The sequence below is a fragment of the Cricetulus griseus genome, chromosome 4 (assembly GCF_003668045.3).
Source record: "Cricetulus griseus strain 17A/GY chromosome 4, alternate assembly CriGri-PICRH-1.0, whole genome shotgun sequence".
Taxonomy (NCBI): domain Eukaryota; kingdom Metazoa; phylum Chordata; class Mammalia; order Rodentia; family Cricetidae; genus Cricetulus; species Cricetulus griseus.
The window spans coordinates 132486233-132558321 of NC_048597.1; the positions used below are offsets into that span (position 1 = coordinate 132486233).

The window sequence follows — 72089 nt, forward strand, 5'->3', positions numbered from 1 at the left end:
TCTTTCTTTGTGTGTCTCTCCCTTCTTTCCTTCTGTCCTTCTGTCATCCTTCCTTCATTATTTTTAACTAAAAGTAGATTCATCTTTCATACAATACATCTGGGCCACACTTTCCCCTCCTTCCACGCTTCCCAATTGCCTTCCTCCTCCCCTTTTCCTAAAATCCCCTCTCTCACCAACCTGGTGTCCTCCATCCTTCTGATTCCTACAATATTTCCTCCCCCTTTTCTGTGGGACCCCCCAATATCAAAGAAGTATCTAATGGAGACCTCCAATTAAGACCCTGTCTCACTGAATAATTCCTGAACTTGGGTCTCTGAACCTGCTCCCATCAGAGCCAGAGGATGACTGGACTAGGACTTGATCTATGAATATATCATCATATTATTAGAAATACTTTCATTTTTGTCAATACTGCTCTGTTCTACCCTAGATCTCTTGGCTGCCCAGTCTCTGGATCCTAACCATCCAGGGACAAGCCATGGGATAACACTTGTGATGTGAGCCTCAATTCAAATCAAACATTAGTTGGCCTCACCCATAAATTTTGTAGCCACAATTGTCCCCACACTCCTTTTGGGCAGGAAAAATTGTATGTCGAGGGCTTGTGTCCTGGTTTCTCTGTCTGTACCCTGCAGACTACCCTCTCAAGCTAAAGAGATTACAGTGTATGGGTAAACATTCAAGGTAGGCAACAGTTCAACCTCTGTATTCAAGGACCTGTGTGGATGTTGCCCTTGACAATAAGACTGTGGTTTCAGTTTTCATGGATTGACCCTCTGTGCTAACTTCTGTCTGCATTGTTTGGAGATATCCATAGGACACTCTTGGCCAACAGTTTCACTGATGCAATCCTGCCCATCCACTAGAAGCACTCCCTGGTGATGAGGAATGTCCTTCTGTGTATGTTTATCCTATTGGTTGTTGAATAAAGTACTGTTGGCCAACGAAGAAGCATGTTAGGCAGGACTAGGAGTCAAGGAGGATTCTGGGAAATGTAGTAAAGAAGGTGATCCAGGCAGAATGTGACATAGCAGGAAGACTCATATATAAACAGGGACAAGAAGGAAGTCATTCTCTTTCTATTGCTCTTCCTCCTCCTCTCTATGGAGTCACCATGTAACTGCCAGGAAAACAGGATGCAAGGCCTGCATCCTCCATAAGGTAAGTCTTATGATTATGATTGATAATTAAGACTGAGCTAGCAGATGAGAAATCCTAGACAATTGGCCAAGCAGCATTTGTACACAAGTCTCTGTGTGTTACTTGGGACCTTAATGTGGTGGCAGGCAAACTTGGGCGGCCTGGCAGAAAGCACCCACATGGCGACAGGGCTTGTGTGGCTGCAGCAGAAAGACTTATTATTACAGCCTGTCTAGAAAAAGATGGCCAATTAAGACTCTATATTACTAGTAGTCCTCGTTAGGGTCACTCCCATATTCCAGGAAGTTTCCACTGAACTAGGTTTCCACATTTCCATCTAAGAGTCCCAATTCCAGCCATCTGCCTACATACTCTCTCCCCATCCCACCCTCCCTATCTGAGTCAGATGTAGTGGTATGGGTATTCTATTCATTCCAGTACTCAGGAGCCAGAGGTAGGCAGGGCTCTGAGTTTAAGGCCAGCCTGGTCTAAAAAACAAGTTCCAGGAAAGCCAGAGTTATAAGGAGAAATCCTGTCTTGAACAACCCTCCAAAACTCCTGAAATAATTATGTAAAGTTGAATCTTGAAAGGATCGTTTTCATCCAGTAAGTTACCGGAAGCATAAGAGAAGTTGAAAGAGTGGGCAGTGAGAATCTGAGTACTATCTTTATTATAAAATACTAATGAAATCCCTCCTTCTGTGATAATATGTATTTGTTTCTAGTATTTAGAGTCAAGAAGTTTATCTCATGTGCTTTTTAAAATGGAGACCTTTGATTTTCATCAATGGACCTTATCATAAAAGCCATATAAATGCACCTTCTTTCATTTATAAAAAGTTACCCTGTGTTACTTTAGAATTTATAAAGGAAACAATTCATTTCAATCTGTTTTCAATTTTCTCTTTTCTGTATAATTTATCAAAACCATAAAGCACATAGGTATTTTAGAATGTCTTCTCCTGGGACTAAAAGATAAACTGCCACTATAGCCTTTCATTTTCAGTCTGTTGCTCAAATACCTAGTCACCATTGTAGAGAATCTACAGATTATACAGGCTGCCAGCTCTGACTTCCTTTTTCATACAACAATACACTTCTTACTCTTCAATCTTTCCTTTACTGATAGCATTATAAGCACACCAATTTTCCCTAAGATCCTGGGGAATAGCTAAGCAAGAGCTCAAAGCATCATTTTCTATGCTGCATCACTCATTGCTTCATTATCTTCAATTTTGTGGCCTAGAAAACTGCCTCCTTATAGCCATTGTCTGTTATTGCTATGTTGACATTTGTTATCTGCTGAGGTACACAGTCATTATGAGCCCCTGACACTGTGACCTGCTGGTTGTATTCCTCCTTGTCATGGTGAATACCCTACTCTTCAGTCTGTTAGTGTTGCAATTGTCCTCCTTTACAAACCAGAAAACCCAATACTTATTTTTGGTCTTGCACAGATCATCAAACTTGTCAGTTCTGGTAATTGCAACAATAACATCTTGTATATATGTGGTGAGTGTCATATTTTAGTTATGTACCACTATCTAGGACATTTTCTCCTATATTTAAATTACATCATCTATTTTGAGGAACCCACCAACAGAGAGAAGTTACAAAGCCTATCCTATCTTTGCCTTTCAACTCACACTGAAAAATTGTTCAATGAGACAAGTTTTGTAGTGTACCTCAGCTCTTCAATTGCTTGCTCATCATTTCAATATATGGTATTATGAATGACCAATTTTATTTACTCAAATACTGAACAGGCTATCTGTGGCTTCTGGAATTGGTAAATGAATGATGCTTTGAGTCATCTCATCCTTGTTATTCATGTTTGGTAATTGTATAATTGATGTGGACTTTGATTTGTGTCATATGTTAATATAATGAAGTAACTATGAATCTCAACTAATGATTCATCTATCACCAAATTCACCCAGAATGAATAGTAAGCAACATGATGTTTAGGTAGAGATCAGTTTGGACTATAATGTTAATTATTTTGTGTGTTGTGTTCTGTGTATTTTTTCAAGTGATCCTATTCCATAAATTATGGGTTCTCACTTTATTAAAGCCAATTTTCACTTGGTATTTTAATTTCAGAAAATATTGATCAATCTGTCTCAAAGAAGGAATACTACCTTAGCTATATATGGAGGGAAAGAGGCTCAGGGAGTTTGCATTTTTATGCATATCAAGAGCTCACCTTCTGCATGAGCACATGATGCCTAGAGTCTGTTGGTTTTATTTTTGACATGAGTTGAAATGGAAAAAATTCATATTATTTTTTAAAAACGCTACATATCATGTTACATATATCTCTAATGTTATCAGTCAGAGGCTCTGGCAGAAGAATTAGAGTATCAGGCTGGTATGAATTGATAGCCTGATTTCTTTTCAAAAGGTTCTGAGATTTTCTTCTAGAAATGGTTATCCTTCCAGTTCCTTTTTTCTCATCCACCATATTGAATTGTTTTTACTAAGTACCAGATTATACCAGTAGTTTGGAATTACTATCTAATATATCGAGTTTTGACCTGCATAAGTAAAATGATACATTGAGTATCAGAAATCCTCATCCAAGAATGGTGATGTTGTTCTTTGGAATAGTTTTAGATACTTTCAAATGTTCTTGGTGATTAGTAATGGACCTAGGCTATAATCAGTTATTAATTCATATGTATTAAATACAGGAGGCCTATGTAAATGCATTTGCAAGATATTAATATATATGCTACAGTTATTAAATAAACACATACTAAACATTTAAACAATCACATATAAAAGTGGAATGCTATCAAATCAGTAAAAGAAAACAGTAAAAATCATCCATGAAATTTCCTTGAGTAATATTTTATGGGAGTATTTTTTCTTTTGTTACTTGTTCTTCCTTCATACATCATCCCCATTGTAGTTTCACCTCCTTTTACTCATTCCAGTCTTTACCCCAGACACACCTTGCCTTTCTATTAGATCCACTTTCCATCCAGTTCCCCTTTCAGAAAACAAATAGGCTTCCTAAGGACATCAGTCAAATAAAACATAATAAGACTATAGACACAAACCCTCCTCTCTGGGCTGGGAAAGGCAATCCAGTTGGAAGAATAGGGTCTCAAGGGCAAATAAAAGAGTCAAAGACATGCATATTCCCATTTCTAGGAACCTCCAAACTCACAACCATGAGACATTTGCAGAGGACAAAAAGCAGATTATACTCTGTGATTGACTCTTCAGTCTCTTTGAGCCCCTAAGAACACTGCTTGTTTGGTTTTGTGGGCCATATTCTGGTGCCCTTGCCCCCTGGCTCCCAAAATTCTTCTTTCCCTTCTTCCATGGAGTTCCACAACTCCAAGAGGGGAGAATCAATGGAAATATTCATTTTTGAGTTCTCCTTCCTCTTAATATTTGGATGTGAGTTTCTGCCTCTGCTCCCATCAGCTTCTTGAGGAATCCTATATGATGATGAATAGTATTATTTTAAAATGTTGCTTTGCCATATGCACAGACAGTTTGCCATCCAAATTCACAAATTAGATTTGATAAAATTAAATACTTTTGTACATAAATTAAATGAAGTATCAGTTCAAAGAAAACACATAGTTATAAACTCTATTCAGAAATTTATGTTTTAGAAGGGTTTTTGCCATCTTGATTACATATACTAGTCAAACTAATCTTAATAATCTATTGATCTATCATAAACATCTACCTATTCATTATCTACTTATCTGTCTGGTTATAAAGACAATAATAAATTGATGATGTATATGTGCAAAGGTGTTCAGTGTATGTTTAAATAATTTCTTAGAATTGGAGATATCTGTAAAATACACAGAAAGAATATTGATATCAGTTTTGGATCATAATTTCAGAGAGTTCATTCCTTGACTGCTTAATCCCATATGTTTAGAGTAGATATTATGGTTGCAGGACTATGTGCAGATTAGAAAATTTTCACATCTCCTTTATATTCCACATTCGTTAATTAAGAGTGATGCAATAAATAGAATGATATGTCACACATCTTGTCTCCAGAGTTAGAGAACAAACCACCTGCATATTATATGCTTACCACAGTAGGCATCTTTGGGGTTAAAATAATAATTAAGTACATAACTCAACTAATGAGGAACTTTTCTATTTATCCCTATGAGATATGAGGTTGTATAACTCAGAGTGAGGTATAAGTTTAAAGCATAGTAACTCCACACTCAAAACCAGAAACACTTGGCCATTTAAATGTATTGGTTCCTGGGACAGTTATTCAATTCCCAATATCCAGGTAAGCTTCTAAAACTAAGACAAATGTCTCATGAAAATTTCATCCTGAAGTAACATGAGTAAAAAAGTAAAAAGGAAAGAGTGAAATATGAAAAGTATCTTCATGATTTATCTCTTCTCAGTCCAATGATCACATGAACTCAATCTAATATTAACCAGTGTTTTATTTACCAGGTTCTATATTCTGTATATCTGCAGCTCTGATTTCTCTCCATTCAGCTATATGTGCTTTCTCAATAAATATTTCTATTACAAATATTACAAAATATTCTCTTAATTTTTAACTGTTGAGAAACGTCTTAAAAGCATTAATACCAACCATAATATGTGAGGTGTATCAAAAAAAGAATATAGGTTTCTCTTATTAGAATATTATTATAGCCCCAGTGCTATTCTAAGGGTATTCTAACAGATAAGATTAAGTATTCTGACACAGATGTGCATAAATTCAATTTTCATTTTACTTTATCCTTTTCAAAGTTCCCCCAAAAATATGGAACTGCAAAACCAAACATCACATTCCGAATTCCATCTGCTTGGATTGACAGACAATCGCAAACTTCTGCCACTCATCTTCACCATGTTCCTCTCCATTTATCTGATCACAGTTCTGGGAAACATGCTTATCATCTTGGCCATCAGCTCTGGCACCCAACTGCATACTCCCATGTACCTCTTCCTCTCAGTTCTGTCCATTAATGACATTTGCTATAGTACAGTCACAATCCCCAAAATGCTGGTGAACATCCAAGCACAGGATGATAGTATAAGTTACACAGAGTGTCTTTCTCAAATCTGCTTTGTTTCAATATTTGGTGGCATGGAAAATTTTCTTCTGGCAGTGATGGCCTATGACCGTTATGTGGCCATATGCAAACCCCTGAGGTACACAATCATCATGAACCCTTTTTGCTGTGTTCTGATGGTTCTATTCTCCCTTTTTCTTAGCATTATGGATGCCTTACTCCATAGTCTGATGGTCCTGAGGCTTTCCTTCTGCACAGAACTAGAAATCCCTCACTTTTTCTGTGAGCTTGCTCAGATTATCAAGCTTGCTTGTTCTGATACATTTCTTAATAATTTCTTGATATTTGTTGCAGCTTTTGTCTTTGGTGGTGGTCCTGTCTGTGGAATTATTTTTTCATATATTTACATTGTGTCCTCAGTCTTGAAAATGACATCATCTGGAGGGAACCACAGAGCATTTTCTACTTGTGCATCACATCTGTCTGTTGTTTCCTTGTTCTATGGGACAGGTTTTGGTGTGTACATCAGCTCTGCAGTGACAGACTCTCTCAAAAACACAGCAATGGCTTCCATGATGTATAGTGTAGTTCCTCCATTGTTGAACCCCTTTATCTATAGCCTACGAAATAGAGAAATGAAGGAAGCCTTGAGGAAACTTGTTGGTAGATTCATTTTTCTTGTGTGATATACCCTCTGATATCCATGTGGCATTTTACAGAAATTCAAATTAAGTAGACATCCAGTGAGCAAAAATTTTCCACTTTCCTGTGGTCACTAAAATGACTTCAATTTGTGATAATTTGGTCATCTCATGTTAAGGTATGATTATGATATACTATCTGGATGAAGTTCCATTTATTTATTACTTTAGTTTTTAGAGCAGTTGTTTTATCTACAATGCACAGAAAGGCAACATAAAATTACAAATGACTTTGTATTATATTTTCTCAGTTGATGTCTCAAAAGGAGGTACTGTTGGTAAACTGTACACAGTATGGATACTACTGAAAAAAGAACTGCATGTATGTAATAGTATTATTAGTGTCCAGAGAACTGTTACTTATTTCTTAGATTATGAGCAACTTGGTAGATGTGTACTGTGAATCTGTCATAGTAAGAATGTCTATTAAAAATGTATCATTATCAATAAAATTTACTATATTAAAAACATCAGTTTTTATATACATCTGCTTTGAAATGAACAGTGAAATTTCTTCAGTCCAAATTATCAACAGAACACTGCATTATTGTCAAGTATATAGGAAGTAAGAGATATAGCAAGTTATAGATTGATCATTTGATTCTGAAAAATGTCTCTCCTCCTGAGAACTGGTTTTCTTCATAACTACCATGAATGAGTTCAGAGAAAATACAGATGTCAAATTAACTGTGGTGCCAAAGACATACAATTTCATCACTTTCCTCTGCTACATGAGTCTTTAACTCTGGAATATTCACCATACTACATCTTTGCACTGGACTGAGTTATAACATTGTGTGCATGTCCAGTTTTTGTCATTCAGATGTGATTTCAGAGGGTATCAGTGCTTTAGTACATGCCACTACATTCATTCACATACAAGGGAGCACTAAGTAGACAATAGTCTTTTAAGAAACAAAGAGAATAGGCTCTAGGGATGGGAAAGTGGTGGAGTGATATGGGGAATATCAGAAGGGAAGTAATTAGGGGGGATTTGACCAAATTATATATATGAGTATATAAATCCTCAATTTAAGATGAAACCGTTTATTATAATATGATCATTAAAATATATTAGAAACAGTTTTTATAATAAAAATGTACCAATAAATTTCATTAAGCATCTACAGCTAGCTTTTTAATGATTATGTCTTTGTAGATTCTTATTATACTTTTACTGATATATCTTACATATTGAGAATAATGATGTTTTTCATTCCTAATGAAATTGTATGTAAAGATAGGTATGAGAAGGAGGCTAACAAATTGTTAGAATACAGTAGTGTGAAAAAAAGCCCTTATGTTAAAAGCTATTGAGCAGAAAGAGGGTCCTAGAAATAATGACAAACTTGTGGAATCTTAGCAAGTCAAATTAAGTACACATAATGAGATAGAAATGCCTCAAATTATTGTTAATACAAAGGCTCTATCACACTCCCCAATGAAAATAGACCTCTAATGTGATAGAACTCACAAAATTAAACACCAAGAAAACAAAAACAAAATAAAGAAAAGCTCAGGTTCAGAAGTGAATAAAAAGTCTTTTAAAAATATTTGGCAACAGAAATAAAATGGAGTTTATTTAAGGATGAGAGTGAAGGAGGAAATTATGTAATTATATTTTTCAACATAGTATTTTTATTGACTATTTGTGAATTTAATACCATGAACCCCGATCACACCCACTTCTTATTCCATATGACTGAAAGGTTTTGTGCAGGCTGCTGAGCAGTGGACTACATTAATGTTCTTATCCAGTGCCACATCCTGTAAGAATAATACCGGCATTCTAGACAAGATATACCTGTTGACACAGTAGTGACAGGGGTTCAAAGGGATAATGGAACTTCTTAGATAAATTTGAGGCTTCTCTACATCAGAGAACTTCATGCCTGATAATTTAATCCTGATCCAAATCTCAAGGATCCAAGCATCATACACCCTAGGCTAAAACCTGATGCTATTATTTTTATTGTTTTGCCTTTTTAATTAAAAAATCACATTTCATTTTCCATAGCAACCCCAAGTCCCCCTCCCTATCTTTCACTTGCTTCCCCTCATATTCCCCTTCACATTCCCCATCAATTCCTCAAGGGGTATAAAGCCTTCCTTGGGTAGTCAACAAAGCCTGACATACCTTGCTCAGACAGTACGAAGCCCCTCCCCCATGTATCAATGCTGAGCAAGGTATCTAACCATAGAGAATGGCTCCAAAAAGCCAGTTCATGTACCTGGGTTAGGTCTTGGTCCCACTACCAGGGGCCTGCCAAAGAGATCAAGCCACTTAACTGTCATTCACATTCAGATGGCCTAATTTGGTCGCATGCAGATTTCCCCACTGTCAGCCAATAGTCCTTGAGGACCCACTAGTTTGGATCATCTGTCTCTGTTGTTTTTCTGCATCATGCTCTTGATAACACCTAACAAAGCTACAATCCACAACCTGAGAAGGTAGGCAAAAAGGGGGAGCCTACGAAGGATAGACATAGAGTGAATAGGGAAAATAGTTAGGATCTCCGGGGTAAACTGGAAGGGGGATAGAAGTGAGGGTACTGGGGGAAGAGAACATGAGAGATCAAGAAGGCTGAGTTGGGGAGGGATGGAAGGGTAGAGCAATGAAAGATATCTTGATAGAATGAGTCATCTGGGGTTTAGGGAGAAACACGGTGCTAAAAAATTTCACAAGGATGACCCCAGCTAAGACTCCTAGAAATAAGGGAGAGGGTGTCTTAATAGGCCTTCCACTTTAGAAAGATTAGTGACTACACAAATTGTCATCATAGAAACTAAATCCAGTAACTGATGGAAGCAAGTTCAGTGTGACTCACATCTGAATGCTGGGCTGAACTCCAGGAATTCAGTTGAAGAAAGGGAGCAAGGATCATGTTTTATTTGTAAATTTCCATAATGATTGGCTTATACATATTTGTGCTTCTATACTTTGACCTGGGGGTGCTCTCACCAATGGTCAGAAAAATTTCTTTTTGATTCAGGCAGTAGTCAATGGAGACATTCATAACTGTCCAAACTGCTAAGAATAAAAGATTGAATTATCATTCCTAAAAGTGACACCTATATTAACCATACCACAATCAAGACTTAGTAAGCACAGTAAAAGATGAGGAAAAAAACACCTAAGGGATGAATGGCTATGAGAAGTGCTGTGCAATGTTTTCTTCTGCACATGATATGGCTATTGAACTCAGGAACTCAAAGTGACTGTCACTGCATAAAAAATAACTGTACAAGATCAAGGCTGCCAAAACTATTGCATAGATAAAGTACACAATATTAAGGTCCAACTACTTAATTAAGAATTATTGGGAGTGGGCTAGTTGTTAGAATATGGGGAATCTGTGGTCATATTTTGAATGCAGGTCAACAGAAGACATTCAAGGTAACCCTTTGCAACCAGGAAGCTCCTTCAGGAGCCATATACCAAATTTGGTTCAGTCATTTCCTGTCATCATGGAAACTCACAGAGGAACTGAAAATCATAATGACTATTGTAAGAAAAGATACTGCTCTGGATGGTAGAAGAGCTTTAGAAGATAAAACAAAAATTCAAGAGAAACTGCAAATCAAAATTGATAAAGATTAGATTAGGAACTTCCCCAAAATTAGGATTTGGGCAGAGTTTTGTTTTTGTTCTTTTCAGGAAAATAAAGCAACTATCTTGAAGAATTTAAAGACTTTTGGACATGAGACAGGTGGTGGTAGCAAATATCTTTAATCCCAGCACCCAGGAAGCAGAGGCAGGCAGATCTCTATGAGTTCAAAGCCAGCCTGGTCTACAGAGCGAGGTCCAGGACAGACTGCAAAGCAATACAAAGAAACTATTTCTCAAAAAACTAAAATGAAAACAAAACAAAAAAACAAGGAAACAAAAAACACAGATTTTTTTGACAGATAAGCATTCAAAAAAGAAGGGAGAACTACCCTGGAAATTTTTCCAAGAACAGGAATAATCTGACGTAATGCTATCTCTGATGTCTCTAAAAAGAAGATGGTGCTCCACTACAATGATTTCACATGGACTTTGGTGACACCTATAAGTTGGAAAACACCACCTAAACATCAGATTTGGACTAAAAACAATTTTGAAGTGTCTAGCAGGCATGATTTAGCCTCACAGTCTACTCTAACCAGGCCTGAGAACAAGCCCTGCACTTTCCCATTATGCAGAGTATTATGCAGCTATTTCTCCCACGACTTGACAATAACCAAAATTTTTCTTTTCAGGATCCCCTATGCTGTTGCATCCAGACAAGAGGAAGTAAATTTAAGAAAACAATGTCCACATTCCCAAGCAGTGGGTTGGGTGGTTTTTGGTCTTTCATTGGGTTATAGGTACTTGTCATTGTTTTGAAGGTTGGTTAGAAATTGTTATTAGGTATGGTAGGGAAAAATGTTGTAAAGGGGGGATTATATTCAGAGTTCTTGCTTTGAGAAACAGAGTACAGATGCGGTAGAATAAAAGGGTAGAATTTTGAATATACTCTGCAAAGAAAAAAAGGAGAATATAGATATGATAAAAAAGGTAGACCATCTTACCTAATTTTTAAAATAATTAAATTTAAAAATATTTCACTTTGGATTGAACTTTTGTAAATTGCATACAAATTTTGTATATTAATACAAAATAAATATTAATTTGTTAAAATATATGGTACATGCATTTCTAATCTTGTTCAAGGTATTGAACCTTTATATTTCCTTTAACAATATAATGCAACATTCTAGTTTTTTTTTTTTTTTTTTTATTTTATTTTATTAGTTCTAGATAGGGAACAAGCTTATTTCAAGTCCCTTCTCCCTCTCCCTCCCCTCACCCCCAAACTTTCTCCCCCACCCCCAGCCCATCCCCCCAACCCCATCCACCCACTACTCCCCAGGCAGGGTAGGGCCCTCAACGGGAGCTCAGCAAAGTCCACCAAGTCTTCCTATGCTGATCCTGGGCCCTTCCCCATGTGTCCAGGGCCAGAGTGTAACCCTTCATATGGGATGGGCTCTCAAAGTCCCTTTTTGCACCAGGGAAAAATACTAATCCACTACCAGAGGCTCCCTGGAGTGCAGAGGCCTCCTTATTGACATCTATGTTCTGGGGTCTGGATCAGTCTTGTACAGGCCTCCTGGACAGCATCTGGGGTCGATGTGCTCTCCCTTGTTCAGGCCAACAGTTCCTGTGGGTTTCTCCATCCTAGTACAGACCCCTTCGTTCTTCATTCCTCCCTCTCTTCAACTAAATTCCCGATTTCGGCTCATTGTATATCTGTGGATGTCTGTCTCTGTTTCCATCAGCCACTGGGTGAGGGCTCTAGGATGGCATAAAGAGAAGTCATCAATCTCATTTTAGGGGGAGGGTTTTTAGGTTATCCTCTCCACCATTGCCTGGATTGTCAGATCGTGTCATCCTTGTAGGTCTCTGGAGATCTCCCTGGTTCCTGATCCCTTCTCGGGCCTACAGTGGCTCCCTCTGATATCGTTTCTCTCATCTTGCTCTCTTTCCTCTATTCTTCCCCCAACTCAATGTTTCTGCCCCTCCATTTCCTCTCCTCTTCTCCTCTTCTCTTGCTCTTATTGTAGCAGCTCCTTCCCCCCCCACCCTCATGCCCCCAATTAGTTCGGGAGTTCATGCCATTTCCATTCCTGGGGACCATTTAACCCTTAGAGTCCTTCATGTTTCCTAGTTTCTTTGGTGAAGAGCATTATATACTGGTAGTCTTTTGTTCTATGTCTAAAATTCATATATCAGTGAGTACATACCTTGCTTGTCTTTTTGTGACTGGGTTACCTCACTCAGGATGGTTTCCTCTAGTTCCATCCATTTGCCTGCGAATTTCAAGATTCCATTGCTTTTTTCTGCTGAGTAGTACTCCATTGTATAAATGTACCACATTTTCTCAATCCATTCTTCAGTAGAGGGGCATCTAGGTTGTTTCCAGGTTCTGGCTATTACAAACAATGCTGCTATGAACATGGTTGAACATATGTCCTTGTTGTAAGTACATGCCCTATTTGGGTATATACCCAAGAGAGGAATGGCTGGATCTTGAGGTACACTGATTCCCATTTTTCTGAGCAACCGCCATACTGATTTCCAGAGTGGTCTTACAAGATCGCACTCCCACCAGCAATGGAGGAGTGTTCCTTTTTCTCCACATCCTCTCCAGCATAGATTGTCATTGGTGTTTTTTATTTTAGCCATTCTGACAGGCGTGAGATGGTATCTCAGAGTTGTTTTGAGTTGCATTTCTCTGATGGCCAATGATTTTGAGCACTTTTTTAAGTGTCTTTCAGCCATTTCAGATTCCTCTGTTGAGAATTCCCTATTTAGTTCTGCACCCCACTTTTTAATTTCGTTGTTTGGTGTTTTGGTGGCTAGCTTCTTGAGCTCCTTATATATTTTGGAAATCAGTCCTCTGTCAGATGTGGGATCGGTGAAGATCTTTTCCCATTCTGTGGGTGGTCGTTTTATCCTACTGACTGTTTCCTTTGCCTTGCAGAAGCTTCTCAGTTTCAGTAGGTCCCATTTATTAATTGCAGACCTCAATGTCTGTGCTTCTGGCGTAATGTTCAGGAAGTGGTCTCCTGTGCCAATTTGTTCAAGGGTTGTTCCCACTTTCTCTTCTAGAAGATTCAGTGTGGTTGGATTTATGCTGAGATCTTTGATCCATTTGCACTTAAGTTTTGTGCATGGTGACAGGTATGGATCTATCTGTAATTTTCTGCATGTCCGCATCCAATTGTGCCAGCACCATTTGTTGAAGATGCTGTCTTTTTTCCATTGTATAGATTTAGCACCTTTGTCAAAAATAAGGTATCCATAGGTGCGTGGGTCGATATCAGGGTTTTCAATTCGATTCCATTGGTCTATCAGTCTATTTTTGTGCCAATACCAAGCTGTTTTCAGAACTATGGCTCTATAGTAGAGCTTGAAGTCGGGGATGGTGATGCCTCCAGAAGATCCTTTATTGTAAAGAGTTGTTTTGGCTATCCTGGGCTTTTTATTTTTCCATATAAAGTTGAGTATTGTTCTTTCAATGTCTGTGAAAAACTGTGTTGGGATTTTGATGGGGATTGCATTGAATCTGTAGATTGCTTTTGGCAGGATTGCCATTTTTACTATGTTAATTCTACCTATCCATGAGCATGGGAGATCTTTCCATTTTCTGGTATCTTCTTTAATTTCTTTCTTTAAAGTCTCAAAGTTCTTATTGTACAGGTCTTTCACTTTTTTGGTTAGTGTTACCCCCAGATATTTTATGTTGCTTGTGGATATTGTGAAAGGTGATGTTTCCCTGATTTCTTTCTCATTGGATTTATCATCTGTATATAGTAGGGCTACTGATTTTTTTGAGTTAATTTTGTATCCTGCTACCTTGCTGAAGGTGTTTATCAGCCGTAGGAGTTCCCTGGTAGAGTTTTTCGGGTCACTAATGTAGACTATCATGTCGTCTGCAAATAGTGAAAGTTTTACTTCATCCTTTCCAATTTGTATCCCTTTGATCCCCTTTTCTTGTCTTATTGCTATAGCCAGAACTTCAAGTACAATATTGAAGAGATATGGAGAGAGTGGACAGCCTTGTCTTGTTCCTGATTTTAGAGGAAACGCTTTGAGTTTCTCTCCATTTACTTTGATGTTGGCTATTGGTTTGGTATATATTGCCTTGATCATGTTTAGATATGTTCCTGTTATTCCTGTTCTCTCCAAGATCTTTATCATGAAGGGATGTTGGATTTTGTCAAAGGCTTTTTCAGCATCTAGTGAGATGATCATGTGGTTTTTCTTTTTAAGTTTGTTTATATAGTGGATTACATTGATGGATTTTCGTATGTTGAACCATCCTTGCATCCCTGGGATAAAGCCTACTTGATCATGGTGGATGATTTTTCTGATATGTTCTTGTATTCGGTTGGCCAATATTTTGTTGAGTATTTTAGCATCGATGTTCATGAGGGATATCGGTCTGTAGTTCTCTTTCTTAGTCATATCTTTGTGAGGCTTGGGTATCAAAGTGATTGTAGCCTCATAGAAAGAGTTTGGCAATATCCCATCTGCTTCTATTGTGTGGAACAGTTTGAGGAGTACTGGAATTAGCTCTTGTTTGAATTTCTGGTAGAATTCTGCAGTGAAGCCATCTGGCCCTGGGCTTTTTTTGGTTGGGAGGCTTTTGATTACTGCTTCTATCTCATTAGGGGTTATAGTTCGATTTAAACTGTCTATCTGATCTTGATTTAATTTTGGTAAGTGATATTTATCCAGAAAGTTGTCCATTTCCTTTAGGTTTTCCAATTTTGTGGAATACAGGTTTTCAAAGTATGACCTAAAGATTCTCTGGATTTCCTCAGTGTCCGTTGTTATGTCTCCCTTTTCATTTCTGATTTTGTTAATTAGCATGCTCTCTCTCTGCCTTTTGGTTAGTTTGGCTAGAGGCTTGTCTATCTTGTTGATCTTCTCAAAGAACCAACTCTTTGTTTCATTGATTCTTTGTACTGTTTTCCTAGTTTCTACTTTGTTGATTTCGGCTCTCAGGTTGATTATTTCCTGGCGTCTACTCCTCCTTGGTGAGTTTGCTTCCTCTTGCTCTAAAGCTTTCAGTTGTTCTGTCAATTCTCTAATGTGACTTTCCTCCAGTTTCTTCATGTGAGCACTTAGTGCTATGAACTTCCCTCTTAGCACTGCTTTCAGGGTGTCCCATAAGTTCGGGTATGTTGTGTCTACATTCTCATTAAATTCTAGAAAGTCTTTGATTTCTTTTTTTATTTCTTCCTCAACCAAGGAATGGTGCAATTGGGAGTTATTCATTTTCCACGTAAATGTAGGTTTTCTGCAATTCGTATTGCTGTTGAATTCTAGCTTTAATGCATGGTGGTCTGATAAGATACAGGGGGTTATTTCAATACTTTTGTACCTGTGGAGGTTTGCTTTGCTGCCAACTATGTGGTCAATTTTTGAGAAGGTTCCATGTGGCGCTGAGAAGAAGGTATATTCTTTTGTGTTTGGATGGAATGTTCTATAGATATCTGTTAAACCCAGTTGTGTCATAACTTCTTTCAGATCCTTTGTTTCTTTGTTAAGTTTCTGTCTAGTAGTTCTGTCCAGTGGTATAAGGGGGGTGTTGAAGTCTCCTACTATAAGTGTGTGTGGTTTTATGTGTGGTTTGAGCTTTAGTAATGTTTCTTTTACAAAAGTGGATGCTTTTGTATTAGGGGCATAGATGTTCAGGATTGAGACTTCGTCTTGATGGACTTTTCCTGTGATGAGTATGAAATGCCCTTCTTTATCTCTTTTGATTGCTTTCAGTTTAAAGTCTAATTTGTTAGATATTAGTATTGCTACCCCAGCTTGTTTCTTGAGCCCATTTGATTGGAAAATCTTTTCCCATCCTTTTACTCTGAGGTATCGCCTGTCTTTGAATTTGAGGTGTGTTTCTTGTAAACAGCAGAAGGATGGATTCTGTCTTCGTATCCATTCTGTTAGCCTGTATCTTTTTATGGGTAAGTTAAGACCATTGACATTCAGGGATATTAACGTCCATTGTTCATTGGTTCTTCTTAGTTTTGGATTTATTGTTGGTGGTATCATTGCGTGTGGATTTTGCCCTTCTGTTTCTTTTTGTGTTTGGTGAAATTCGATTAACTACTGACAGTGTTTTTGTGAGTGTAGTTATGTTCGTTGGGTTGGAGTTTTCCTTCCAGAGCCTTCTGTAGTGCTGGATTTGTTGATATGTATTGTTTAAATCTGTTTTTGTCGTGGAATATCTTGTTTTCTCCATCTATAGTGATTGAAAGTTTTGCTGGGTACAGTAGTCTGGGTTGACATCCATGCTCCCTTAGTGCTTGTAGGGTATCTATCCAAGACCTTCTGGCTTTCAGAGTTTCCATTGAGAAGTCGGGTGTGATTCTGATTGGTTTGCCTTTATATGTTACTTGGCCTTTTTCCTTTGCTGCTCTTAATATTTTCTCTTTATTCTGTAGATTTGGTGTTTTGATTATTATGTGTCGGGGCGACTTCTTTTTGTGGTCCAGTCTGTTTGGTGTCCTGTAAGCTTCTTGTACTTTCATAGGCATATCCTTCTGTAGGTTGGGGAAGTTTTCTTCTATGATTTTGTTGAATATGTTTTCTGTACCTTTGAGCAGTATTTCTTCACCTTCTTCTACACCTATTATTCTTAGGTTTGGCCTTTTTACGGTGTCCCATATTTCCTGGATATTTTGTGTTAGGGTTTTGTTGGACTTGAGGTTCTCTTTGGTGGATGAATGTATATCCTCTAGCGAGTCTTCAGTGGCTGAGATTCTCTCTTCCATCTCTTGAATCCTGTTGGATACACTTACATCTTTAGTTCCTGATCGTTTATCCAACCTTTCCATTTCCAACATGGTCTCATTCTGTGTTTTCTTTATTGTGTGTATTTCAGCTTTCATGTTTTGAACTATTTCAAGAGCTTCCTTCACTTGCTTGGATGTTTTTTCTTGGCTTTCTTTGGATTCTTTAAGAGATTTATTTATTTCTTGAATTTTTTGGTTTGTCTTTTCCTCCAATTCATTTAATTTTTTGTTTGTTTTCTCTTCTATTTCTTTAAGGGATTTTCTTGTTTCCTCTTTAAAGGTCTCTATCAACTTGCTGAGATAATTTTTGAGGTCCATCTCATCTTCATGCTCTGTGTTGGGCTTTTCAGCTCTTGCCGGAGTGGAGTCCCTAGGTTCTGGTGGTGTCATGTTGGTCTTTGTGTTGTTGAGTGAAATCTTATTCTGTCTTCTCCCCATATCCTTTTAGTGGGTGCGGGTGGGTTCTCTCTATCTCCTCTTGTGGCCCAGTGGTGTGTGGGGGCTAGGAATTCGATGTCCACAACTCTAGATGATCTCGACGCTCCTGGTGGTCTCCTCGCTAGTTCCTAGTTTCTTGGTCGTTCGGCGGAATGGAAGAGTGGGGTGCTACCAGATTTGGGGCACAGGGAGCTCCTCCCTGCCTGGGCTTGTCTGGCCCAAGCCGGCAGGCTCAGGAGGGGGTGGTGGGATGGGGGTGGTGGGGTGTTCTGGCCTGGGGTCGGGAGCGGGCAGGAGCTCACTCACCTAGTTCCAGGTCAGTCTGCGGCGGCGGAATGTAAGAATGGGGTGCTAGCAGATTGGTGGGGCAGGGGGCTCCTCCCTCTCTGGGCGTGTCTGGCCCAAGCCGGCAGGCTCAGGCGGGGGTGGTGGGATGGGGGTGGTGGGGTGTTCTGGTCTGGGGTCGGGAGCGGGCAGGAGCTCACTCACCTAGTTCCAGGTCAGTCTTCGGCGGAATGTAAGAATGGAGTGCTAGCAGATTGGTGGGGCAGAGGGCTCCTCCCTCTCTGGGCGTGTCTGGCCCAAGCCGGCAGGCTCAGGAGGGGGTGGTGGGATGGGGGTGGTGGGGTGTTCTGGTCTGGGGTCGGGAGCAGGCAGGAGCTCACTCACCTAGTTCCAGGCCAGTCTGCGGCGGCGGAATGTAAGAATGGAGTGCTAGCAGATTGGTGGGGCAGAGGGCTCCTCCCTCTCTGGGCGTGTCTGGCCCAAGCCGGCAGGCTCAGGAGGGGGTGGTGGGATGGGGGTGGTGGGGTGTTCTGGCCTGGGGTCGGGAGCGGGCAGGAGCTCACTCACCTAGTTCCAGGTCAGTCTGCGGCGGCGGAATGTAAGAATGGGGTGCTAGCAGATTGGTGGGGCAGGGGGCTCCTCCCTCTCTGGGCGTGTCTGGCCCAAGCCGGCAGGCTCAGGCGGGGGTGGTGGGATGGGGGTGGTGGGGTGTTCTGGTCTGGGGTCGGGAGCGGGCAGGAGCTCACTCACCTAGTTCCAGGTCAGTCTTCGGCGGCGGAATGTAAGAATGGAGTGCTAGCAGATTGGTGGGGCAGAGGGCTCCTCCCTCTCTGGGCGTGTCTGGCCCAAGCCGGCAGGCTCAGGAGGGGGTGGTGGGATGGGGGTGGTGGGGTGTTCTGGTCTGGGGTCGGGAGCGGGCAGGAGCTCACTCACCTAGTTCCAGGCCAGTCTGCGGCGGCGGAATGTAAGAATGGAGTGCTAGCAGATTGGTGGGGCAGAGGGCTCCTCCCTCTCTGGGCGTGTCTGGCCCAAGCCGGCAGGCTCAGGAGGGGGTGGTGGGATGGGGGTGGTGGGGTGTTCTGGCCTGGAGTCGGGAGCGGGCAGGAGCTCACTCACCTAGTTCCAGGTCAGTCTGCGGCGGCGGAATGTAAGAATGGAGGTGCTAGCAGATTGGTGGGGCAGAGGGCTCCTCCCTCTCTGGGCGTGTCTGGCCCAAGCCGGCAGGCTCAGGAGGGGGTGGTGGGATGGGGGTGGTGGGGTGTTCTGGTCTGGGGTCGGGAGCGGGCAGGAGCTCACTCACCTAGTTCCAGGCCAGTCTGCGGCGGCGGAATGTAAGAATCAACATTCTAGTTTTTGAAAGTTAATATTAATAACTATATAGGATAATCAGGAAATGCAGGTTAGTAACTAGTCACCTATTACAATCAAACTTTTATTCACATTAGGTATGCTTTCAAGGTCAAATATTTTAGAAAGATAGGTGATGTTCAACCACTTCAGATATCTTTAAAATACAGCATTTAAGGTGTTTTAGTAACATAGGTCCTTTTTATGACAATGAGACATGTCTGCTCCTGGAAGCAATAATCTGCTTAAGAGAAGATAATGGGCAATGAAGAAACTTCACATGGAGTTTACTTTCTATGTGGCAAAATTAAGTCACTGAGCAAGAAAGTGCCCTTGCATCAACTGATTACAGTATCCAGTCCAAATTGGATAAGCAAGACAGAAAGGACTGTGTGCCAAACCTTGCTAAGACAAGGCAGGACAGTCCTTCAACAATCCTGCTTCAAAAAAAGGCTGTCAGTTGTGTTAATCCATAGGCCAAAAATGGATACCTCAATTTTGCAGAGGAAACTTGGGTGACTGTCCAGGCAGCCAGCGGTTTCTTTCATTTCTCATATTTTTTGGAAATGGCTTGCTCATATTTCTTGGTTACTCACTTAATAATATTGCCTTCTTATTGACATGTAAAAGAATCTTGTTTCTAATTCAAATAAAAAAGAAAAAATATTAAATATTGTAACTGTAAAAAATAATATTGCCTTCTCAGTCCTCTAAAGTAATAGAATAAGTAATTATACTTATAGTTTTCTTTGTTTATCAGATGCAGAAAAGAAATTCACTAAAGAGGTGTAAAGTGTGTAAGGGTGAGATATCAAAACACTGTTTTGGATGGTAATGTAAGTTATGATAGAATGTAAATTACATACATGATTTGGACTCACCAAGATAGGATAGATAATGGAGGATTTTTCTTAATTTGTCAAATGCAACTCGACTAGACATTGTTGATATATGGATTGCCTATATATATTGTACATACTTATTATATTTATTACATATTGTTTTTCTTACATTAGTTATAGCCTTTTATTTTATACAAAAAGAAGAAATGTGGCCATATTTTGTTTGTGATCTAATAAACATTTCCTGAGGTTCAGAGTGCAGAGCTAAGCCACTACTTAGCCATACACTTAGTTAAGAGTTAAGCCACCAGTTAGCCACACACATACTAAGCCACTAGGTAGCCACACACCTAAGCCAATAGTTAGCCATAGAGGAGAGGCAATGGTGGCCACAAATTTTTTCCTGGCACTCAGGAAAGAGAGACAGATGGATCTCTGTGAGTTGAAGGCCACGCTGGGCTACATGGTATTTCTCCACATCATTTTGGTCTCCATGTATCTTTTCTTTTCCTGCATTTGTCCAGGATATTACTATTTAGAGATTATACAATATTTCTTTTAAATTAACATAAAATCTAAAAAGTAACTTCTTTCTTATCCAAAACCCATGTGTTGTTCTGCCATTTGCTTCTTTTGGGGGGAGCCAAAGTATATCGGACATTACATTATGAAAACAATTACTTTTGGACAACTATTTGGATGAGAAATTCCTTATCAGCAGCATGTTTTGCAGTTGTAGATATAAGAAAGAACAGTTCATGTTCCGAGTCCAATTCCTATTTTGAATCTATTGTTTCTATGAAATATATATTTTTTCAAGGAATTGTCTATATTGACCATAATGCAAAAACCTTGTAACTTTATTATGGTGATAACTTCTAGCAACAGAAAAGATAACCACAGTGACCTGTAGAGATGCCTAGTTGTACTGAAACTGTGGTCATAAGAAATAGTTTTATATTCCCATCTGTCTTCCAGACTTCTGACTACAAATACTTCATCCAAAGAGCACACACCAGAGTCACACTTGTGAAGGCATCTGATTGAGTTTTGTTCATCACCTCACCTTTACACTTATATGACATTAAGAGCAAATAAATGCATAATTTATAATCCTTATGGAATAACAAAATCAGCTAATAAAAATAATAATGAAAGAGTTCGGTTATCTGCTTTAGAAGAGCTATATAAGCATCAGTGTGGGTGGCAAGAAGAATTTAGCATGATTATTGAGGTTTTTCTTAATATATGTTACTATCCACCTTTGTCAGGAAAAAATAAGGGATTATGCTAGTTTGGATGAGAATGGCCCTTATGGGCTCACATGCTCAAATAATATTTTCCACCAGTGTTATTCTTTTGCTTAAATTAGAAATAAAGAAGAACAGGAAGCACAGGATGAGACACAAGACTAAGAGACATATCAGACATATCAACCAGTTTATTATAGGCCCAGCAGAGTGGAGAGACTAAGAAAGAAGAGAAACGGGGTTAAATGGCTGACTGCCATGGCTGGTCACCATAGAGAGAGAGTGTGTGAGTAGGTGAGAGAAGAGCAGAGAAGGAGAAAGTAGAGAGAAAAGTAGAGAGGGCATAAATGGGCAGTGATCTGTCTTTTAAAGGGGTCCTTTGCACCTGCGTGCAGACTTAATTCCCACGGAACCCTGGGCTGACCAGGGTTCTGCCTGAGTGGATTCCATCAGGTAGCAGGGGCAGGCCAGCATAATGCCTTTCAATCCAACCTTTACTTATTGTTTTAAAAAAGGTGGGGTGTTGGACATGGCAGAATAAGGAATAAGGGCATCAAATTCTTAAGACTGCTTCCTTTTGACATGGGGGGCATTGACCATCTTTGGGGGACCTAAGAAGTTTCGAGTGCTGCCATGTCCTGGGGTAGCTGGTTGTTTCTTTGCAGTCCAGGCTGTATGGAACTCCCTGGCAACTTTTAGACCTGGCAAGATGTGGGCAGAACAGAGAACAAGGTTAAGTTTCCAAAAAATTTTTTTCTTAGATCCTGTCACTTGAGGGGAAGATTGTAAGATGGGGGGGTCCCGAGGAGTCCCAATGTGAGGGAAGTGAGTCCTGGGACCAAAGAAAGATTGAATAACTGGAGTGAATACAGCCTGTTTATTTTGATGTGTATAGACCAGAACTATAAATATAGATTTCATTTAAAAATATCAGCATAAACTAAGAAAAGCAGGAGTTATTTTAATCATAGAAATGGGAATTGCATTATTATTTCAGTTAATATTTAATTGCTAACACTTGGTCATGTTCATCTTTCCAAAATATTCATTTTTAAATAAAAACAATATTTTACCAAATGCAGAAATATATTCATAAAACCTATTAATAACTGTAATTTATTAAATTTTAATGCAAATGCAATATCAATCAATATTATTTAATGATTCACTTCATTGTATATCAAATCAAGTCACAGTCTTTTTCAGTTATTAAATTATCTTGAACTCTCTGTGGAAATACATGTTTGCCATATTAAAAATATTGAAGTCAGTTGCAAAAATCTCCTTCTTAGAATTACTGCAAAAAACACAATGAAAGGGAAAAGTCTTAGGACACATGTCCTTTAACATATCCCCACATCCATCGGTACACATGATATTCCTTAATATTGGTCTTGGAAAAAATAATTTTTAACAAGAAGGCTAAGATTTATATTTCTTGGATTGTGTGAATTTCCTACACAACAAGATTTGTGGTAATTTGATGGTTACATTTCCTACAGTAAAAAATGCATTTCTTCTTTTTAATTATTATGTATTTCTGGTATTCTTCGGGTGAATGAATGAAGATACAGATAATACATACAAAATACTGAACATTTCTAACACTGAGAAAATATTGTTATGTATTTTTTATGGTGAAACTGTTGATATGTTTACTGTTTCTTTTGAATTAAAGAATAAAGAGTTTTAGACTTTCTGGATACGAGAATTTATATATAAGTTTAGCATTTTAATATGTTTCCTAATTGGCAAAAAGTCAATTAGATATTCCTGGTGTCTAACTATGTCACAAATCGTTGCCATGCCTGCAAATTATGCTAGATCAATGGTAGCACAAACTTGTGGGAATAGCACACTAATGTTATTTTACTTAAGGCCCACTACACCAAACAGAATACATACCTAACACTTCTTGAAAGAAACACATACAAGATATCCCAGGGTAAGGTCAAACAATACTCTAAAAAAAGTAACAATAAAATGATCCCTGATAATATACTGCTACACTCATAGATCAGTCCCTTATTTAGTCCTTATTATAGAGGCTTCTTCCTGAAGATGATTGAAACAAGTACAGAGACAAACAGACAGATATTGTGCACAAAGGGAGAAAAACCATGAAGATTTCAAACATAAAAGGGAAATTTTGAGGAACACAGTTATAAATTAGATGTCTCCATCAAATCAATTCTATCAGAGCTCAGGTTATCCAAGAAGAAAATGTGGAACGAGTACAATAGCCAGAGGGGATGGAGGGCACAAGGAAAACAAAACCCTGTAAATCAATTGGCCACCTCTTAAGAAATCAGAGAATGAGAAAGAAAAGTGCAGGGCTGACATGGGTCTACAAAAATTTCTATGTGCATATATTACAGCTTTTGATTTAGTACTTTTATTCCTTAATGAGAAAGAGTGGGTCTCTGATACTTGTGCCTTTATTTTGGACATTTTTCCTTGGGTTGATTTGCCTTGGTCAACTTTGATTTGATGAATTATTTTTATCTTACTATATTTTATTTTGTTAAAAAATAAAACATTGCCAGTAGTGATGTTGCATGCCTTTAATCCCAATACTTGGGAGGCATTGGCAGGTAGACTTCTGTGATTTGTAGCCCACCTTTCTCTAGAGCTAGTTCTAGGACTACCACAGCTACACAAAAACACCTTCCAAAAAGCAAACTAGCAAACAAACAAAAAATACCATTGAGACCATTTTTAAAATACCTAAAATAAAAGCTACAAAATATTATTTAAAAAGAAATCCTTGGTGTCTTACTTACTTCTCTGTCACTGTGAAAAGACACCATGACCAAGGGAACTAGACCAGTTGTCCTCAACTCTCCCAGTGTTGTGACAATTTAATACTGTTCCTCATATTGTGGTGACCTCCAAACATAACATTATTTCATTGCTAATTCATAACTGTAATTTTGCTACTTTTATGAATAATTATGTAAATATATGATGTGCAGGATAAATGATCTATGGTACCTGTGGAGAGCTCATTGACCCCTAAAGGGTTACAAACCACAAGTTGAGAATGAATGCACTAGACAGAGATAGTGAGCTAATTCTGAATTCTATAGATTTTTTACAACCTCAAAGATCACTTCTAGTGACACTCCTCCTCCAAAAAGGCAATATCTACTAATCTTTCTCAAAAAGTTCAATTATTGGCTACTAGCCAGGTAGGAAGTTTAGGCAGTACAGCCAGACTAGGATAATTCTGGAAAGAGGAAATTCAGAGACACAGTTGTCAGCCACATGCAAAAGCAAGATGAGATTGCATTACTGAAAAAAGATACCAAGCCACATGCAAAACTTAAATAGGAATTATGGGTTAATTTAAGTTGTAAGAGCTACTTTGTAATAAGCCTGAGCAATAGACCAAACAGTTTCTAATTAATATAAGTCTCTCTTTGTTTATTTGGGACTGAACTTCTGTGGGACCAGGTAAGACAGATAATACCCAATGTTTGGCAACTACATCCACAGAAAACCTGAGAGAGCTTGGGAAGGGATTCTAGACAAAAAGGAATATAGAGTCAAGCATGACTTCTTGGTGCCAGAATTGTCTCATGTGGGCTCTCTTTTCTAGAGGCATGCAGAGGCATGGCTTCTCTAAGAGAGGCTTCTTGACAGTGTTAACAGCAAAAAACATGCAGTTCTTCTAAGAGGCCTTATCACCAAACACTTAAATGGTATTTATGATCAGCTGGAAGCATGCTTCTTGTTGGGGACATGGAGCTATAAACTCTGCAGAGCTGTGTCAATAAATGTAGCTTCCACCAGGACCTGCACTATGAAGCTAGCCTTGGAGGAAGCTAAGGAATGAGATGGAACCACCCACCAAATCTGAGGTTTTGATCCTAGCCATACTTAGCAGTTTAAAGACAAGTGTTCAGAAAAAGACAGATATGCAGTAAAAACAGATTCTGATTTAAAAAACATAAATGGATTACAGTGTGTTTACAAATATATATAGTCTTGGGAAAGTAAAGAGAAGGTATAGACAGTCATTAAAAAATATGAAGTTTTAAATAATAAAATAAAATCCTTGTAAAGGAAGTAAAAAGAGCCATGTAAAGACAGAAAGTACACAGAGTCTGTACATTGTACAGTATTGTGTTGTCATTGAATTGTTTCACTGATGAGGAAGGAGCAACAGCTGCTAAGAGACATTTGATAACAAATGTTCCTGGATTGATCCAACCTATGTATTTTGAAAATGCCTTGATTTCAAAATTAAGTCAAATGATATGTTACTTTGAAGAAAAGCTTCTGCTTTTATTTCCACAGGAAATAAGAGACTCTAGATTCATCCTGAGTTAAGAAAAATCAGGTTGGATCAAGGAATACTCCTTGAAAATTTTCCACAGGAAGCTTATGTCCCAGATGATCCAACATTTCTGAAGGCCTCTGTTGCAGTTTTCTCCAAGTTTCAAATCTAATACATTGACTCAGCCTTGTGGAATTCTCCAGTCATGACTTGCTCATAATCCTGAATTTTGTCAAAGTCCCTCAGAGTTTGCCAACACCCCCAATCAGTGGGAAGCTGCCGAGAAAACTACTCCTACATTCACCCAAAGATGAATTATGGATGTTTGTCTTTATTTAGCATGTTGGTTACAAGTTGTTACAGATAGTGGTCAGGAAAAATGCTAAACAAAGGAGATTAGATCAGGGTTCTTTTTTTGAAAAGAAAAAAGGGGGAAATGCTGTGAAATAATGCTCTTGAACACTGTGAAGATTTGCCACGCATATTGGTTTAATAAAAAGCTGATTGGCCTTTAGTCAGGCAGGAAGTTTAGGCAGAGCAACCAGACTAGGACAATACTGGGAAGAAGAACTGCAGAGACACAGTTGCAATCCATAAGCAGAAGAAGCAAGATGAGAATGCATTACTGAGAAAAGATAACAAGCCATGTGACTAAAAACAGATATGAATTATAGTTTAATTTATGTTGGAAATGATAGTTAATAATAAGCCTGAGTAATAGGCCAAATATTTTTTAATTAATGTAAGCTTCTGTGCATTTATTTGAGTCTGAACAGCCGTGCAACCAGGTGGGACACAAACTTTTAATGAATTATTGGTAGGAAAATTCTCAACATGGAGGAAAAATTAGTTAAAAATTTAGTATAATATGATTGCATTAAGTACATTGCTTTTTTATAAACTACAGTAAATGCTGAGAAATACAGGTAAACTTTCTATGGTTGCCTTTTCATGTATTTTTATGATATTGTGTTGAAATTTATTTCAATTTTTATACATATAAGCATGTTGGTAAATTTATTAGATATATTGAGTCAAAACTTATAGGTAGAGATACTTCAAATAACATGAAAATGATACATTAGATAAAAACAAAGAAAAGAATGTAAGACAATCTAAAAAAAGAGAACTGCAGTGCCTTAGTGTTCAGGAGTATACTTATGCCAAAGGCTGTTAATATAAGCTTCAGCAGAAAGAGGAATATAACATGAAAAATAAAATACCCAGAGACAGATACTGGGGTTCAAGCTTCAAGCTGAATATCAGCAAAACAAAGCAGTCAAATGAGTACATCTAACTCTACCCAGCTGAAATAGCAATCCTGTCTCCACAAATCCTCAGAGGCAAAATCTCTTAATTCCTGTAACCTATGCTTTTTAATAACTTCTCTACCCAGTCTTATGCTCCTGTATCCATGTCTCTAGTGCTGGGATTAGAGACATGAGCTCTGTTACTCTTTCAACCTGTTTCAATCTTTTGTAACCCTGGGTTAATGGGGGAGGGCCTTCTGTGTATATGTTTGTCTTATTGGTTGATAAAGTACTGTTGGCCAATAGGAAAACAAGATATGTGGGACTAGGAGTCAAGGAGGATTCTGGGAAAGGCAGGAGAAAGCACAGAGTCATGATGTGAGCCCAGGAAGACAGGACGCTTGCTGCTGGTATCCGACAAGATAATTCTTATGAAATATATAGATACATGATAATTAAGACTGAGCTAGCAGATGAGAAATCCTAGTCATTGGTCAAGCAGCATTTGTACCTAATATAAGTCTCTGTGTGATACTTAGGTCCATAATGTGGTGTTGGGAAGAACTTGTGTGGCCTGGTGGAAAGCACCCATGTGGCAGCAAGGCTTGGGCGGCTTGTCTTAAAGACTTATTGTTACACTGGGTGGCCTTGAACTCAGAGAGATTTATCTGCCTTTGACTCCTGAGTCCTGGGATTAAAGATATATGCCAGCATTGCCTGGCTTCTATTGCTAAAGAGTGTGGCTGTTTTGCTATTTTGACATTCCATGGCTTTAATAAATCATAAACAATATATCACCACAGAGGAAAATGAATATAAATGCTCATATCTCAGGATGGGGCATTTTATAATTTTAGAATGAAAAGCCATTCCTCAAATGAATTTCTCATATTTTGTCCATGTTCAGACAAATTTTCATAACTAGAATATTACAGACAAAATTTATGAGGGCTATATTGGTACATACATAGATTTAACATTGAATGTTCTATATCTGCAAGAATTCATGACATTTCAAATGTATTTTTCTCTGTATCATTTTGCCTCTCATTGTTTCCAGTCTCAGTCCAACTCTTTTTCCTGCCTTTCTCTAGAAATTGTACACACAAGAGTTTGGAGAGTTTATCTTAATCTGTGAATGAGCATAGGATACACAGATAACATTTTATTCAAATCCAATCAATATACTATTTATTTGGGGGCAGCAACATTTGTTACATATTATTTTGTGACTTATTAGTTCATTAGTTTGAAAGTAATATTTGACAATAGAAGCTTTTGCTACTATAATGTTCAGAAGCAATTCTAAAGACATTGAGCCTGGGTCTACTTTAAAACTACTGGTTCCTATAAGATATCTATGTATTTAGGTAATTATCTTTTACAATGATACAAAATTATTGTTCTCTTCCTGATTCCTTATGTCTTCTTCCCTCCTCTTCTTCTCTTTCTCCTAACTCCCTCTCCCCTCCCCTGTACTCCCAATTTGCTCAGGAGATAGAATCAAATAAATTCTAAGCTATATTGGAGAGGTTATCTTAAATGCCCTTCCCCTATAATGACGTTGATGGCTAGAGCCATCACAGAGCCTTCATCTAGTAGCTGATGGAAACAGAAGCAGAGACCTACAGCTAAGCACTGAGCCCAATTCCTAGAATCCAGTTGTAAAGAGGGAGGAGTGGTGAGAAAATGGGTAAAGAACATGTTGGGGAAACCCACAAAAATAACTGACCTGAACAAGGGGGAGCACATGGACCCCAGATTGGCAGATTGAAAACCAGAATAGGATGGAACTAGGCCCCTGCATGTGGGTTTCACTTAGGAGGCCTGGGCTGTCTATGGGGCCCCTGGTAACGGAATAGCATTTATACCTAGTGTAAAAATGGACATTGGAAGCCCATTCATAGAGGGATATTCTCTAAGACTATGCACATGGGGGAGGGCTTAGCCCCTGCCCCAAATCATATGACAGACACTGATGATCACCCATAGAAGCCTTACCCTTTTTTATGGAGCAGAAGAGGGATGGGATGGGGGTCAGTGTGGGGCATGAGAGAATGGGAGGCAGAAGGAACTGAGATTGATATATAAAATAAGATTATTTCTAATTTACATTTAAAAAGGAAAAATGATAAGTAAAAACAAAAAACAAAAAACAAAATCCTTGTTCTCTATTTAGTGACAGCTTCTACAAAAAATACAGGATCACATTGACATGTTAGGATGCCTAAAACTGCAGACACTAAGGTCATATGAAATCTGAGTAGATGATTATATATGGAGCCCAGCAGCTTGAATGAAAATCCTTCTTGGCCAGAGATTCACTCAGAGTGGCATATGTTTAGATACCTGCATGTATATAATTCATAACTTGCATTTACCCTTACCTGACATTATGAGTATGATAGGATAATGGACACATTTAATTTATAATCCTTATGCAATAAAACATGAATTAATATCAGAAATGGGCTAAAGGCTGTACCTAATAATAGAGTTGTGTAAGCGTCTGTCATGCTGATGACAGGGAATTGTGGTTACTACAGTTCTTATTGTGACATATGTCAACAGCTATGATTGTAAGAAAAATATGTTTCAAATAGATAATCATCTAATGCTGTATAAATGAAATGAAACATTTTGTTAAAACAAAATTTGTCTTATTTACAAAGACACTAAATAATCTTATGCTCTTAGAATCTCCCCCAATGTCCCTGTTGAGCAATAATAAGCTGGGTATATCCAGGGAAATTTCCCGGGTCTTCTGCAAAATTAATTAACCATGCCATTTGGCTGTAAATGTTTTGCAACAGTGGGCCTCAAATAGTTTTCAAGCTATCAGCAGGATTTTGCAATCTTTTAAGAGAACCAATTTCACTTCATGTTAACATGACTGGTCTGATTCTGTATGAGGCAGCATGCTGTTTCTACATATCCTTTAGGTGACACAGATGGCAAAATCTATCTGAGAAACTGAAAACAGAACTTCACTTTATTTATTCTGTTATTTCTGTTTTATTTCTGAGGCAAAAAATTCTTAATTGTAAGGTTAATGAATAACCTTAATATCTTCATGAGTGAAGGAAAAGCTTGGGTATAATGAGTTGTAGAAGACAAATCAGTGGGGAAATAAATATAAACTATACCATGTCAAAACAAGTTAAGAGTATGTAATGATTCTTTTATGTATGTGCTTTCAGGGCAGATGTATGAACAACTGATATGTTCCTCCACATTAAAGGCTATTACTACTGCTCACAGTAATCCTTATTTGACCATAGCTCTTTGTGTGTATCTGAAGCTTCATGATCTTTCTTGAGTCCACTTTAGAATGTCTACTGGCTTCATAATTTTTTATGTATAAAATGAAAATATACTTAATCATTGAGAGGAAGGAAATCCTGACATATACATCAATGTAGGTGAGTCTTTTTCCCTCTGTATCTGTATAGTTTCTTTTATATTTGAATTACAAACAAGATTGAATTACATGACAATCCCAGTTCCCTTCACCCTCCTTTCCTCCCCTAACATTCCCCAACTAAAAACCCCACCTATCACATATCCTTTCTTCTAATCTACACCTGACTCAACCTTTCTGCTCCCTCATGACCTCTGCATCCTTCCTTTTCTTACCTTCTCATTCTCGTAGCTCCCTCCCCCCTCTTCCCATGTTCTCAAATTGCTCAGGGCATGGTGACCCTATCCTCTTCTCCAGGGGACAAAGTTTGTCTCTTTTTGGATCCTCCTTGTTTACTGCTGGTGGGAGTGCCAACTTGTAGAGCCACTTTGGAAATCAGTATGGCAACTTCTCAAAGAAAATGGGATTCAGTCTACCACAAGGTGATGGGGGAAATACTTCTGTGTATGTTTATAAATAAAGTACTTGCTTGGCCAATGAGACAGCAGGTTAGGCTGGACTAGGAGTCAAAGAGGATTCTGGGAAATGTAGTAGAGAAGTGGTGTTCCAGACAGGAAGTGACATAGCAAGGAGACTCATATTTAAGAAGAGGAAAAAGGAAGTGTTGCTCTCTTTCCCCTCGGCTCCTGCTCCAGCGGCAAGATGTGATCCACCAGCTAGGAGGGGCGCCAATAAGGCGTCCGATAAGATAAGTCTTATAAAATATATAGATGTATGATGATTGATACTGAGCTAACAGATGAGAATCCTAGTCATTGGCCAAGCAGCATTGTAACTAATACAAGTCTCTCTGTGTATTCATTTGGGCCTAACTTGGGCAGGCGGCTGCCATAAAGCTTACACGTGGCGGTGGGGCTCAGCGGCTTTTGGCAGAAAGATTTATCGTAACAGAATGGTGTCAGAAGTGGGATGACCCCATGCCCCAAGGTTTCCAGAGAAAGAGGGAAACCTGCCGCCACAGCCTGCCCTGTCGGGCTGCTGAGAGGCATTGGAGCAGCTTCTATATGCTCGCACTGTCCCGGTGCTCTTGGGCGTTATACTCGGACTTCTGAGATGTTAAAGACAGATTAAGATAAAGAAAAACCTCTAAAGGTTTACAATACATTAAAAAATATATGTAAGCTTGTGAGAGAAAAAGTAACAGGAGGAAATAGAGTAACCGGTTGTGGTGGCCAACACGGGTAGGATTTGCTGAAGGAAGCAGAGGCAGGCGGATTTCCACAGAGAAACGCTGTCTCAGAAAAAAAAAAAAGAAACAAAAGGAAGTAAAAGTAGAATAATAAAAAAGCCACCTAGAGATGAAAAATATACAGAGAATCTGGATACTAAATGCCATACTGTTGTCTTTAATTTGTTTGATTGCCAAGGAAAGAATTACTGCTGCTAAAATACATTTGATTATAAATGCTGCTAAATTAATCCAACTTAAAAATTCTTTAACTTTAAAGTTTAAGTCTAAGGACAGGCTACTTAGAAATAAAGGTTTTACTTGTATTTCCACAGAAAATCAAAAGCTGTGGATTCCTTCCAGACTAATATGGTTTGATCAAGCAAGACCCCCTAAAGCTGAGATGACACAGCCTTACAGACTACAAAAACAAGGACTTGGTCAGGTTTCTATGTTTTATCATGATCCTAATGGTATATAAACATCGCCCCCAATCAGCAGGAAGCAGTTTAGAAAGAACGACGCCCATATTCCCAAGTATTGTTTATAAATGTTTGTTTTCATTTAAATGAGGTTGGTTATAAATGATAAAAAAAAGAAAAGGGACTAGGATCTAGGAATGAATACTTTAAATTGGTAAAGATTTTCATTTATTGATACAACTTTAAGGTCAGTTTTGTGATATGAATATGTCTCCTCTTGTTTAGGTATTGTGTTTATACAGATCTTTTACCTATAATAGTCAGAACTTATAATTAGGTTAGTTAGGTTTTCTAGATATAGAGATGTATTTGAGATGGTTAGGTATTCTTCAAACCTTTCAAAGACCTACAGAAATATGGCATTTAAATGGTTTAGGGTTTTTCTTGGCAGTGAGACACAACTGCTCCTGGCACACCAATTATGTCAGAAAGGAGGATGGGCATCGAAGAAACTCGTTATGGAGTTTGCTTTCAACATGGCAAGACTAGCCATTTGGGCAAGAAACTGCTCTTGCCTGGACTGTTTGTTGCTGTATAAATTGGACATGCAGGACCCACAAGAAAATGACTGCTAAACTTACAAAACTGAAGGGTTCCTGTTAAAATGGAGGAGTTTGTTAGACACACTGTGGCCTATAGGCTAAAGATGGATGCCCCAACATTTACAGAGGAACTTTGGGTGACTGCCCAGGTAGCAAGATGTCCTGTCAATTCAAGAGTTTATATATTATCCTTCTGTGGTCTTTGATAGAGTTGAAGACAGATAGTTATGGTTATAGTTTTCTTCAGTTATTATAAAAAATAAGTTACCCTTCTTTTTATTTAGACAGAAAAGAGGAGATGATGGGGGAAATACTTCTGTGTATGTTTATAAATAAAGTACTTGCTTGGCCAATGAGACAGCAGGTTAGGCTGGACTAGGAGTCAAAGAGGATTCTGGGAAATGTAGTAGAGAAGTGGTGTTCCAGACAGGAAGTGACATAGCAAGGAGAATCATATTTAAGAAGAGGAAAAAGGAAGTGTTGCTCTCTTTCCCCTCGGCTCCTGCTCCAGCGGCAAGATGTGATCCACCAGCTAGGAGGGGCGCCAATAAGGCGTCCGATAAGATAAGTCTTATAAAATATATAGATGTATGATGATTGATACTGAGCTAACAGATGAGAATCCTAGTCATTGGCCAAGCAGCATTGTAACTAATACAAGTCTCTCTGTGTATTCATTTGGGCCTAACTTGGGCAGGCGGCTGCCATAAAGCTTACACGTGGCGGTGGGGCTCAGCGGCTTTTGGCAGAAAGATTTATCGTAACAACAAGGTACAGCAATTCCACTCCTAGACATATACCCAAAAGTAGCACATTCATACAACAAAGACATCTGTTCAACGATGTTTATAGCAGCACTATTTGTAATAGCCAGAAACTGGAAGCAACCTAGATGCCTCTCAACCGAAGAATGGATAGAGAAAATGTTGTACAATTACACAATGGAGTACTACTCAGGAGAAAAGAACAATGGAATCTTGAAATTTGCAGGAAAATGGATGGAACTCAAAGAAACTATTCTGAGTGAGGTAACCCAATCACAAAAAGACAAACATGATATGTACTCACTCATATGCAGATTTTAGACATAGAGTAAGGGATTACCAGCCAACAATCCACACTGGCTTCATGATTTTTAAAGCTAATATTTAGGTAGTCATGTCGCTGAGATTTTATGGGTGTAGCTTCTAATACTCCTAGGAGACACCATCACATGTAAAACTCCCTGTTTTGCTTGTTCTTACAATCGTTCTGTCCCTTTGTCTTCAATGAACAACTATATGAGGATCTGAAGGGAGAAAAGGAAGGAAGAAATTATGTAATGATGTTATAAATATCAAAAAATAGATTTGGATATTAATCAAGGCCATTAAGTGAATTTTCTAAAGTCTATATAAAATAAAATTATTATCAGCAGGAAATAACAAAAAATAAATATCTGAAAGTTAGAGTAGTAATAGAGAGAATAAGGTCATATTCATTGTATAAAATACAATGCTTAAAGCACAGTATATAATGTATATTCTTGCATTTATTATTGTATGTTTTCTCCATCACCATATTTCTACCTTAAGTTTGATAATGCCCATTATCTGTCATGTTTTGTAGTTATTCACACACTACATTGAAGGTTTTTAACTTTTCCACATTTACAACTAAATTTAGGTTTCAGTCTCTGAGAGGGGCAAACAGATGTCTCTCACAACAAAGGGTCATTTATCCAAAGGACAAGGGACAGAGCAAGAACAAGACCTAACTAAGTCAGCCCCACAATGACGGAAGGACAGTTCCTACAACCCCCTTGAAACTTTCCCAAATATGTCCACAGATAAAATCTCAGCCAATTGAATTGTGCTGGGGAATGTACTGTGTATGTTTATCTTATTGACTGTTAAATAAAATACTGTTTGGCCAATGAGACAGCAAGTTAGATGGGACTAGGAGTCAAAGAGGATTCTGGGAAATGTAGTAGAGAAGTGGTGATCCAGGCAGGAAGTGACATAGCAAGGAGACTCATATTTAAGCGAAGGAGAAACAGGAAGGGTCCCTTTCTCCCCTTGCTCCTCCACCAGCACAATGTGATCCACCAGCACGGAGGATGCCAATAAGGCGTCTGATAAGATAAGTCTTATAAAATATATAGATTTATGATAATTAAGACTAAGCTAGCAGGTGAAGAATCCTAGTCATTGGCCAAGCAGCTTTGAACCTAATACAAGTTTCTGTGTATTCATTTGGGCCTAATTCGGGCAGGCAGCTGGCGTAAAGCACACATGTGGCAGCAGGGTTCGGCGGCTTTTGGTGGACAGATTTATCTTAACAGAATTGTACTAATATAACTATTTATTTAACCAATTCTATTGAGATGACCTAAGTGTCACACTCCCCCAGGGTTCTCACCATTTTGTACAGGCAAACAACCACACATATGCTTGTAAATAAACACTCTGAGTTCTAGCATATTATTTGACTCTGGGGTCTTCTATCATCATTTTCTGGACTCTAGAACATATGAAAGAAAATGTGACATTATTCTTAACCCAATGTACTTTTATTATTTTACCTACCATAATGTTGTACATCTTCTTCAAAATTCTAAAATTTTAAGCCATTGATAGAAAATCAATAGCTGGCAGGAAATCAATCCCCTGGCAGGATTTTCTGAAGAGATGTCGTACCTTGTCTTGGCAAGGTTTGCAGTCATTCACTTTAGCATATTGCTTGTCCCATTTGAACAGCATACACTCAGCATTGGAAGCAAGGGCACATTCTTGCCTCGTGGCTTGCTTTTACCAGAAAGAATGTAAACTCCATGTGGCTTCGAAACCCAACATTTCCTGCTTCACAGAAAAGTCTGTCAGAGATGCCAAGCTTACAGGGCAAAGATGGACACTCCAATGTTGCAGAGGAATCTTGGGTGGCTTTCCAGAGAGCCAACTATTTTAACATTTTTTAGTTTTTTTGGAAGTTGCTTCTTCATACTTACTGTTTACTCAGTTAATATTATTTCCTTCTCAGGTCTCTGAGGGATATTAAAAATAGCTAGCATAATTATACTTTTCTTTGTTAACTAGACTCAGAAAAGTAACTCACTATAGATGTGCAAAGTGTAAATGGTTTGAGGAACATTGAAAGATATTTTGATAATGCAAATTAGAATAGAATGTAAATTAGGTACAAGAGTTTGGACACATTATGATAGGATAGATAGTGAAGTATTTTCTCTGAAGTTGGTAAATGAGAGTGGACTAGATATTTTCACTGAATATGTCAATTTCAAATGGACTAGATATTTTCTCTGAACTTGTCAAATGCAAATGGACTAGACATTGTTGATGAACTTATTACATGTACATATTATATATACTTATTGTACATAGTTTTTCTTGTGTTATTTGTATGCTTCTTTTTGCATTAAACAAAAAAGGGGAATTGTAGTGATATATTATTTATGATTTATTAAAGCTTGCCTGAAGATTCAGAAAACAAAGTCAGCCACAGCCATATAAGCCAGGCACACACCTTTAATCCCAGTAGCCAGAAGCTAGGAAGTAGTGGTACACACCTTTAACCCTAGGACTCAGGATTAAGGGATAGCTGGATCTCTATGAGTCCAAGGCCACTGAGATCTACACAAGAATGAATCAGTAAAAATGGGAATTATTAAATATCAGGACATGTTACTTGGGAATAGAGATTTTGTTTCTATTTTTATAGAAAAGAAAAAGCTGTGGATTCCTTCCAGACTAATATGGTTTGATCAAGCAAGAACTCCTGAAGCAGTGGCCCAGGTGATCCAAAATGCAAAAGCAGCTGGAACAATACAGCCTCAAACTATTACAGCCAGGATTTTGACATATTCCTGTGTTTCCTCAGGATCCCATGGTATTGATAACACCCCCAAACAGCAGGAAGCACCTTGGAGAGAACTACACCCAAATATTATTTGTTCCCATTTAAATTTGGTTGGTTACTAATGATTAATAATCACAACCAATTTCTTTCTCTAGGAAAAAGGTGGAATATCATATAAAAATGAATACTTTGTGTTGGTATGGATTTTCATTATTGATAAAAATTTAAGGTTAATTTGATTATATGTATATTTCTCCTCTTGTTTAGGTATTGTGTTTATACAGATCATTTAAAAATGTAATATATAATTAAACACAGATTATATAGTCACATATAATAGTCAAAAGTTATAGTTAGGTTTTCTAGATATATAGAGATATATTTCAACTGGATAGGCATTCTTCAAAACTTTCAAAGACCTACAGTATGTGGCTTTTAAAATGGTTTAGAATTTTTTATGACAGTGAGACACAACTGCTCCTGGCTATACCAATTACATGAGAAAGGAAGATAGGCATTGAAGAAACTGGATATGGAGTAGCTTTCAATAAGGTGAGATCAGTCATTTGGGCAAGAAACTGTTCTTGTCTGGATTGTTTGAATGTATGCAATATAAAGTGAACATGCAGGACCCAGAGAAAAGGGACTGATGAAACCTGAAAAAAACAAGAAGGGTTCCTGCTTCATGGAAGAGTCTGGCAGACATTCTGTAGGACACAGTGAAAATGAGTGACAAACTGCCAATACAAGTGGACAGTTTAAAAATTTCTACTTCACTGAGAAGTCTGCCAGACACACTATTGCCTATGGGCAGAAGATGGAAGCTCCAACATTACAAAGGAACTTTGGGTGACTGTCTAGACAGAGAGATGTCTCTGTTAATTCTAGAGTTTATATATTATCCCTTTGTTGTCTTTGATGGAGTTGAAGACACAAAGTAATGTTTATAATTTTCCTTAGTTATAATAATAGATAAGTTACATATAAAACTGTAGACTCACAAAGGATAGATGATAGAACATTTTCTTTATAATTTGACAAATGTTAATGAACTAAATATTGTTAACTAATCTTCTTACTTGATAACTGTTTTGTTATATATAATTTTCCTGTGCTAAAGTTAAAATTCTTCTTTTTATTTATACAGTAAAGAGAAAATGCTGAGGGATGTCCTTCTGTGTATATGTTTCTCTTATTGATGAATAAAACACTGTTGGCCAATAAATCAGGAAGATAGGAAGGACTAGGAGAAGAGGAGAATTCTGGGAAAGGTAGGCAGAAGCAGTAGCCATGTAAGCTGCCAAAGGAGTTGCAGGTCTGAACCATTCTAGGGTAAGACAAGACCACATGGAAATAATTAATTGTAGAAATGGGTTAATAATTAAGATAGAATTATCCAATAAGAAGCCCAAGCCACTAGCCAAGAGTTTTATAATTAATATAGTATTCCTGTGTTTATTTGGGTCTCAAGAGCTGTGTGACAGGCTGGGACAAGAGAAAACGTCCCTCTCATTACAGCTAACACTGTTTATAGCATGTAATTATACGGGAAAAGATCTTCACCAACCCCACATCTGACAGAGAGCTAATCTCCAAAATATACAAAGAACTCAAGAAGCTAGTCAACAAAACACCAAATAATCAAATTAAAAAATGGGGTACAGATCTAAATAAAGAATTCTAAATAGAGTAATCCCAAAGGGCCAACAGGCACTTAAGAAATTCTTCACCAAAGGGGTGAAGACCAGGCTGGAAAACCCCACAGAAACAGCTGACCTGAACAAGAGGTTGCTCATGGACACCAGACTGATAGCTGGGAAACCAGCAATGGACTGTTTCAGACCCCCTAAACGAGGATTCAGTTTGGAGGTCTGGGCAATCTATGGTGCCTCTGGTAGTAGAAAGGTATTGATCCCTCATACACAAATGGAATTTGGGAGCTATGGAATTTGGGAGCCCACTCCAAATAGAGGGATACTTGTCTCAGCCTAGATGCATGAGGGAGGGTCTAGGCCCTGATCCAATTGATATGTCAATATCCAATTGAAGATCTGGCATGGAAGGTCTCACCCTCTCTGGGGATCAGAAAGGAGTAAGCATAGGGGGTGAAGGGGCAGGGGAGGAGAGGAGGGAGAGGAAACTGGGATTGACATGTAAAAGAAGCTTGTTTCTAATTTAAAATTGTTCTAATTACAATTATAAAAATAAAAAATGAAAGTGCTCACCATCCTTAGCCATCAGAGAAATGTAAGTCAAAACAACTCTGATATACCATCTTGTATCTGTCAGAATGGTTGAAATCAAAGCAGCAAGGACAGTTCATGCTGGAGAGGATGTGGAGAAAGGGGAGCACTCCTCTACTGCTGGTGGAAATGCCAACTTGTACAGCCACTTTGGATCAGTATGGTAGTTTCTCAGGAAAATGTTAATCAGTCTACCTCAAGACACAGCAAGTCCACTCTTAGGCATATACACAAAGATAACCATTCACACCACAAGGACATCTGATCAGCTATGTTCTTAGAAGCATTATTTGTAATTTCCAGAACTTGGAAGCAACCTAGAGGCCCCTCAACCTAAGAATGGATAAGAAAATATAGTATATATACACAATGGAGTACTACTCAGCAGAAAAAAAAACAATGAAAATTTAAAATACACAGGTAAATGGATGGAACTTAAAGAAACCATCTTGGATGAGGTAACCCAGAATATATATAATATATATATATATAATATATATATATATATATGTTCACCATCATAAGACCAACCCAGGAACCTTGAATTACAAAGGTAGACTCATGCAGAGCTGTGGATATTAATGCCCCAATGTTTCCAGGGACTGCATATATTCTGTAATCATATTTGGCATTCTTATCTAGGTCAGTAGGCTGCATAGACTTTTCTGGTCTCAGGTATCTGGATTCACTGCAATTTTTTTTGTTTTTTACTCATGTAGCTTCTATGAGTTTCTATTTTCTTTCAAGGATTGACTGAGGAATGTTTCTTTGAGTTCATGCTAAGGATATCCAAATTCTGCTAGATTTTGCTTTTCTGCTTAGAAAGATCTATACCCATTAATTTTCTATAGGTAGTGTGATTGTGAAGATTTGGAATGCTGGACAGAACTGGCCCATTATGAAACATGTGTTTTACTGCCCCATTCTTCACTAGTTTTCTTCTACTTTGTATCACTATATGAGAAGAATTCATTTGGCTAGTATCTCAAGAAGTCTAGTTATAGCTTTCATACTTCAAATCAATTTATGTATTTTGGCAAATGTGAAATATTTTTGGTGTTAGCAATCATGTAATTAACTTAAAATAGTAAATATATTAGTGTATGTGACCAGGTCATTCTTAGTTTTCACTTCCTGATTCTTACTCTTCATAGCTTAGTGGGACATTATCAGAAACTACTTTCTAATTATGGATATTAAAAGAGATCACAGGAAGAGAATAGGTCAAAAAACCAAAACAATATGTTGTCCATGTCTATATTTTTCCATGATTTTATTATAAATTTTAAATGAAAGCTCAAACAAAATAATACCCAAAGTAATAAGAACATATATATGCTTCCTGAATTCATAAACAATGATGTTAGCCTTCAAAATTCTTAAATTTATTAAAAAACATGAATCAATACAATATACCTCTGAAGTTTCTATGTACTATCTTTCAACTTTCAAATGGAAGAAAATGTTTTACTTTAATTTCCCTAAATATGCAATTTTGAACTAATGTACAAGTTATTTGAATAAATTTTATATTATATATGTATGTACGTATATAGATTTATTATCAAATGAATACATGTTTTATTTCCTATATCATCATTTATCTATCATCCCCAGGATAACAGGTAACTCTTATTTCTTTTGTTACCCTGCAGCATACCCATTTGAAAAATATGTAATAACCCCAATAAGATATAAGCATCTCAATGTCTGTCTTACCTTCCACAAGTGAACAGATGCACTAAACTTAGTCATTACCTTTCTACCCAAATGTTGCCAGATATTGGGAATAGAACCATGCAAATATGCCACCTGATTTCCAGTACATACATGGAGATTTCCAAAACTTATACTGTGGATATTGATGGCATGTGAGAGAGTTGATAGTCCATCTCTGGTATTTGCAGAATATTGTTCCAGGACACATATGTGGATGAGCCCTATCAAAAGGATGGCTTCTGAACACTGAAAAGCAGCACATATATGAAGACCAAATGGATCCTGAACAGCTAAAGAAACATTTATCATTTATAAATTAATAAACCAGTATAACATAATTTGACATCTACAGCAAGTATAAAAGCTTGGGAAAATAAACTCATTTGTAGCAACATCTAGAAAGCATGGAGGTATAGTAATAAAATAATTAAAATGATCATCAAGGCTACTCCCTGGTAAAAGTGCATATACTGCTCTTTCAGGGGACATAATTTTGAATAACAAAAACAGTGTCAAGCCTCTTACAACAGACTATAGCCAGTACCAAGAAAACACAAGGCCTCTGGTCTATCAAGGCACATACACTCATATGCACAGGTATATTTACACACGCATGCACATACATGTACACATACACATGATAGTTGTGAAAAAATAATGTTTAGGACATTCAGAAAAGTAAAGCATGTAAGATATTCAAAGTACTACATAAATTTCTTTAAGGGAAACACTAATCAGTTTTTTAAAAAATCAGAAATTTTAGGAGAAAATGTCTGGGTGAAGTATAAAAGGGTAAATGACATTTAACATTCTGTTTCATAGTAGCATAATCATAGTTGCAATCTATGAATTTTATAAATAATGTATGGCTTTGTAAGTTCTTAACAATAATAAAGTTCAATTCATTTCTCTCACTAAAGTTTCTGATAATATTGCCTTTAAATATAATTACATCATTTACAACTTCATTTTTCTACTTCTAATACCACAAATGCATGCATCATTCCCTTTCAAATCAATTTACTCTTTTCCATTTCTATTACATATTTACAAATGTGTCATTCATACCTATAAATATCTTTTCATTTATAGGTATACCTATTCATACCTATAAAAATCTAGATATAGACTACTTATCTATATCTAGTTTTATATATGGCAAATTATGAAAATGGGAAGCTGTTGAACTGTGTCTGATATTTGGTATGGGAAAACAGATCCCATGTATATTAAGAATATCACTTGACAAAATTGTATTGATATCAAAAAATAGAAATCAAGACATTATATGGATTTTTGTTGTTTGTTTTTTGTAAGTATGGCATATATATCAGAGCAACACCCAGATGTTATGACACATTAATTTTTTCTCTCGGTGGATTTCATGAATAACTCAAGTCAAAATCAATTAACATATCACAGAAAGCAAGATATCTTTGTGATAAGTTTCCCCAAGGCTTTCTTCATATCTCTGTTCCTAAGGCTATAGATAAAGGGGTTCAACATTTGTGGGAGGACCGTGTACATCATGTATGACACTGTAGTTATCTGAGGTGAAACAGTAATTGCAGAACTGATGTAAACTCCAACTCCTGCACCATAGAATATAGATACAACTACAAAGTGAGAACCACAAGTGGAAAAGGCTTTATACCTTCCTTTCAGTGAGGATATTCTCAAAATAGAAGAAACAATTCGTGTATAAGAGAAAATGATTCCAGAGATTGGAATGCCTCCAAATATAAATGTTGCAAGATATATCAGAATGTAGTTGATGAGAGCATCAGAACAGGCAAGCTTCATAACCTGAGCAAGTTCACAGAAGAATAGAGGAAGTTGAAAGTTTGTGCAAAATGAGAGCCGCAGTACCATCAGACACTGTAATAAACTGTTCACAATGCTAATGATCAGGGACAATAGAATTAGCAGACAACAGAAGTTTGGATTCATAATTCTTTTATAGTTCAGGGGGTGGCAAATAGCTGCATAGCGGTCATAACCCATCACAGCAAGGATACAGCTTTCTAATACAGCAAAATTCAAAACAAAGCAGGCCTGAGTGAGGCAGCCTGCGTAACTGATGCTCTGATCATGTGTGTGGATGTTCTTCAGCATATTAGGGACTGTGGTTGTACTTAGGCAGATGTCAGTAAATGAAAGTTTGGAGAGAAATAAGTACATGGGTGTTTGTAGATGGGAGTCAGAGATGACAGCAAGAATGATGAGCAAATTTCCCAGAATTGTGACCAGATATGTAAACAGGAAGAGGCCAAAGATGAGGGGCTCCATTGTACCATCATGGGTTAGCTCCATTAGAAAAAAGTGGAAGATGCCTGTTTGATTTCCAGGTTCTTTTTTTTTTTTTTTTTTTTTTTTTGATTTTTGATTTCCAGGGCTTAGCCTTTTTTTTTTTTTTTTAATTTTATTTTATTTTATTAGTTCTAGATAGGGAACAAGCTTATTTCAAGTCCCTTCTCCCTCTCCCTCCCCTCACCCCCAAACTTTCTCCCCCACCCCCAGCCCATCCCCCCAACCCCATCCACCCACTACTCCCCAGGCAGGGTAGGGCCCTCAACGGGAGCTCAGCAAAGTCCACCAAGTCTTCCTATGCTGATCCTGGGCCCTTCCCCATGTGTCCAGGGCCAGAGTGTAACCCTTCATATGGGATGGGCTCTCAAAGTCCCTTTTTGCACCAGGGAAAAATACTAATCCACTACCAGAGGCTCCCTGGAGTGCAGAGGCCTCCTTATTGACATCTATGTTCTGGGGTCTGGATCAGTCTTGTACAGGCCTCCTGGACAGCATCTGGGGTCGATGTGCTCTCCCTTGTTCAGGCCAACAGTTCCTGTGGGTTTCTCCATCCTAGTACAGACCCCTTCGTTCTTCATTCCTCCCTCTCTTCAACTAAATTCCCGATTTCGGCTCATTGTATATCTGTGGATGTCTGTCTCTGTTTCCATCAGCCACTGGGTGAGGGCTCTAGGATGGCATAAAGAGAAGTCATCAATCTCATTTTAGGGGGAGGGTTTTTAGGTTATCCTCTCCACCATTGCCTGGATTGTCAGATCGTGTCATCCTTGTAGGTCTCTGGAGATCTCCCTGGTTCCTGATCCCTTCTCGGGCCTACAGTGGCTCCCTCTGATATCGTTTCTCTCATCTTGCTCTCTTTCCTCTATTCTTCCCCCAACTCAATGTTTCTGCCCCTCCATTTCCTCTCCTCTTCTCCTCTTCTCTTGCTCTTATTGTAGCAGCTCCTTCCCCCCCCCACCCTCATGCCCCCAATTAGTTCGGGAGTTCATGCCATTTCCATTCCTGGGGACCATTTAACCCTTAGAGTCCTTCATGTTTCCTAGTTTCTTTGGTGAAGAGCATTATATACTGGTAGTCTTTTGTTCTATGTCTAAAATTCATATATCAGTGAGTACATACCTTGCTTGTCTTTTTGTGACTGGGTTACCTCACTCAGGATGGTTTCCTCTAGTTCCATCCATTTGCCTGCGAATTTCAAGATTCCATTGCTTTTTTCTGCTGAGTAGTACTCCATTGTATAAATGTACCACATTTTCTCAATCCATTCTTCAATAGAGGGGCATCTAGGTTGTTTCCAGGTTCTGGCTATTACAAACAATGCTGCTATGAACATGGTTGAACATATGTCCTTGTTGTAAGTACATGCCCTATTTGGGTATATACCCAAGAGAGGAATGGCTGGATCTTGAGGTACACTGATTCCCATTTTTCTGAGCAACCGCCATACTGATTTCCAGAGTGGTCTTACAAGATCGCACTCCCACCAGCAATGGAGGAGTGTTCCTTTTTCTCCACATCCTCTCCAGCATAGATTGTCATTGGTGTTTTTTATTTTAGCCATTCTGACAGGCGTGAGATGGTATCTCAGAGTTGTTTTGAGTTGCATTTCTCTGATGGCCAATGATTTTGAGCACTTTTTTAAGTGTCTTTCAGCCATTTCAGATTCCTCTGTTGAGAATTCCCTATTTAGTTCTGCACCCCACTTTTTAATTTCGTTGTTTGGTGTTTTGGTGGCTAGCTTCTTGAGCTCCTTATATATTTTGGAAATCAGTCCTCTGTCAGATGTGGGATCGGTGAAGATCTTTTCCCATTCTGTGGGTGGTCGTTTTATCCTACTGACTGTTTCCTTTGCCTTGCAGAAGCTTCTCAGTTTCAGTAGGTCCCATTTATTAATTGCAGACCTCAATGTCTGTGCTTCTGGCGTAATGTTCAGGAAGTGGTCTCCTGTGCCAATTTGTTCAAGGGTTGTTCCCACTTTCTCTTCTAGAAGATTCAGTGTGGTTGGATTTATGCTGAGATCTTTGATCCATTTGCACTTAAGTTTTGTGCATGGTGACAGGTATGGATCTATCTGTAATTTTCTGCATGTCCGCATCCAATTGTGCCAGCACCATTTGTTGAAGATGCTGTCTTTTTTCCATTGTATAGATTTAGCACCTTTGTCAAAAATAAGGTATCCATAGGTGCGTGGGTCGATATCAGGGTTTTCAATTCGATTCCATTGGTCTATCAGTCTATTTTTGTGCCAATACCAAGCTGTTTTCAGAACTATGGCTCTATAGTAGAGCTTGAAGTCGGGGATGGTGATGCCTCCAGAAGATCCTTTATTGTAAAGAGTTGTTTTGGCTATCCTGGGCTTTTTATTTTTCCATATAAAGTTGAGTATTGTTCTTTCAATGTCTGTGAAAAACTGTGTTGGGATTTTGATGGGGATTGCATTGAATCTGTAGATTGCTTTTGGCAGGATTGCCATTTTTACTATGTTAATTCTACCTATCCATGAGCATGGGAGATCTTTCCATTTTCTGGTATCTTCTTTAATTTCTTTCTTTAAGGTCTCAAAGTTCTTATTGTACAGGTCTTTCACTTTTTTGGTTAGTGTTACCCCCAGGTATTTTATGTTGCTTGTGGATATTGTGAAAGGTGATGTTTCCCTGATTTCTTTCTCATTGGATTTATCATCTGTATATAGTAGGGCTACTGATTTTTTTGAGTTAATTTTGTATCCTGCTACCTTGCTGAAGGTGTTTATCAGCCGTAGGAGTTCCCTGGTAGAGTTTTTCGGGTCACTAATGTAGACTATCATGTCGTCTGCAAATAGTGAAAGTTTTACTTCATCCTTTCCAATTTGTATCCCTTTGATCCCCTTTTCTTGTCTTATTGCTATAGCCAGAACTTCAAGTACAATATTGAAGAGATATGGAGAGAGTGGACAGCCTTGTCTTGTTCCTGATTTTAGAGGAAACGCTTTGAGTTTCTCTCCATTTACTTTGATGTTGGCTATTGGTTTGGTATATATTGCCTTGATCATGTTTAGATATGTTCCTGTTATTCCTGTTCTCTCCAAGATCTTTATCATGAAGGGATGTTGGATTTTGTCAAAGGCTTTTTCAGCATCTAGTGAGATGATCATGTGGTTTTTCTTTTTAAGTTTGTTTATATAGTGGATTACATTGATGGATTTTCGTATGTTGAACCATCCTTGCATCCCTGGGATAAAGCCTACTTGATCATGGTGGATGATTTTTCTGATATGTTCTTGTATTCGGTTGGCCAATATTTTGTTGAGTATTTTAGCATCGATGTTCATGAGGGATATCGGTCTGTAGTTCTCTTTCTTAGTCATATCTTTGTGAGGCTTGGGTATCAAAGTGATTGTAGCCTCATAGAAAGAGTTTGGCAATATCCCATCTGCTTCTATTGTGTGGAACAGTTTGAGGAGTACTGGAATTAGCTCTTGTTTGAATTTCTGGTAGAATTCTGCAGTGAAGCCATCTGGCCCTGGGCTTTTTTTGGTTGGGAGGCTTTTGATTACTGCTTCTATCTCATTAGGGGTTATAGTTCGATTTAAACTGTCTATCTGATCTTGATTTAATTTTGGTAAGTGATATTTATCCAGAAAGTTGTCCATTTCCTTTAGGTTTTCCAATTTTGTGGAATACAGGTTTTCAAAGTATGACCTAAAGATTCTCTGGATTTCCTCAGTGTCCGTTGTTATGTCTCCCTTTTCATTTCTGATTTTGTTAATTAGCATGCTCTCTCTCTGCCTTTTGGTTAGTTTGGCTAGAGGCTTGTCTATCTTGTTGATCTTCTCAAAGAACCAACTCTTTGTTTCATTGATTCTTTGTACTGTTTTCCTAGTTTCTACTTTGTTGATTTCGGCTCTCAGGTTGATTATTTCCTGGCGTCTACTCCTCCTTGGTGAGTTTGCTTCCTCTTGCTCTAAAGCTTTCAGTTGTTCTGTCAATTCTCTAATGTGACTTTCCTCCAGTTTCTTCATGTGAGCACTTAGTGCTATGAACTTCCCTCTTAGCACTGCTTTCAGGGTGTCCCATAAGTTCGGGTATGTTGTGTCTACATTCTCATTAAATTCTAGAAAGTCTTTGATTTCTTTTTTTATTTCTTCCTCAACCAAGGAATGGTGCAATTGGGAGTTATTCATTTTCCACGTAAATGTAGGTTTTCTGCAATTCGTATTGCTGTTGAATTCTAGCTTTAATGCATGGTGGTCTGATAAGATACAGGGGGTTATTTCAATACTTTTGTACCTGTGGAGGTTTGCTTTGCTGCCAACTATGTGGTCAATTTTTGAGAAGGTTCCATGTGGCGCTGAGAAGAAGGTATATTCTTTTGTGTTTGGATGGAATGTTCTATAGATATCTGTTAAACCCAGTTGTGTCATAACTTCTTTCAGATCCTTTGTTTCTTTGTTAAGTTTCTGTCTAGTAGTTCTGTCCAGTGGTATAAGGGGGGTGTTGAAGTCTCCTACTATAAGTGTGTGTGGTTTTATGTGTGGTTTGAGCTTTAGTAATGTTTCTTTTACAAAAGTGGATGCTTTTGTATTAGGGGCATAGATGTTCAGGATTGAGACTTCGTCTTGATGGACTTTTCCTGTGATGAGTATGAAATGCCCTTCTTTATCTCTTTTGATTGCTTTCAGTTTAAAGTCTAATTTGTTAGATATTAGTATTGCTACCCCAGCTTGTTTCTTGAGCCCATTTGATTGGAAAATCTTTTCCCATCCTTTTACTCTGAGGTATCGCCTGTCTTTGAATTTGAGGTGTGTTTCTTGTAAACAGCAGAAGGATGGATTCTGTCTTCGTATCCATTCTGTTAGCCTGTATCTTTTTATGGGTAAGTTAAGACCATTGACATTCAGGGATATTAACGTCCATTGTTCATTGGTTCTTCTTAGTTTTGGATTTATTGTTGGTGGTATCATTGCGTGTGGATTTTGCCCTTCTGTTTCTTTTTGTGTTTGGTGAAATTCGATTAACTACTGACAGTGTTTTTGTGAGTGTAGTTATGTTCGTTGGGTTGGAGTTTTCCTTCCAGAGCCTTCTGTAGTGCTGGATTTGTTGATATGTATTGTTTAAATCTGTTTTTGTCGTGGAATATCTTGTTTTCTCCATCTATAGTGATTGAAAGTTTTGCTGGGTACAGTAGTCTGGGTTGACATCCATGCTCCCTTAGTGCTTGTAGGGTATCTATCCAAGACCTTCTGGCTTTCAGAGTTTCCATTGAGAAGTCGGGTGTGATTCTGATTGGTTTGCCTTTATATGTTACTTGGCCTTTTTCCTTTGCTGCTCTTAATATTTTCTCTTTATTCTGTAGATTTGGTGTTTTGATTATTATGTGTCGGGGCGACTTCTTTTTGTGGTCCAGTCTGTTTGGTGTCCTGTAAGCTTCTTGTACTTTCATAGGCATATCCTTCTGTAGGTTGGGGAAGTTTTCTTCTATGATTTTGTTGAATATGTTTTCTGTACCTTTGAGCAGAATTTCTTCACCTTCTTCTACACCTATTATTCTTAGGTTTGGCCTTTTTACGGTGTCCCATATTTCCTGGATATCCATGCTGCTAATAGAAACAGAGTGATTTGAAATATTTGGACACCATGATTCAGCATCACTTGGCGACATGTTAACCATAAAAGTTTTACTCTAAACCCAGACATATACTTCAGTTTCATTTAAGACATATCCCAGAAAGTAATACTTAAAATTTTATGCAGTTGATTTTGATAAATGCTGATTTTTTCACTTATTTTTTATATTTGAATAGGGAAGTTCTTGCACATTGCCACACATGTAGAGGAACTTACAGGAGTCAGTTCTCTCTTATTGTCCCATGAGCCTTGGGCTAGCAGTCAGGTTGTCAATCTTGGAAACAGGAGACTTTACTTTGTAAGTCATCTTGCAGTCTCAATATATGTTGTTTTTTGAGGAAATGTATAATTAATGAAGATCTTTATCATTTACATTGTAAGAACATAAAGGCACAGAATTTTTCTCTGAACAAAACTTCCCTCCATCACCTTCCCATTCTTTTTCAGTGAATTTTTCCTTAAATACAATTTAAAATAAACTCTACAATACAATAAGAAGAAGATTTTTTAAATGGACTATCGATATTCTTTTAAAATGCAAAAGTCTTTCACTACCACATCACTATTATGAAATTGTTTCATTATTACAATGAAATAATTGAATTATGTCATTTTCAACCCCTAGAAATCTGCAAAACATAACCTAGAATTAAATACTTGAATAATATATAAAAAACAACAGGTCCCATTGCTTTTTTATTTGTCATTTGAGTGTGACTTTTAATAACAATTTTTTGCACTTACAACACAATGTTTCAAAAAAGAACAAAACATTATCATGATCTTGAAAAAACATTTTTAACATAATATTTTTAGTGATTCTCTTTATTTTCACATCATGCACCCCAATCACATTTATTTCCTATTCCTTCAATGGCTTCTTCTCCACTCTTGTGCCCCTCTGAAAAAAGTAAATATAAGAATTATCTATATACAATCTTAAGCATGGTCAACCTCTCAGTGACCATCACCTAAATACAACAAAGTCTTGCCTTCCAACAATCTTGGCAGGCAGATATGAGTTACCTGTACTGCCCACCTGAGGCAATGTTGATGTTCATGGTCTGGGTGCTTCTTAGGGATTTGTCTGGGTTTGTTGTCTTAATGCAGTAATGGGCCATGCTTGTGATATGTGCTGTAGCCAGAAATCATGTGGAGGTCCATGTTCCATGATGTGACTGTCAAGAACAAGGAGGCTACTATATCTGTGATATTGATGACTAGAGATGTACCGTTGAAAGGGAGAGACATGGAAGACTTCTGTGACTAGCTCTACTGCTCCTAAAATGTGATAGGCTAGACAGGAAGCCATTGAAGAAATTTTGTTTTGCTTTGTTTTTTGAGACATGGTTTCTCTAACTTTGGATTCTATCCTGGCAATCACTCTGTAAATCAGGATGACCTCAAACTCACAGACATCTACCTGCCTCCAGAGTGCTGGGATTAAAGGTGTGTACCACCACTGCCAAGCTGAAGAGTTGTGATGGGGATGCTGAAGTGTAGCTCTCTACAACTGAAACTTTTTTATATCTTTAAATTACTTTCCAGAGTAATAGTTTTCAACACCAAATTTTCATAAATAATTCTGTGGCATCACTCAACCCTGTTCTATTATCCTCCCCACTTCTCATAACCTTTTTATTCTCTTGTCTTCTTTCTGCATTTATGGCATGTCTCCATAGTAAACCTGTACACACACACACACACACACACACACACACACACACAGAGAGAGAGAGAGAGAGAGAGAGAGAGAGAGAGACAGACAGACAGAGAGAGAGAGAGAGAGACAGGGAAAGAGAGAGAGAGACAGAGATACAGACATACAGTAATGGGTGTTAGGGAGAGTGGGATAATGAGAAATTAAACCAAGTAACAGCATATTCGATGGAATATATCGTGTGTATCTTTTAGACTTTGTGTCTCACTTTATATGATCTATGTATTTATTCACAAATCATAATTTTCTTTTTAATCACATGAATAAACTTCATTGTGTACACGCACCATACTTTTATTGTCCATTTATCTATTCCTTACTACTGTGAATACATCTGCAATTAACATGAATACAAAATACTCTGTGCATAGGGTATAATGGCCATTTGCTATGTGCTCTGGGCTTTGTAAGTTGGTTGGTTTTATATAACAGTTCTATTTTCAGTTTTTGTGAAAAACCTGCAGAATTGATTTTTCATAGTTGAGTAGCCTGGCTTAACTTCCCATCAGCAAGAATAAGGTCTGTTCTTTTACTTTTATCTTGCCAACACTTATTGTTAGTGGAACATGTTTTTAACATAAGCTCATGTACTTTTTTCTAAGTGCTGAAATGAATGAAATAAAACTTTAGCTTTTCAGGAAGAAGCATTCTACAGAATACACAAAGAGAAAATTTGAGAACAAAATTGTATGATTAAGAAATGGTCACCTCACTGATATATGAATTTTAGACATAGAGCAAAAGATTACCAGTATATAATGCTCTTCACCAAAGAAACTAGGAAACATGAAGGACTCTAGGGGATAAATGGTCCCCAGGAATGGAAGTGGCATGAACTCCCGAACTAATTGGGGGCATGAGGGTGGGGGGGAAAGGAGCTGCTAAAATAAGATCAAGAGAAGAGGAGAAGAGGAGAGGAAACGGAGGGGCAGAAACATTGAGTTAGGGGAAGAATAGAGGAAAGAGAGCAAGATGAGAGATACGATATCAGAGGGAGCCACTGTAGGCCCAAGAAGGGATCAGGAACCAGAGAGATCTCCAGAGACCTACAAGGATGACACGATCTGACAATCCAGGCAACGGTGGAGAGGATAACCTAAAAGCCCTCCCCCTAAAATGAGATTGATGACTTCTCTTTATGCCATCCTAGAGCCCTCACCCAGTGGCTGATGGAAACAGAGACAGACATCCACAGATATACAATGAGCCGAAATCAGGAATTTAGTTGAAGAGAGGGAGGAATGAAGAACAAAGGGGTCTGTACTAGGATGGAGAAACCCACAGGAACAGGTGACCTGAACAAGGGAGAGCACATCGACCCCAGATGCTGTCCAGGAGGCCTGTACAAGACTGATCCAGACCCCTGAACATGGATGTCAATAAGGAGGCCTCTGCACTCCAGGGAGCCTCTGGTAGTGGATTAGTATTTTTCCCTGGTGCAAGAAGGGACTTTGAGAGCCCATCCCATATGAAGGGTTACACTCTGGCCCTGGACACATGGGGAAGGGCCCAGGATCAGCATAGGAAGACTTGGTGGACTTTGCAGAGCCCTCGTTGAGGGCCCTACCCTGCCTGGGGAGTGGTGGATGGATGGGGTGGTGGGTGGGCTGGGGGTGGGGGAGGAAGTTTGGGGGTGAGAAAAAAATTAATAAAATTAAAAAAAAGAAATGGTCACCAAATATTGGATTTCCACTTAGATGTGGAAATATTGTGTCTAATTAATACTTCTTATTTTTCACTACCCCCTGTTTATACTAGAGAACACTTAGGCATATATAAATATAAACCAATATATTGGTACTCAGGATATAAATCTCCAGTGGAAAAATTTCCTATGTGACATATTTAAGTCACTCAGGTCCTACTTATATACTTATAGAGCTACTGTGAGATAGACATGTGGCTAAGCTATTATTTATTCATTAGTATAATATGAGTCTCAGAGACTCAGTATGATACAAATGAGAACACATGATTTTTCAGGCAGTGAGTACTGAGTGCTGTGTTTCCACACTCGAAAACAGATGATTGAATGTGTCTATAAAGCCTATTCATAGAAATCATTCTATCAGTTATTTCTATCATGCCATTCACCCTGGATATAAGCAAATATTCAATTATATTTCAGTGTATCTTGATGAACACCAAAAGACTGTTTTGTAATTTGAAGTAAACAGAACAAAAACAACTCATCACAGAAATCAACACATAGAAATATTTTTTGCCATTTTTCTGGATTGCTAAGCCATGAACCCTTACAAGGGTTATAAAATTTCATCAGAAAGAATTATATGTAGTAGAAGTTGAAAAAATGGAACAGGGAACACATACAACATGAGTATTATGAAAATCCAAGAAGTTACACAATGCTAAAATTTCTTATGTAAAATGCTCATATAGAAAAATATGTTTAAAGACATAAAACCTCATATAATTTGCAATTATATCTATAAAGAAACATATGATGAAAAGAACTTGATTTATGAACTATATATATATGTATTCATGTACATATATATATATGTATATATGAATCATACCTAATCAATATATTAATTACATTGAATGAGATCAGAAATAGCTATCAAGGACTTACCTTGCTCTGGAAGATATAAAAAATATTCCTGTTTGTGATACACAGATGGATTGAGTAAGTATTATCTGGTCAAGCCATATCTTTTGTATTAGGAGTCATAGTTTTTCTTCCTGAAGTAGACAGATCTATTGATTGAAGTATTCACAGACTGGTTCTTTCTTCTCTCTGTCTCCCCAAGGCCTGAATATCCAAAGGTCCTCATTAGAGTGGCTATGACAGCATCACTGAAATCCCCAGAGGGCATGCCATTGAGGATAGAAAGCATAGATGTGATTTTGTCACCACTGATATAATGACTCTTGGGAGAATTTTCATCTTTCAGTTTTTTCCAGCAATTTGTATTTATTATTATTATTATTATTTATTTATTTATTTTATACATTGTATCATATTACATATTTTGCTTCACCATGTTTCTCTTTCCAATCTCTCACCTACACTCCCCATACTTTTTAAAATTCATGGACTTGTATTTTATTAATTGGCATAATATATATATATGTATATGTATATATATATGTATATATATATATATAATCATATCAGTCTTGTAATGTGCTTGACTATATATTTTCAGGATTGGTCATTTAGTATTGGATAACCAATTGGTATGCTCTTCCCTGGGAAAGAGTGTTTCTCCTGCTCTTAGCATTCCTTACCTGCCTGTGTAGGTAAGGTTCTTTGTGTAGTATTGGAGTCTTCTGAGCTTTCCCATGCCTACATTAGCAGATCTGTTGTAGTTGTCTTTGTTCATATCATTCTTAGACAGTATGCTGGTGAGACTTTATGTCTGTAGCCTCTGTCATTAGTCAATCTCCTTGTTTTATTGACTTTACATATGTACCATGAATGGTTTCTCTAAAAATTTGCATTGCCTTTATGATTATGAACAAAGATAGTAGGATGAAAGCTGATTCTATTTAACATTGAAATCTGTCCTATATAATTATAAATATTCATGTTCAACAAGTTACAAATTACATTCTAAAGATTCAAAGTGTCTCTGAGAAATTACTACTTGATAGTGTTAATTTCATTGCACTTTTATTCCAGCTTACCACCTTACTATGTAGTTTGAAAGGGTCATTCACAACTACGGCGTGTGTGTGGAGGTCAGATGAAACCTACAACTGTTTATACTCCCCTACCATCATGTGGCTCCTGAGGATGGAACTGAAGTAGTCAGGCTTGGCAGAAAGTGTAATTGACTGGTAAGCCAGTTTGATGGTCGTCTCACTACAAAAATGTATTTCCTACTATAATACATTTTTTTGTTTATTAAGTCTAGATGCATAAAACTCACTTGTTGTTGCCCCACATTTTTACTGTTTGGTAATGTTACACATACATATAATATGTTTTGATAATATTCTCTTTGCCAAATTCTTTCCCTAATTGCCACTACCACTTTTCACTCCCAAATACATATGCTGCCATTTTAAAAAGAAAATTCAAATGAATATACTCAGTGTTTCCTATATGTAAAGGTGCATAAGACCATCTGCTTGAGTACAGATAATTCTAAGGGACCACATCTCTAAAGAAAATTAATCTCCCTCCCCACATACATCAATTACCAATAGTTTTTCATCAATAGATAAGATTAAATGAACCTCTTTTCAGTGTGTGCTAGAAGTTTGCTGGCTTAATTTTATAGGTTTCTATGGACTCATTCCAGCAGCAGAATTCATGTGTTCAATAGTACTGTCATTTCCCTAAAGTACTATGTCCTTGAAGACATTCACTATTTCTGACTCTTATGCTCTTTACATTTCCGTAGTCTGGGTTAATTTTTGAGACTTGGAAGGAAGGTATGCGATATAAATGGCTCATTTAGAACTCAAGACACCATAAAGTTGTATTCTCCTCTTACTGCCTAGTTTTAGTTCTGATACTAATTGTCATTCACAAAATAAAAGGCTCTTCTTATGAGGGTTGAGAGATAGTAATCTTAGTTCGGGAGTGAATTCTAAGAGTTTTATATATTTCAGTACTTACAAACCAACAACAATAATTTCAGATTAACTTCTCCCACACATTAGGAAACAGTAAGTTAAAGTTGCAATTCTTCACCTTTAAATCATGTTTTAATCCAATTACAAAATAATCAAATAGTATAGTATAGAGTAGTTTTGGTTGAAATAAAAAAAAAAGATTAATATGTAGGAGTGACCATCCAAGTAAACAAACACTTCTTTTGGAACAGTTTATTGATTACTGAAAACCAAGTTTTCTAAATTAAGGAAGAATAATAAGGCACTAATACCAACATGATAGTTTCAGTTTATTTTTAATTATAACCTGCTTTTTAGAGTTTATATTTTCCAGTGAGAACACTATCTGCAAGGAAAACATGCATGGTTATGAGTCACATGAAGAACAAAACAGCTAAGAGGTATGAATAAGTTAAGTTATATGGAGCCGTTAGTTATCACAGACAGGACTGTCTCAAGCAGAGTAGTTGGAAACAGCTGTGGCTTCCAATTTGTTTAAGTATTAAAGACAAAAATTATAATTGTGACATGTAAGAAAAGCAGCAGTTAAAATATTCAGCAAGCAAGCATTTTTTACAGAAGTGCAGATATGGCATTTAAATTGCCAGATAGTTGTCATAATCTCGAAGTCATGGAACCATTGTACAGGAATTTATGAGTGGTCTACATGACCAGAGTCCAGTTTACTCAAGATCATTTTGGCACCTACAGTGTTCTGAAGGATACTTTCACAAGATGGCATAAGTGTACTTAAGAATCCCACTCATCCTCTCGCCAGGCGTCCTCATTAGCGTGACATCGTCTTTAAACCCTGCGTGGCAATCCCTGATGCACCGCCTTCATGCCCAGGGAAGACAGGGCGACCTGGAAGTCCAACTACTTCCTTAAGATCATCCAACTTTTGGATGATTACCCAAAATGCTTTATTGTGGGAGCAGACAATGTGGGCTCAAAGCCTATGCAGCAGATCCGCATGTCCCTTCGAGGGAAGGCTGTGGTGCTGGTGGGCAAAAACACCATGATGCACAAGGCATCCGCGGGCACCTGGATAACAACCCAGCTCTGGAGAAGCTGCTGCCCCACATCCAGGGGAATGTGGGCTTTGTGTTCACCAAGGAGGACCTCACTGAGATTAGGGACATGCTGCTGGCCAATAAGGTGCCGGCTGCTGCCCGTGCTGGTGCCATCGCCCCATGTAAGGTCACTGTGCCAGCCCAGAACACTGGTTTGGGGCCCGAGAAGACCTCTTTCTTCCAGGCTTTGGGCATCACCACTAAAACCTCCAGGGGCACCATTGAAATTCTAAGTGATGTGCAGCTGATAAAAACTGGAGACAAAGTAGGAGCCAGTGAAGCCACACTGCTGAACATGCTGAACATCGCCCCCTTCTCCTTTGGGCTGATCATCCAGCAGGTGTTTGACAATGGCAGCATTTATAACCCGGAAGTGCTTGACATCACAAAGCCGACTCTGCACTCACGCTTCCTAGAGGGTGTCCGAAATGTTGCCAGTGTTTGTCTGAAGATTGGTTACCCGACTGTTGCCTCAGTGCCACACTCTATCATCAATGGGTACAAGCGGGTCCTGTCTTTGTCTGTGGAGACTGAGTACACCTTCCCACTTGCTGAAAAGGTCAAGGCCTTCTTGGCTGATCCATCTGCATTTGCGGCTGCTGCCCCTGTGGCTGGGATTTGGTCTGTTTGACTGTTCCCTCAGAGCAACCAAATCAACCAGTTTAATTTGAGAAACATGGAAATAAAAGCTTACTTCTGTTAAAAAAAAAAGAAACAAAAAAAGAAGCCCACTCATTCCCTACTATCTCTAGAAGAATAATTCTAATTATCATCCCATAGTCAGGGGAATTTAATTTTAGGGCACTTGATATCTGTAATGTATTTTTTTCTAATTGGAAACAGCAGGAGAATAAAATTGAGTAGACATTGACATACACAAATGAACACTAGGATACATAAGACAGGAAAGAAAAGAAAAAGAAAAAAGAAAACCTGCTTTATCCAGGTAAAACTTAGTAATCATGAAGTAAGCCATTTGATAAGACCTCAGTCGCCATTTTCAGTAATTCTTTCTGCAAGTTTCTGTAACTTTCTGTTTTGAATGTAATTGGAATTGCTACTGTCAGAGAGATTAAAACAACATACTTCCCTAAATTCTGGGCATCCTGGGAGGCATAGTAATAGTAGGTAGTCAATAGTGGCATTGTTTTCTAGTAACTTGTCAATATTTTTGTTATTTTATAGGTAAGTAGGCATGGGAGTAGAGTTGAAAACTTTAGCTACTTTTTAGACCATCTGCTATGGTGCTTGTCAGTGTATCTAGACAGACTGGGGTGACCCATTACTCAGAGAAAGATGGCTTCAACTCCAGTTTTAAAATGAGAGGCTATATTATCAACAGAGTCTCCAGACAGTGTTATTGTTAGGTGTTTCTGGAGTTTTCTTTCCCTCCAGGTCGTGACGCTTCAGCCCCAAATGAACACAAAGATACTGTATTAATTATTAAGATATTAACTAATGGCTTATAGCTTCTCATTGGCTAGTTCTGTCTTAATCATTAACACATAACTACTAATCTATGTATTTCTACATGGCCTTATCTTGCAGGAGAACACCTGGCACATCCTATCTTTCCCGTCTCTAAATGGCATCTTCTCTGGCAGTCCCTCTGCCTGCCTTTCCCAGAATTCTCCTGGTCTCCTAGTCCCACCTATCTTCCTGTCTCTATTGTCCAAACAGTGCTTTGTTTATAGCCAGTAAGAGAAACATATATACAGAAGGACATCCCCCATCAGTTAGGTCTATCATTAATATATGTGGTTTTATAGGGCCTTTAAATTCTTGGTTTTTTGAGAAAATAAGAAGTCTGCTAAAACAACAAAGGGTATTATGAGACAAGTGTATATTTTAATTGCATTATTTCACTACCATTCTTCATGTAAAGGAATATGGCCTGTCCTGCAGGAAATAACATGTGTATATCTACCTATATACCTATCAGGAGTGTCTGTTCTTGCTTGAAGTGGGTGTTATAAATCCAGGGAGTGATCCTAACTACTTTAACAGTGGGTGTGACGAGGACCACAGGATGTGGCCTCTTCTGGCCATGCTCAAGGGTCTTTGGATGGTATCTTTTAACCTAGGCAATGTCCCTGGCCTTTTAAGTGTAGGGAGTCAGGTCTGAGTCCCTTGGCTTGGTTTCTCACACTGTTTTGTTGACATGCTGAAGAATATGTTGTGTATCAGGGAGGGACGGGAGACTGGAATGGATAGAATTTTTACATGAATATACATTTTGTAATTGAGGGAGGAGAGGAGTAAATATGGAAAAAAGAAACTCAATGAGAAAATCTCCAAGAATAAAGAATATATCATGCCTGTGGGAAGTCAAAAGGAAAAATGTTCATCCAACATTCATAGATTTCTATAATTAATTTGGTTAGGGTTTCCTTCAGAGTTTTGGTTATCCTTTCTACATTTCCTAGGCTGTGAGGTCTATAAGCAGAGTGGAATTTCCATATTATTCATTAAACCAGTAATTTAGAGATTTGGGTTATGAAAACCATGTTCTGACCCTATTACCAATATAATGCAAAATTGGGGAAATATTTCATGTTACTGCTTATTTATAGTATCCTCTGCAATGTATGCTATTTCCGATCTGGTCAGAAAAGATGCTGTCTGGACCATAAATGTATCTACAAATACAAGGAGGTATTTATATTCACTATGGCCAAGTTTTGCTTTATTGAAGTCAGATTGCCAATGTTCTCCAGGAATCTCACACTGAGTCCTGACTTCCATGGGAATCATGGATGGTGGGGGTCCAGTGGTAGCTAGGGCATAACTTCTACACTGCCTGAAAATGTCCCATAACATTTTTCTACAACTGTTCTAAACTTGATTCTTAGAAGTTCTGTTACTTTTGTAGTACCAAAGAGATCTCACTGTTGTAGTTAGTGATTTAGCTTAATTCCCAGAGCATTTCAGACAAAAGGCACATATTAGGAGAATGTATCTATCCAATCTTGTCTTCAGTGACCTTAGGTGGGTAGCTAGCTGTTGTTTCTTTTCCATGTACATAGGCAGAGGTAGTAAAAGAGGCTCATATATGGTCACAAGTATTTGCAGAGTTGTAGCCCAGACATCTTGGCCTCCTTAGAAGCAAACCCATTTCTGATGGCCTCAAGAGCACTGTCCCCTTGCTGTCCTCTACACTGTATTATGGTCAACATATTCAGTAGAAATATAGCCTCCAATAGTCTTTGTATTTGGGGGATACTTTTTAAAATTTCTTTTCCCTCTCCTGATAGATCCTTCCATGACCATGGGACTTTGGAAAAACACAGGAGCTATATGCATAGGCGTTTATACATTTCCTTTGTCTATAGCACAAGGCCTATGCCAAAGCTATTTATTCAGCCTTCTGGGAAGATTGCCCATGACCTAGTGCCTATGCCCAAGTAATCTTATATTGATTTACCACAGCTGCAAGTGCAACTGCTACCTCCTGGGCTTTGCTTACAAACACACGAAATGGCTTAGAGATCTCAGTAAGAGGCAGTGCTGGGGTTGAAACTAAAGCATTTTTTTTTTAGGTTTTAAAGGCCTTTTGTCCCTTTTTACCCCATGGGAAGGAACTAGTGACATGTCTCTTCACACTTGTAATTAAGTTTAATGGTTTTGTGGTTTCACGAAAACTTGATAGTCACAATTTACAATAACTCACCTTACCAAGGGATTCTCAGATTTGCCTTGGTCTTTGGCTGCGGAATTTGCAGGATTGCTTCAATGTGTCTATAGGACAGGGTGCATTTCCCGCCTTCTACAATATAACCCAGGCAAATGGCTTTTGTGTCACACAGTTGGACTTTCTTGGCAGAGATATGGTAGCCACAGTCTTAGAGCTCCCTCAATAGGCCTGTGGCATCTACAATTGGTCTCTCAATCATTTAGGTATTTTAAATGATATGTAATTCTGCCTAAAGGTAAGGATGTCTGCACTGAGAGCACTGCCATACAGGGTGAGTGTTAAATTTTTATAGAAATATAGTCCAAGTAAGTTGTCGAATAAATTCCCCTTCTGTATCTGTCTATTCAAAAGAAAAATTATATTGTTCTACCCAGGCTAATGGCAGGCTGAATCAAGAATTCTTTAGGTTCAACTATTCTAAACTTGTTTTTCAGGAGGCAAGAGACTGATGATGATACATAGGTTTGGAAATTTGGAACGAATTATTTCTACCCATTTATTTACTTTCCTTAAAACTTGGACAGATCTGTTATCATTGTTTCCAGGATTTTGGACTGGAAGGAGAGGGGAAATCCAAGGTGATTGGAAAGGAAGTAAAACTGTTGTCTTCCTGAATCTCTAGATGTGAATTGCAATTTCTTTTTTTGTTTTCATTCTTATGGGATACTATTTCACTCTTATTGGGGTTGTCAAAGAACTACTTTTCAGTCTTTATGTTTTGCCAGCCCAAGTGAATTTGATTTATGTCAGTCCAAACTCCTACTATATATAAGTTGGATCCAAGATGGGTCTGGGATAACTCAGACATTAACTAGTATTCTTCTAAAATTGGACAACTAACTAAAATTTAGTGGAAAATTTGTAGTTTAAATCTGTTGTGCCTTCATTAAAGATGACAGTGACCTGTAAGAAGTAGGTCCACAGCTCAATGGGTTGTCCAGGAGTAGGTACAGATACACGCTTTTTAATCTTGGATCTTTATTTTATCTTTTGCCAGGGTTTCTTTACAAGTAAAAAAAAAAGTGTCATTATATCTATGAGGAAGCTGATTTGGTTTCTCCCCACTTTCCAGGTAGCCCTGGGCTTGTGTGAATTTAATGGAATCCTGGACTGGCCCTACTTTGGTAGTTTCAGTTTCTAATTGGAGCACTGTTGCTTTGAGAATGTTTACCCTCCAGTCCAGACATTGTTTTTCCAATGCCCTCCCTTTTTAGATTATGAAAATTGATTTAGGTGTAGAGGGTGTCTGAGTGGACCTGGTACTTTCCCTGGTCACCTACAGAGAATTCATACATCACCTTCTTGTTGACTATTTATCCCTGTTTCTTTCAGTGCAAGCACAATTACCTTTCTTATCCTTAATGTCTAACTTCTGAACTTGTCTTTATTACTAAATGCTCTCTGAGCTACTTTTACTAACTCTGACAATATACTTTTCGTCAAACCCTTCTACCTATAGAATTCCTTTTCCCAATATTCAGGACCAACTGAATAAAAAATGCTGTGGTAATCACCTTTCCATTGTCAGAGGCTTCTGGATTGATGGGTTTATAGGTAAGGTAGATTTTATTTTCACATTCTCTCCAGAAACATAGGAGGACTTTTAGCTGGTCCTTGCAAAACTTCAATAACCTATATAAACTTCTGGGACTTGAAAGATTTGTGTCTTCAACATTGCAGAAACCATTCATCAGAGCTCAGGAATAGGTTTTGGGCACTCCCTTACCTTTTTCAGTATTGGAGTTCTATTGAGGTCTAGAAGAAGGAAAGAGAGTTTCCAGAATCAGGGGTCTCCTGAAGGCATGAACTTCCTTGATTCCCTCCAGATCCCTTCTGTTTTCTGAATTAAAGAAAACTTTTAGGAGCTATTGGCATCCATCCCAGATAAGCTGGTGAATGTATAATGCTATCTCTAAAAAAGAATTTAAAACTTGGTTTGTCAGAGAAAGAAGGGTTTTGATTTTTTCATTCATAAAGATCACTGGTGGAATGGAGGTCATAGCCCGTAAATGGAGTTGTATGGTTATGTCATCATCTGTTGTTGCTTGTTTTACTCTTTTGGTTATTGACAGGGGTCCATTACTGAGCTCCCAAATAAATCACACATTGAGCCTTATACTTTCTTATAAATGCCCAGTCTTAGCTTGACTTGTTTTTAACCAGCTTTTCTTATCTCAAATCATCCCATGTAACTTTTGCCTTTGGGCTTTTTCCTTTTCTTTCTTCTGTAATCTTACTCACACTCTTACTCCAAGGTTGGTTAGGTTGTTTCCCCTTCTTTTCTTGATCATTGATCTCTTTTCCTTTCTCTGTTTTCCTCGTTCTATTTATTCTCTCTGCCTGCCAGTCCTACCTATCCTTTCTCCTTGTTTGCTCTTGGCTGTTCATCTCTTTATTAGACCAAACAGGTGTTTTAGACAAGCAATGCAACACAGCTTCACAGAGTTAAACATATGCAAAATAAAAGAATGCAACACATCTTTGCATCATTAAAAAATTGTTCCACAGCATAAACAAAAGAAACACATCTTGAAATAATATTCTACAATAATCATCACTTATGGCTACCTTTGGTAGAAGGGTCCCTGAACCTGGAGCTGGAGCTTGTACTATACCTGGGTCCTGTGAAGATGAGTAGGGCAGGGAAGCCTTAGAGACATTTGAGAGTGGGAATGTATGACATAGAAAGGACCCACTGTTTGTAAGGGAAGAAAGAAGAGCAAATTCAGTGGTAATAGTTTGAGATGAGACACAGACAAAAGATAGGATGCTAGCAGAAACTTGGGGCCTTGCCTTCTGGAAGTTTGGAAGACTTTTTCTCCTATACAGCTAAGATCTTCTGGATCTCATGTTTGTGGCACTCTGTCAGCCAGCAAGGTTGTGTTTACAATATGTCCAGCTACACTAGAATGTATGAAAACTGAGCCATGTGTCTGGGCCTTCCTACAACTATAGACTGAACCCTGTCAGCAATTACAGTGTTCACTGACACAGTATTGAACCAACTCACACCAAAGGCTGGGCAATTCAACTCCCAAAGCTAACAGTTAGTTTCCTTGGAGAAGAGGACAGGAAACTCTGATTCTTATGCTCTGAAACCTAATTTAAGGTTTTGTAACATGCATTCCAAAGGGAAGGTAGAAAGTATAGATGGGGTTTGATTTCCCATGTCTACCTTTAACTTGAATAGATAAATGGGGACACAAACACAAACAGAATACAGAGACAATGAAAATGATGCCAGGATACAGAGGAAACAGACCAGTGGCCACCAAGATAAACTCGATTCTGAGGGTGAGTGGTGTCTTCTGGGCCAAAAACCACACTTGGGAATTTTTTTATGCTCCATCCAGCTTTTTCCATGAATCTATCTCTTTGTACCTGACACCAATCAGAACCATGAAACCTTGTTTATCTTACTTCCAGGGGTCCCAAATAAAGGTATGCAAGTGGACTCCTTCAAAAAAGTTAGGGAGCATGTTTCAGGAGTAATCAATTTGGGGGCTGTTTTCCCCTAGGACTGACAGCCCTTATTTTAGCTTAGCAGAAGCACCACTCAGGTGTCTAAGTTTCCTCAGGGATGCCAGTGGAACATTCAATGTTATGTGGTAATACGAAGAGAGGAACACCTGAGAGACCTGAAAAAGTCAAATGACATGAGGTCTTTATTCAAGACCTAGACAATGTAGCCTGAAGCAACTATAATCTCCAATTTCTTCAAGTTTTAATGGTGAAATTGACACTTGTGACTGTAGTAAAGGCAACTACAGATACATGTAGCAAGCTAGTGTGGTTTATAGAAGTAGCAATAAAGTGGTCAGACAGTTGTTATAACTTTGAAGTAAGGGACATTTTATATAAAAATTTATAGATGGTCCACATGACAGAGAGACCAGTTTACAAAGGACAGTTTTAGCACTTAAAGTATGCTTCAGAACACTTTCCAGAGATAGGATACCTGTAGTTCAGTAACCCACTATGGTTTATAAGTCTGTCTTTCCCAGTGGGAGACCTAATAGTTCTCCTGGATTTCAAATATGGAATGGACTGATCAAGCAAGTGCACCATTGGCCTGAAGAATTGGTTAAGGTCTGCCTGCTGCTCAAAAACTGATAAAGTTACAGATCCTACCAATTTCATCACATAGATCTGAGAAGGATACATTTGACCAGGAAGTAGAATCTAAATGGCCTCTGTATAAATTAAAATGACAGAGTCTTAAATTTTGCACTTTGGACAGCTACCCTGGAATCCTCCATGGTGATTCTGATGGCTTGGTTGGTCACAGGCTTTGTAAGTCTTTAGCTGTCAGACACAGTTTTTTCAAATAGCTAAAACTTAAAGATGATAGCAAAGATAAAGAGGTTAGACATACATCTCCAGATCAGTCCCTACTAGCCTGAATAGACCTTAGGAATTTATAAACCATATTTATCAACTATGTCTCATTCATCAAGTGTATGTTATCCATTGCCTAAAACATTTTAGAAGCCTGGAGTTGAACACAATTAACAAACATGTAAGGGGTAGTCAGTGTTTGTTAACCTGAGAAGACCTTTATAACCTTAGGAACTGTTAAACCTTAATCAACACACCTTGTTCATCAAACATATGTTGTTTTTAAGTCCTATTTATCATAAACTGCATTAATATCTTTTGTCTTCAACTGCTAGTTTTACTCTCAGAAAAATAATCATTACACCAAATTTCATTCTAATCTAAATGATCTTGGAGACTTGATGTTGTCTACTCAGTTTGAATGAGAGATACAAAGATGAGCAGATGGCTCAGGAAAATTAAAAAGGTTTATGGGTAATGTGTTAGCTTAGTTATACCACCTTAATCAAAATAGCACTGAAGTCACATGGTATGTTCACACTTTATTTTCATTTTTATTTTGTATGCATTGGTGTTTCACCTGCATAAATATTTGTCTTAGATGTCCTGAAACTGCAGTTACAGATAGTTGTGCTATGTAAGTACTGATAATTGAAACTTATATACCTTCTGCCAGAGGTAAGGGATATGACACCTTTTGACAGATCGGACCAAGTTTCACAAGTTCCTGAGGAATACTGAATTTTATCTAAGGACTGAAAATACCCCTATAGCCAGATTTAGTTCATTTCTGATGTTTGAACTGTCTCTTGGAGTTGAGAACCTGGACTTTCCTTTGGACCTAACAATAAAGAGTCCACACTGGTCACCTCTCATTACCAAATGAAGCTTGCAGTCCAGGATTGAGTCATTTACAATAGAATGTTGGCTAATGGATCCTCTAATAATACCAAAAAAAATCGAGGCTGTTGATCTCCAAAGATTGTGGCAAAGCTCCGTTTCTGATGACAATACTTACACAACTCACTGAACATGAATTAGTCAAATTGTTGCATAAAATAGAACCATCACAGATAAATTAACTGCCTTTGGTACAAGAAGATACTCTGCATGTTATCAGAGAGAAAAATGAACCCAGCCACAAACCCTTGAATCAGCAACGGTGTTCTGCCTACAAGATATTCTAGTGTAATGTGCCACAAAACTTGTTGGAGCAATGAATCAATATTTGAGTTTACTTTAGGCTCACTCCTCAAGATGAAACTCTAACACTGCTTAGATGCCTCACAACCTGTGGATAGAAAATCCACAGACCCAGAGTAAAGCCAAATACTACTGATCTTTCAAAAATGTAGCAATAAAATGCCTATTAGTGATATTATGCTATACCCCATAGATCAGATCAGTACCCTGCTCAGCCATCATCACAGAATATTTATGATTCAGCAGAAAATAACCAATACAGAGGGCTACTGCCAGACATTAAACAGAGAGACCATGGAAAACCTAGTTCTAAACAGTATGTCTCCATCAAACACCTACCCTCAGGCTCTGATATCCCTAGGGAAGATGAAGTGGAAAAACTGTAAGAGCCATTGGGGTTAAAGGACACTGAGAAAACAAAAACCTCTAATAAAGCATTATCAATCTCATTATCAGGGGAGGGCATTTAAGGTAGCCTCTCCACTGTTCCTTAGATTGTTAGTTAGTGTCATCCTTGTAGATTTCTGGACATTTCCTAGTGTCTGACTTCTCTTTAAACCTATACTGGCTCCCTCTCTGATGGTATCACTTATTTTTCTCTCCTCTATTCATGGGATAAGTACTGATCTACAGCAGACTTGAACAAGAGTGAGCCCTTGTCCCCCAGACTGATCACTGGGAAACCAGCATGGATATGATCCAGACTCCATGAATGTGGGTGTCAGTGAGGAGGCCTCAGAAATCTATGGGGCCTCTTGTAGTAGATCAGTACTTATCCCTAACATAGGAATGGACTTTGGGAGCCCATTCCACATAGAGGGATATTCCATCAGCCTAAACACAGGCTAGAATAGGCCAAGCCCTATCCTAAAGGCTATGACAGATTCTGAAGACACCCTATGGAAGGCCTCACCATCCCTGGGGATCAGAAAATGTGTGGGATAGATAGGGTGTTATTTGGGCCAGGGAAGGAGGGGAGGGAGAGGGAACAGGGATTGACATGTAAAACAATTTTGTTTCCAAGTGAGTACTTTGGCAGGCACATCCTTAATTCACAAAATGGTAAATAAAGTTACTGCAAATCAAATTTATCATTTTGGAATGTCAAACTCTCACACTCTGAATGTGATACAGACTTTAGCACATATCTTCTATAAGGTAAAATTAATAAATTTATGCAAAAAGGTATCCCTAATTTGTAGAATAAGAAGTGTGATGAATGTGTTCAACTAATAGATAGGTATAATCATTTTTAAACATGTAGACATCTAATTACAAAAGCATACAAATTGAATCTTCACAATATTTTAGTAGAAAGCTACAATTAAAAAACTTTTTGCCTTTTTTTTAGTGTTTCAAGACAGGGTTTCTCTGTGTAGCTTTGGAGCCTATCCTGGCACTTTCTCTGGAGACCATGCTGGCCTCAAACTCACAGAGATCCACCTGCCTCTGCCTCTCAAGTGCTGGGATTAAAGGCGTGCACCACCAATGCCCCCAAAAAACTTTTTTAATATAATAGTGAAACATATTAGAACAAAACCATCCTGAGCAGTGCTTGACTATGAGACTGTCATGATACTGTCTTTCCTCACTTGCTTATCATTGTCTTAACCAGCTCATATGGTATTAAACATTACTAAGAAAGAAACAATCAATATCCTGGAAAAGTGGAGAAAAGGAGTAAGGAAGACATCTTCTTCTTGATAAATACCAGAAAAACATTTAACTATTAAGAAATGGTTTTGGAATTACAGTCATTTGGAATATATGAAAATAAGCACCATTGAAGCCAATGTTAATTTCCAAAATAGCACATAGAAATTAAGATAGACCAAGCATAGAAACAAATATATTCATATAAATATATACATATGGAATATGTATATAATTATGTGTATGTATTTATACATGCACATAACTAATAACACTTTCAAACCATGAACTAATGAACTTCAGATAAACTAAGAGGTTTCAAGAGCAATGGCTTTAATTTAAACACCTAGCTATATATTTATTAAAGAAAGATATTTTCTTGGTAAGTAAGTGAGTTAGTGTCCTATTCCTGGATTGGAAAAAAAATCTCTAAAAGACACTGGTGTTATAGCCTGACTAAGAGAGTATTTATGAGTACACATTGTCTCCTAGAGTGTTTCCATCCCTGGGGACCCAAAATCTAGAAGTCCTCATTATCATGCTCCATTAGCCTTCTATTAATGAAGTACATTTTTAAAGACCAAAAATAAGTGATTCAGTGCAGGAAAATGACTTCTTGATACTTGAAACATGTTTACATCATAAAATTCTCACTGCTTTGCCTATTCATATTCAATTCAGGGACCTTGTTCATATTGCACATATTATTCTGTATTAAATTAAATAGATACTTTATATTTAGAAATAATATAATTTATCTTCTAAATAATGACCTCTGTAAACCACTTTTTTACTATCTCTATGAAAATATGACTTATGTAAGAAATTCTAAATAATAGAATTTTAAAAATCAGGTTTCATGATATAAATTTGCAAATTTCTTTCTCCTAAAATATAACTGAATGTTGTTAAACTCTAATTTTAATATATTTAATAGGAAACAATAATTTTTTTCACAGTCTGACATTTGTATGCAAACTCACTCCTATTGACTGATGTTGATGGTACCAAAAGTACTCTGAATGCTACAAGAAGGGAAAAGTAGCCAACAACACATCTTCAAACCCTGATTTTTATTTTAGTGAGCTGCTGGTAGAATACATTGGGGCAATTGTGAAAAAAATATTGTGCTTGAATTTAAGACCCACTTCATTAGATGGGACCCATACATCACACTCCTTGGATAATAGAGAACCTGAGGCTACATAAGGTGTGGAACTAAGGGAACATAAATTATTTTTGTTCTGCTAAAAATATAAAAAAGCAACCTCTAATGACATTCTTCTATACCTGTAGATCAGTGTCTAGATCAGTTATCCTTGGAGAAAAGTCCTACTGTACTATATGGGAATTCATATACAAAGCCAGAAGTAGCAGTGTGCACAATGAGAGACTTAAAAATAGTTAGTTGTTCAGTGGGATGTATTTACCTACCCTTCCCCTCAGAGCTCAAAAGCTATGCAGAAGTGCAGGTAGAGGTATTGTAAGAGAACAGACAGATGATAACATAGAAACCGTGTTTTTCAGTTGCAGGATATTTGCTCACACTGTGTGAAGATGTGTTGCTGTTTTACCTCACTCTCCTAATGCACCTTCTGATTGGTTTAGTAAAGAGGTAAATGGTGAAAAGCTAGGCGGAAGATGATGGATGGGATTTCGCGGCAGAAATAGGAAATCAGGAGACACCTGAGGCCTGGGGACTTGGTGATTCAGGTTCCATTCCAATGCGGTCCAGCCCAGGCAGAGTCAGCCAGGCATTGCCATGGTCCCTCTCAATGCCAATGGGATGAGGAACAAGAGAGCCATCACAGTATTGGAACTGCTTCTACTCAATGAAAGGGAACTTTGTGCCTATACCCACCAGGAGAGGAAGATATACTCCTTCTGCAGACAATGAAAGAGGAGATGGGGAGAAGCCAATATAAAAACACTTTTAACAACAGAAAAACCAATATGACACCACCGGAGTCCAGGAAATCTACACCAGCAAGACCTGAACATCCCAATACAGATGAAGCAGAAGAGAAGGACCTTAAAAATAACTTCAAGAAAATGATAGAGGCCTGAAAGAGAGTATGAGAAAATCCCTTAAAGAAATGGAAGTAAAAACAAAACAAAAATTATAAGAAATCAACAATTCTCTTAAAGAAAGCCAAGAAAAAGCAATTAAGCAGATGAAGGAAACAGTTCAAGATCTAAAAACTGAAATAGAGAAAATAAAGAGAACACAAACTAATGGAATGCTGCAAATAGAAAAGCTGGGTAAACAATCAGGAACTGTAGATGCAACCAAAAGAATATAAGAGATGGAAGAGAGAATCTCAGGAGTTGAAGATACACTAGAAGAAATAGATTCAGTGACCAAAGAAAATCTTAAGTCCAACAAATCCTTAACACAAACTATCCAGGAAATATGGGACACTGTGAAAAGACCAACCCTAAGAATAATAGTTATAAAAGAAGGTAAAGAAACCCACCTCAAAGATGCAGAAAGCATATGCAACAAAATCATAGAAGAAAACCTTCCCAACCTAAAGAAAGACATGCCAATGAAAATACCAGAAGCTTACAGAACACCAAATAGAATGGACCACAAAATAGTCCCCTTACCTCGTAATAATGAAAACCACAAATATACACAATAAAGAAAGAACATTAAGAGCAGCTAAGGAAAAATGTCAAGTAACATATAGAGGCAAACCTATCAGAATTACACCTGACTTCTCCATGGAAACCCTGAAAAATAGAAGGTACTGGAGACAATTTCTATCAACACTAAAAGACCATGGATGCCAGCCCAGTCTACTACACCCAGCAAGGCCTTCAATCACAATAGATGGAGAAAACAAGATATTCCACGAAAATAAAAACAAATTTAAACAATACAAATCTACTAAGCCAGCCCTACAGAAAGTTCTGGAAGGAAAACTCCAAACCAAGGAAGTTAACTACACTCAGAAAAATATAGGCAGCAGATAAGCCCACTTTACAAAGAGCCAAAAGATAAAAGGGTGGAAATCCTCACACAATACCATCACCACCAAATCCAAAACAAACAAGAATGAACAATCAATGGTCAATATCCCAAAATATTAATGGTCTTAAATCGCCTATAAAAAGGAAAAGGCTAACAGAATGGATACAAAGAAAGAATACATCCTTCTGCTGCAAACAAGAAACACACCTCAACTTCAAAGACAGATTGTACCTCAAAGTTAAGGGAGGGTAAATGATTTTCCTATCAAACAGACCCAAGAAACAATTGGTAGTACCAATCTTAATATCTAAAATATTAGACGTTAAGCTAAAATCAATCAAAAGAGATGAAGAAGGTTATTTTATATTCATCAAAGGAGAAATCCATCCAGATAAAGTCTCAATTCTGAAGATCTATGCCCCAAATACAAAGGCATCCACATTTGTAAAAGAAGCATTTCTAAAACTCGAATCATGTAGAAAACCTCACACACTTACATTGGGAGACTTCAACAGCCCACTCTCACCACTAGACAGGACCAACAGACAGAAATTCAACAAAAAACAAAGGATTAATAGAAGTTATGACACAATAGGTTTTAACAGGCATCTATAGAACATTCCATCCAAACACAAAAGAATATACCTTCCTCTCAGTGCCACATGGAACCTTCTCTGAAATCAACCACATACTTGGCAACATGCGCAACCTCAACAGGTACAAAAAATTAAAATAACCCCTTGTATCTTATCAGACCACCATGCTTGAAGTTATCATTTAACAACACAAATTGCAGAAGACCTACAAACTCATGGAAATTGAATAATACACAACTGCACCATTACTGGGTCAAGGAAGAAATAAAAGCGAAATTAAACACTTCCTAGAAGTTAATGAGAATGAATACACAACATACCCAAACTTATGGGAGATTTTGAAAGGAGTGCTAAGAGGAAACTTCACAGCAATATGTGCCCACATGAAGAAATTGGAAAACATCACACTAGAGAATTGACAGTACAACTGAAAGCTCTAGAACAAAAAGAAGCAAACTCACCCCAGGTGAGCAGATGCTAGGAAATAATCAAATTGAGGGAAAACAATACAAAGAATCAATATAACAAAAAGTTGATTCCCCAAGAAAATCAACAAGATAGACAAACCTTCATCCAGACTTACCAAACAGCAGAGAATGAACATGCAAATTAAAAAATCAGAAATGACAAGGGGGACATAACAACAGACACTGCAGAAATCCAGATAATCATCAGTTCATATTTTGAAAACCTGTATTCCTCAAAATTCAAAAATCAAAAGGACATGGACAATTTTCTGGATGGATATCACTTACCAAATTTAAATCAAGAACAGGTAAACAATTTAAATAGACCTATAACCCCTAATGAAATAGAAGCAGTCATCAAAATCTTCCAATCAATAAAAAGCCAGAGCCAGATGTCTTCAGTGCAGAATTCTACAAGAAATTCAAAGAACAACTAATATCAATTATCCTCAAAGTGTTCCACACAATAGAAGCAGAAGGTCATTGTCAAACTCCTTTTACAATGCTTCAGTAACCTTGGTACCCAAGCCACATAAAGACACAACAAAGAAAGAGAACTACAGACCAATATCCCTCATGAACATTGATGCAAAAATACTCAATAAAATATTGGCAAATTGAATCCAAAAATACATCAGAAAAATCATCCACCATGATCAAGTAGGCTTCTTCCCAGGGATTCAGGAATGGTTCAACATAAGAAAATCCATAAAATATAATCCACCATATAAACAAACTAAGAAAAATCACATGATCATCTCACTAGATGATGAAAAAGCCTTTGACAAAAATCCAACACCTTTTTATAATACGGATCTTTGAGAGATCAGGAATAACAGGAGCATACCTAAACATAATAAAAGCAATAAACCATAAACCAACAGCCAACATCAAAATAAATGGACAGAAACTCAACTTTATTCCTCTAAAATAAGGGACAAGATAAGGCTGTCCACTCTCTCCATACCTCATCAATATTGTACTTGAAGTTCTAGCTAGAGCAATTAGAGAACAAAAAGAAGGCAAGGGGACACGAATAGGAAAAGAAGTCAAACTTTCACTATTTGTGGACCATATGATAGTTTACATAAGTGACCTGAAAAACTCTACCAGGGAACACCTACAGCTGAGAAACACCTTCAACAAAGTGGCAGGATACAAGATTAACACACAAAAAAAATAAGTAGTCCTACTATAGACATATGATAAATGGGCTGAGAACAATTTCATAGAAACATCACCCTTTACAATTGCCACAAAAGTCATAAAATACCTTGGGTTAACACTAACCAAACAAGTAAGCAACCTGTATCACAGGAACTTTGAGTCTTTAAAGAAAGAAATTAAAGATACCAGAAAATGGAAGCATCTCCCATGCTCTTGGATAGGTAGGATCAACACTGTAAAAATAGCAGTCTTGCCAAAAGCAATCTACAGATTCAATGTGGATAAAGGGGAACACTCCTCTACAGCTGGTGGGAGTGCCAACTCACACAGCCACTTTGAAAATCAGTATGGCAGTTCCTCAGGAAAAT

At 37.9% G+C, this 72089-nt stretch overlaps 2 protein-coding genes and 1 pseudogene across 2 annotated transcripts; 2 read left to right on the forward strand and 1 right to left on the reverse strand.

Moving 5' to 3' along the window:
- Nucleotides 1-5917: 5917 nt before the first annotated feature.
- On the forward strand, nucleotides 5918-6856 carry LOC100762745 (putative gustatory receptor clone PTE03). The gene has a single exon (XM_027411643.1). The coding sequence runs from the start codon at nucleotides 5918-5920 to the stop codon at nucleotides 6854-6856; it is 939 nt and encodes a 312-aa protein (XP_027267444.1).
- Nucleotides 6857-41743: 34887 nt separating this feature from the next.
- Nucleotides 41744-49364, reverse strand: LOC100765363 (olfactory receptor 7G1). Its single transcript, XM_027411624.1, has 2 exons — nucleotides 49283-49364; nucleotides 41744-42678 (listed from the first exon to the last, which is right to left on the reverse strand). The coding sequence occupies exons 1-2, from the start codon at nucleotides 49362-49364 to the stop codon at nucleotides 41744-41746; spliced, it is 1017 nt and encodes a 338-aa protein (XP_027267425.1).
- A 5981-nt stretch (nucleotides 49365-55345) lies between these two features.
- On the forward strand, nucleotides 55346-56257 carry LOC100765654 (annotated as a pseudogene).
- Nucleotides 56258-72089: the final 15832 nt, after the last annotated feature.

What these genes read in the sequence shown, in the direction of transcription:
- LOC100762745 (XM_027411643.1), top strand. Translation starts at nt 5,918, where the DNA reads ATGGAACTGCAAAACCAAACATCACATTCCGAATTCCATCTGCTTGGA.
- LOC100765363 (XM_027411624.1), bottom strand. Translation starts at nt 49,364, where the DNA reads ATGGCCCATTACTGCATTAAGACAACAAACCCAGACAAATCCCTAAGA. An exon ending in GAACATCAACATTGCCTCAG is followed by an intron (nt 42,679 to 49,282) that starts GTGGGCAGTACA and finishes AAAAAAAAAAAG; the next exon opens with AACCTGGAAATCAAACAGGC.